Source organism: Jatropha curcas, chromosome 7, assembly GCF_041381405.1.
Source record: "Jatropha curcas cultivar XTBG-Jc1 chromosome 7, XTBG_Jcur_1.0, whole genome shotgun sequence".
Lineage (NCBI taxonomy): Eukaryota > Viridiplantae > Streptophyta > Magnoliopsida > Malpighiales > Euphorbiaceae > Jatropha > Jatropha curcas.
This window is the reverse complement of record NC_143157.1, coordinates 15,319,719-15,391,807: the sequence shown is the minus strand read 5'-3', so window position 1 is coordinate 15,391,807 and position 72,089 is coordinate 15,319,719.

Sequence of the window (72,089 nt, the reverse complement as noted above, 5' to 3'; positions counted from 1 at the left end):
TTTTGTTTAAACATGTTTTAATAAAATCTAAAAACAACCAAGAATGAGCAGAATGCCGTCTAACCAAGATTAAACTACTAAAGCAACAATAAAATAAATAACAATGAATAAGTAAATAAAAATACAAAGGAAAGTTTAAGCGGATTACCTAACCCTCAGGCTGAGGATTGTAAACAGCTTGAACGCCTTAAAGAATGAAGGTTAAGGGGCTCCAAAAGCTTTTTTCCACAAGGTTTTAACACTCACTCTTTTCTCTCTTTCTTTTTCTTCTTTTTTTTTTTTTTATTTTCGTTTTAACCTAATTGATGTCTAATGGCCGTTTTTCTTCAAGGGAACTCAGAAGAGTTTCTGGAGAAAAACCTAGCCGCAAGTGTGTGTTTTTTTACGCCCTAAAAATCTTGTCCTGAATAAGAGAGAAAACGATGTATTTATAGAAGTAGGGCAACAGGGGATAGCTGCGTCACGCAGCTTACGGCTGCATGACGGACCCGATAGGTGACTGATGCAGCTCACTTTCTGGACCGTTGCCACGTACTCAAACAGAATGAAAAACCGTTATGTCGGCATTTACGGTGGCGTCATCTAGATTGGAGTTGCGTGACGCAACCGACAGTGCCATCACGCACCTAATAGCTGCGTGACGCAACTCTTATGGAATCCAGACACATTTAAATTAGTCTGATTTTAAATCCTTGGATTAAAAGACTTCTGGATAATCGTAACCTTTCATTCCGCATCCTCGTATCCTCATTGGGTTAGATGGGGGCGTAAAGACACATGTCAACAGTTTGCCCCCCCCACTTTATCATTAATTGTATAAATGATTAATGTTAAAGTAGTCCATTGACACGCCTTCAACCTCGGATTGAACGAAATGGTTGTCTTGATCATCTCGTCATGTCTAAAGCTCAGTCTGATCGGCTTTGTTGGCTCCAGTCGGATCGGTACCGATCTCCAAAACTCAGTTTGATTGGTTTTGAAGATACCTTCAAGGCTCGGTCTGATTGGCTCGAGGGATTTTGATTTGAATTGCCCTGATCAACTTCGTAATCCACCATCATTAATCAGGAAAAGAATTGACTCGATCCGCTTCATAATGCATCATCACGGATCGAAAAAGGGGTCTAAACAACAAAGCTCAGTCTGATCGGCTTTGTTATTCACCTCTCCAGCTCAGTCTAATCGGCTTTAGAGGGTTTGAGATTGTCCTGATCAACTTCGTAATTCATCATCATTAACCAGGAGAAGGATTGACTCGATCCAAACAGCTTCGTAATATATCATCACTGCTCGGTGAGACCAAACGGCTTCGTGAAATCATCACCGGTTGACCTGAAAATATTTTCAAAAGGAAAGGGCAATTTCTGTGTACAAACAGATCTTGCCTTTGTTAAATGTTGGAGCATCACATGCCCCCATGCATCAATAGTCATAAACTTTGAAATTTTGCATCAGGGCAAAAGATTTTACTTTTGCCCCCAGTCTGGAATTCCGACGCGGGACCAAAAATATTATCTTTTGAGCAAACCTTGAAAAAAAATTTTATTATTATTATCTTCTCTTTTTTTATTATTGCAAAATTTGTTTGAAAGTTTAGCAAAAATTTAAGCAAAAAATTTTGTTAAATTTTTCTCGTCCTAAATTTTCATATATACCCTTCCTGATGCGGTGTTTGAAAGAAAACTTACCTGAGGGTAACTGGGCAATTTGATGATTTTGCCCCCTGTGTGGCGAGTAGATGAAGTATACGAGCCACACACTGACTCCAAATTGCCTAAAGAAACTGACTTGGGCTTAGTTGCGTTCTTGATGGGCTTGGATCCATTTCTCTTTTCCTTTACAAATAAGGATTTCACTTTTCATTTTTCACTTTTATACTTTCAAACTTTCCAAAACTCTCTGAACCTTAGCTGATATGGCCCATCTTCCCGAGATCCCTGCTTCTGCTTACACACCCGAGATGGACACTCTGGGGGTGATCCCGGACATCCCGGTCTTCGAGGGCGATCGGGTTCCGGTCAGCCGTAACGCCCTTACACCTGGGATGCGACCTCTTCAGCTTCTTCCGCTACCGGGTTCTGATTTCCCGGTTCGACACAATACCGACGCGATGCGTGGTTTCTAGTCTGAGGTAAGTAACTTACACTTGAATTTCTTGCTTTTGGTGTTCCCCTGGATGTGTTACGAATGATTTCTGTGTGATTTTTATGTTGTCTGTGCGTCGGCAGTAGCGTCACGCAGGAGAGAGATGCGTGACGCAGCTGTTCTCCTGTGAACAGTCATGTGACGCAGCTGTTCTCTTGTGAATAGTTGTGTGACGCAGCTGTTCTGGTGTGAACAGTTGCGTGACGCAACTGTTTGAAGTTATGCGACCCTACTGTCTCTGGACTTTGATTCTGTCTCTTTTGCACGTCTTGATGCCTTATTTGCCGTCTTGAAATGTAATGCCATGTTGATTGCGAATTATTTAGGCCCTGTAAATGTGTAGAAAAACACAGAAATTGGTAGATTGAATGTTAGGGTTTTCCTGTCTCACGTTCGACAGATGCGTCACGCAGCTGTTCTTTGAAAGAACAGTTTCGTGACGCAACTGTTAGTCAGAAGACATAGCTTTGACAAGCTGCGTGGCGTAGCTCTGCAGTTGCGTGACGCGGCTACAGTTGCGTGACGCAACTCTGTGCCTTGCTAGAAGCTTGAGCACTCTATGTCCCTGTCATGAAAAACAAAAATAAACAAATGTTAGTCTTAATTCTTTGTTTGCATGGATTTTCTTACACAAGGTCGATCTGGGCAAGGCCCGTGCTGGCGGGTCTTCTACCGACGCCTCTGCCTTTTAGGGCTTATTGGACCCCCCGATGCGGTCTTGTGAACCCCTCCCCCCAAAAATTAGGCATATAATGCATATGACTAAGGGCAGAAATGCACGTGAATGTGTGAGTCGCCACCTTGTTTAATTATTTTAGGGTAAACTAGGAAAAAACCCTAAGTTGACTCCAATTTTAATTAACCTACTTACTAGATTAATTATCCCAATGTTTAAGGCATGGTTTGCGAACCCGAGGTGGATCCCGAGACCATGTCATGTTGATGAACTAACCGATGAATGAATGCTTTGCAGGGTAAATGATGTAATTGGACCAATGAAATGTTTAAGTGATTTCGACTTGCCGCTCGGGGTTAAATCCCGAACGTGCCTACGTACTTCCGTTTGAATGGAAGATCAAAGTCGACATAGTTCGATAGGCCTTTTTTAAAGGGCTTTGAATGGGTATGCTTAATGCATGAGTGTGTGTATGCTTTGTGCATTTTGTTTAGGCATTTTGCCAAAGAATTGATTGATCTGATTAGGCGTTTGTTGCCAAAAGTGTTGTTTTAAGGCTTTTAGCCAAAAAGATTGATTTAGGCAATTTGTTGCCAAAAGTTGATGTGATTTAGGCGATTGTCGCCAAAATTGATTATTTGAAGGCTTTAAGCCAAAATGAGTTGATTTAGGCAATTTGTTTGCCAAAAGGTGTTGATTGGGCGATTGTCGCGAAAATTGATTGATTTAAGGCTTTTAGCCAAAAGATTGATTAATTCAAGGCATTTTGCCAAAAATTGATGTTTAATTTAGGCAATTTTATTGCCAAAATGTGATTGATTAAACTGTAGGCAATTTGCTGCCAAAAAAGACGTGATTGATTAAGGCTTTTTAGCCACAATTGTTGATTAATTGGATAAAGGCGATTATACCATAGTCATTAATTGACTAGATACTTTAGCCAATATTGTCGGATTTAGGCTTTAACACCACGATTATTAGTTAACCGGGCATTTAAGCTTAATCATATTTAATTAAGGCAGTTTATTTGCCAAATCGATGACGTGAATGCATTTATGCAACAGTTTAATTCAGAATTGGAGTAGAAGAAGAATATGCATGAAATGCTGAAATTAAATAGACAGGGTTTAGTTATTACCTGAGTTAATCGGCGGCCGCTTCTTAGCTTCAGCTTGAAAATTCCAGATTAAGCTCCTCGTTTGGGGAATATTGATTAGAATTAATTTAATTTAAGTGGCCAAATATCACAACAGCAAAGTAATAAAAGCCTACACTAAATGCAGAAAAGCAGTAAAAGAACCGCAAGGAGCGTAGGGGAGAAGAGAGCGTCCGTCAACACAGACTGAGTGAGTAAAAAAAGTCGCACCGGGGCTGCTTATATAGGAAAAACTGGGTTGGAGGGCAGCAGCCGCCGCCGCGGAGGGCGGCTACTGCCGCCTCTGAGGGGGGCAGCTGCCGCTGTGGAGGGCGGCCGCTGCCGCCGCTTAGGGCGGCAGCTGCCGCCATGGACGGCGGCCGCAGCCGCCCTGGCCGGCGGCCTCCGCCGCCGCCGTGGCTTGTCCACTTTCTAGTTTTTCGTTTCGAAGGCTTTTTGAGGAGTTTTGTACCTCTAAAAAATATTCTGGGACCAGTTCTGCGATCCTCGTGATTTTCCGGACGTTTCAAGTACCATATTGGCATACTTTCGGTAAACTCCCAAAATGGCCTCTGGTCCGGCCGGACTGTTTGCAGTCCGGGAAAACAGGCTTTTTGAGCCTCAAAATTTGAGTATTCACAGGTCTAGAGTTGTGGCTGCTGGATTTGGCAACTATGCCTCGGGTCTTCGCCGGACTCAGCCTCGGTTTCCACTTGCCATGCGGTATGAGCTGATGGAGCGATGGAACGATTGCACACATTCGTTCATCTTCGGCTTTGGAGAGATGACACTGACACTTGCCTACTTCACTGCTATCACTGGGCTCGGATTTGATGGTGTTTTCGTCGTAAATCCCACCCCGGAGGACCCGAAAACTTTGCTCCAATTTTTTTGTTTTGAATTGGAATTTTTATTTAGATAAATGGTGACAAAACCTTTTAGGAACGCAATGCCGATAAATCGATCTTATAAAAATTTTGAGTCGCCACCCATTATTTCGGCAATGGGACCGTTTCCAATTTTATTTTATAAAAGTGACTTCATTTAACCTAATTTTATTTAAGGCCAATTATTTTAAAAGATTGGTCAGGCGTACCAAGTACGATTCTAGATAAGGGAATTAGGTACGTTGGCCCGTTGGAAGCAGACGCCCGGAAAACTGGCCTCTTTTAACCTACAATTTCTAATTTTATTTTAATTTAGAAAAGCCAATTTATTTAATTAAACCCAACCCGAATAAATCGAACCGAGTTCCTATGTGGAAAATTGTTTAATCGTCCCAAATAAATTCATTCATTGCATTCATAACCATTCAAACCACATCAATCATTCAACCCATAGCAATTAAAATAATTAAAAGACCTGCTCTTGCCTTATCGTTATAGGCGGGCGACAAACCGAATTTAAAATATAATCCACCCAATTAAAATACAATAAACCTTAAAATCCCAAAATCATATATAATAGTAAATTAACCTATTTGATTTGATTAAAACATAATCTGTCCATTATTGGTTATTTCTTGACTTAAAAATTAAACATTTATTTAATTACATGAAATTAAATAAAAAAGGGAAATTATTCTGGAACCCTAGAACAGTTGCGTCACGCAGCTGTTCTATGAAGAACAGTTGCGTGGCGGAACTCCTAGTTGCGTGACGCAGCTGTTCGTGACTTTGGCAAAATTCTCAGATTCAACAATCATTCATTTAAACCATAATATTAAATAAAAAACATAAACATGAGATAAAAATTATATACACGAACAGTTCCGTCACGCGGCTAGTCAAGGTAATGTCAACTTCTTTTGGACATGAACAGTTCCGTCACGCAGGTAGTAGCTGCGTGACGCAACTGCTCTGGTCCGCAACTACCTTTCAAACTACCCTTTTTACGTTTTCTTTTTATCAAAGCTTGTTTAATGTTACTCAGAAACACTCAATAATGGGCAGAATACTACTTAACCAATATCAAACTACCCAAACACTAATAAAATAAGATATTTAATAAATCAACAACTAAAAATAAAAAGAGGAGTTTAAATGGTTACCTAACCCAGATTTGAGGATTGCATGCGATTTGGGTGCCTTAGGAATAGTATTTCAGGATCCCAGAAATGCTCTTTGTCAAGTTTTAACAAGAAAAACTCTTTTTTCTTTTCTTTTCTCTCTTTTCTCTTTTTTGTGACTTTTTGTTTTCAATCTATTCAATCTTTAAGGCTTGATCTTCTTCAAGATAACTCAATGGAGTTCTTACAGAAAACCCTAGCCGCAGCTTAGTTCTTAAGAATTTCTCTTGAAACTTAAAGAGTTCAAAAGTCCAAAAGTCCCGTTTTAGAGATAAAAATGCTGTATTTATATGGGTAGGGCAACAGAATAGAGTTGCGTCATGCAACTAACAGTTGCGTGATGGACCCGAGAGCTGCGTGACTCAGCTCACTTTTCATACAGTTGCCGCGTATCCACACAAAAAGCAAAACCATTATACGGGCTTTTCAAGGTGAAGTCATCCTGGTTAGAGTTACGTGATGCAACTACTAGTGCCGTCATGCAACTTATAGCTACGTGACGGAACCCTAGCGCAGGTCAGACTCCTTGAATCGGTTTGAATCACTTCTTGGTTTAAAGGCTTCTGGTTGACCCTGATTCCTTATTCCGCATCCTTTTATCCTCATCGGGTTAAGCGGGGGCATAAAAACACGCATCAACAGTTTGCCCCCCACTTTATCATTAATTGTATAAACAATTAATGTTAAAGTGGTCCATTGACGCGCCTTCAATCCGGCGATCATCCTCAAAGCTCGGTTTGATTGGCTTGAAAGATGTTGGATTAATTTGATCATCTGGCCACCTACTCAGCTCGGTTTGATCGGCTTTCGTCGACTCCAGTCGGATGAGTAACGACATCCAAAATTCAGTCTGATTGGATATGAAGATACCTTCGAGACTCGGTTTGATCGGCTCGAAGGGTTTTAATTACCCTGGTCAACTTCACAATTCACCATCATTGACCGGGAAGAGAGTCCAAACAGCTTCGAAATACACCATCACTGCTTGGTGGTTGAAATTGTCCTAATCAGCTTCGCAATATACCATCACTAATCAGTAAGAGGATTGACTCAATCAGCTTCGCAATGCACCATCACTAATCGAGAAAAATGATCCGAATAGTTTCGTAATACACCATCACTGCTTAGTGGGACCTATCGGCTTCGAAAAGCCATCACCGGTTGGCCTGAAAAATTGTTCAAGAGAAAAAGAGCAATTTCTGTGTACAAACCGATCTTGCCTTTGTTAAAAAATGTTGGGACGTTACACGCCCCCATGCATTAATCATAAAATTAAAAAATTTGGAAAATTTGCATCAGGGCAAAAGATTATATTTTTGCCCCCAGTCCGGAATTCCGACCTAGGACCAAAAATATTAGCTTTTTAGGCATACGTTTCAATATTTATTGTCAAAATTTGGTTTAATAATTTTGCAAAAATTTAGCAAAAATTTAGGCCAGAAAAATTTTGAGCCTGAATTTTCAGGCATACCTTTCCTGATGCAGTGTTTGAAAGAAAATTTACCTGAGGGTAATTTGAGCAATTTGATGCTCCTGCCCCCTGTGCGGTGAGTAGGCAAAATTGCTGAAGTTTACAAGCCGAATACCGACGTCAAATTGCTTAAGCGGGCCATCATGGGCTTGAACGGGCTGTTTGGGCCTTGTGGGCTTAAGGAGTGTGATGGGCCCCTTTTTGGGCTTGAAGATATGTGAGATGGGCTTAAAGAGGTTAGATGGGCCCATCGCTTACTATAAATAGGATTCTTAATCAGTTCATTTTCACTTATCTAAAACCCCTAAGCTATCTACAAACTCTCTGAACTATCAACCAAAAAAATGTCTCAACTTCCCGAGATTCCTGCCTCCGCCTACACTCCGGAGATGAGCACATTGGGGGTGATCCCGGATATCACGACTTTCGAGGGCGAGTCGGTGCCGGTCAGCCGGGATCCCCTGACTCCCGGGACGCGACCGTTGCAGCTTCTTCCGTTGCCGGGCACCGAGTTCCCGGTTCGCTACGAGACCAGCGGGATGCGCGGTTTCCAGATTGAGGTAAGTAATTTTTCTTCGAATTTCTTGCTTCCAATTGTGCAATGTGAATAATTTTGTTGAAATTGTTGTTTGTATGTGCGTCGGCAGTTGCGCCACGCAGGAAGGAGTTGTGTGCGCAACTGTTCCTGCGTGAATAGTTGCGTGATGCAACTATTCAAAGCGCAGCGAATCCTAGCGCTTCTGAACTTGTGATTTCACCCCTTTTGCATGTGTTTAATGCTTGATTTGTTGATTGATGATTGATGCTATCTCCATGCGATGTAATTTTGCCCTGAAAAATGTATAGAAATAACACAAAGACAAATAGATTAAACATAGGTTAGTTTCTGCGTACCTTTGACAGTTGCATCACGCAGGAAGAACAGTTCCGTGACGCGATTGTTCATCAACGAGGCAAGGCCTTGGACAGTTGCGCGGCGCAGCTGTTGAGATGCGTGGCGCAGCAGTTGAGATGCATAGCGCATCTGTTCTTAGGACGCAATATTTTGAACAGTTGCGTGGCACAACTAATCTTCAGAAGGTGCGACTTGGGCAAGCTGCGTGATGCAGCTGTGTAGACGCGTGACGCAACTGTGTAGATGCGTGACGCAGCTATAATTTGGCCCGACGCTTGAATTTTATTTTTCCTGCCATGAAACAAAAATAGATAATTGTTAGTTTAATTCTTATTTAAATTGAAATTTTTCTTACACAAGTTGATCTGGGCAAGGCCTGCGCTGGTGGATCTTCCACTGACGCATCGGCATTCTGGGATTTGCAGGACCCTCCCATGCGTGCTCGGGTCATTGCTGCTGGCTTTGGTGATTACGCTGCTGGGCTCCGCCGTACTTAGCCTCGATTTCCACCCGCCATGCGCTATGCGCTGATGGAGCGGTGGAACAACTGCACCCACACCTTCGTCTTCGGCTTTGGGGAGATGACTTTGACACCGGCCGATTATACTGCTATCACGGGACTCAGATTTGGTAGTCTAGTTGCTCCCCTGGATGCTTGGTACCACTCAGACCCGGTACACCGCGCAGGGGTGCGTCTCCTACGAGGTGATCTATCGCTTCTGGGCCGAGCGGATCCAGACGAGGCTGGCTGAGTGGAGAGAGCTGCCTGTAGATGCTCGACTTGCTGCCCCGGCTTACACTTGGAAGGAGGGGGATCAGGCCGCCCAGTCTTTTCTCTTCTACATCATTTCTTCTCAGCTACTATGCATCTCCCAGAATAAGGGAGACTCGGCAGTGCTAGTATGCTTGAGAGATCTGAGCCAGGTGGGCTCTTATGACTGGGCCACTCCCGCGTTGGCTCACCTCTATCACGGTCTTGATGTATGGACCCGGGGTAGTGGTGAGTCGAACTGGCAGTTCATCCGGCCACTTGACGTAAGACTCTTACTCTGCACCCTCCTTTTTTACAATCTTCTTTTTTACTGCTCAACTGTGCACTGAACTTATTGTGATCTTTACTGCAGGTGTGGGCCTATGAGTACCGCATTTATCCGGGTGGTCCGAGTGGCGATACTCCAGCTGACTCCCGACGGATTCCTCGGTTTCTGGTGCACTGCCATCATACCTTTTCCAGTTCTGAGGATCCGCACTATTGGAGGTGCTTCCTGAACGATAGGGCCTTATCCGATGTGAGTAAAAGAATCCTTTAAACAATATAGCCTTCTTTTTTTTTTCTCACTATGCAATTACTAATTCTTCTGTTTTGCAGTTGCTTCTGACTCCCTAAGAGGGAGAGGCCTGGAGGACCTATCCCGCTCGTGGGGTAGTGGAGCTATATACCCGATCGAGGCTCTTGCTGCGGGGGTACTGGCTTGACCGGTACTTCCTGGGGGAGAGAGTCTACGAGCTCCAAGTGCCCACGGCTCAGCGGCGAGTGCCCCAGGCTCCTCCCTAGCATATGTGCTTGCTAGAGGGTATGACCCGGGAGTACCTGGAGGCGGAGTATGAGGGCTCTCCTGCTGACACCCCTTTGTCGGCTGGCGATTATGCCACATACTTCTCCACTCGATTGCAGGCCCGGCTGCCAGAGGTTCGGGAGTACACCCAGGTGATTCCCTTGTTTTCAATTATGATCCCTTTCTTCAACTGTTTGAACAAGTGACTAAGTATCTTCTTCTTTGACTCATTGCAGGAGAGGAAGAAGCATAGGACGGCTGCCTACTACAGAGCGGAGGCGGAGGCTGAGGCGGAGGTGGCTGCTCCGGCTGGACCAGCGGGAGCTGTACTGGGCGATGTCCCATTCCCTCCGGGCATGGAGGTGGCGCTGGATCCAGCTCTGGGTCTTGGGTCGGCTATCATCATCCCGGCGGATCTCAGACAGGCTCCTCCACCACTTCAGCTGGATCCTGCGCATGCCACACATGTGAGTAATAAACTGAATTTACTAAGTAAAGAAATACTTTACCTGGATCATTCTTTAATGAATGTTTTTCTGTGTTTGCAGGTGCCAGCTCAGAGATATCAGGAGCTGTGCCAGAGGTTCGGGTTCGCCTGGTCTTTCATCGCCCGTCTCTATTCTGAGCGTCATGAGAGGGTATGAATCTCTTTACCTTTTTCTTCTTTCTCTTTGTAAACCCTTCTTACATATGTCTGCTTTTACAGGATCTGGAGATCGGGAGATTACGGAGGCACCAGTCTCGCCAGTCCAGCTGGAGGTGGATCGACTTTGGACGAGACTAGAGGTGGAGGGGATTCCGTTGGACTTCTCCGAGGAGGATGATGATGGCTCCTCATCCGATGACGCACCACCATCTTCACCCCCTCAGGCAGCTGTTGGTCCCAGCCGGAGGCGTCGGTAGCCCTGCTTCTGTGTTTTAGCCACTTTTTGAACATTTTTAGGATTAATGTACAGTTTTATTAATTTAACAATATTATTTACACTTTTTACAGTATTTTGCTTTTATTGCATTTTATTTATATGTTTATTTCTTACAACTTGTGAAATCTGATTCCTGCATAAACAAAATACAAACACAAAAACACAAAATAGCGATGTCGCACTTACTCACAAGAGTGGTCCAACTCGTTAGTGATCAATGAGCCAATTTATTGTAAATGAATAAATGAAATGAAATGAAATAAAAACAAAATAAGTAACTTAAAATGAAACACGGCAAAAAATCAATTAGAAACAGAAATGGATCGTAGTACTTACCTGACAGGGGGGTCCACTTGGTTAGTATGGACGTACGGACGTAATGGCTCAACCACCCTTTCTCGGTTAATGCGATCATAAAGGCTCAACCTCCTTATTGTACAAGCTGTCCTTCTTATTAACGCAGGCTTAAATGTCCAACTACCGCAGCGATCTATGTATAAATGCTCATCCACCCACCATTGACAGTAAATACCAGGTCAAATTATGATGGTGCTTCGTTCATTAAACCCTTTATACTTCTATAAATGGAGGCTTCCCTTTACATCTTTTTCACTTCCAACACTCAAAACGAATTCGTTTCTTAGATAGTCCTTTTCCATGGCTTTTAGAAACCAAGTTTCATCCCTCGTCCAATCCATCCCTGACGACCTATGGCAGATTCCCCCTATGAACCAACTCGCCTGGCTGAAATATTTCAAAGACTTAAAACCCGACCATAGTTTATTGTCTTGGCTCGTCACGTACTTCAATCCTAACACCATGGTTTTCCAGTTTGAAGACTCTGAAGTAACTCCGACCTATGAGGAGATGTGTGCTGTGATGGGTCATCATCCTGAACAAGATGAAACTCCGGCCTTACCCCCAGGCCCTAGGTATGATCTAGCCGAGATTGCGGCCCTGTGCCCGGTTTACCTTCCTGACGGCATAAATACGGATCACGGTCTTCCTTTAGAGCCTTTTCTGAGTAGGGTTCTGTCCATGGATATAGATCCCTCTTGAATTCGAGCTTGTTGTTTCCTACTATTGAATATGTATGCCATGAAGAACCGCCAACCTGGAATTGGAGATTTCTGACTTCTGACGGTTGTTCGTGACATGCAAATGTATCATCGTACTATCTTCATGATGATCATGGGGGAGACGATGTGCTGGGTCAGGGATATTGCCCATCATATCACCAACTTCAATGTTCACCATCGAGGTTGTCCGATGTTGTTGGAAGCCTAGGCTCTAGACAAGTTAAGCCTGATTCTTTCGGCCCCAGCTCGTTTGATTCCAACCTATGGTCCTACCAACTTTCGGTCTCGGTCTCGAGGACACTTCGATTTTGGGGATAACCTGATAATTCGGTGGACTTGTCCTTGGTGGAGGATTAGACTGGTCACTACTGGAAGCATGAACCTCAATTATGTGTTGTACGCTAGTCTAGACCGCTCCATGGCCTATTTCCCAGACAGGATCAGCTGTCAATGCGGAATGATACAGCGTGTTCCCAAAATTCATGACTTTGAAAGTGGTCTCATGACGCCGAGTTTTTAGACCCATATGGCTGACCGCTGGCGAAACCGAAACACCAGGTACCTGGGTCAAGGAGTGATGTAGGACACTGTGACACCCGAGTACGTCAACTGGTTTTACACCTCATGATGATATTAGGTTCTGTGAAGATTGGCGTCTGATGATAACCCCTACCGGAATAAATGCTGTTGTTGCTTTTCTCTCTTCTTTTTTTTTAGTTCCTTGTATTCGCGAGCCATGAGCTCCTAGTTAATGTGTCTCCTTTCTTTTAATTAATGACTCTAGTGGTTCTGTCTTTATTAATTCCTGCTTTCTGCACACATGGACAACAAAAGACAACAAATCTTTCCCTTCGAAATTATTTGTTGTGTTAGTTATTTGGGCCTCCTGGCCCCGGGTCAATAAATAAAAGCTCGTAAAAATGACTTATTTAAAGACAGAAGCTTACATTTGGAAATAAAAAGATGGGGTGACTATTTTTATTGCTTGCAAAGATCAAACAAAAACAACATATGTAACTTCTTTATGTATGCATGAACCTACTGAGTACTAAGGTTTTATCCATGGTTTTTTATTGATCTTTCCAAGGAAATCACTGAGAAAACGGCATTCGTTCTCCTGATCGATGTTTAAAAGAGTTCATCATTTAGGTAGGACCAATAGCCAGAACATTTTCAAAATAAATGAGTCACTCTTGATCAGATAAGCAGAGAGGAAGGTCTTGCATTCTTTAGCCATATCTTACTTCTTTTCAACATTATACAGAAGTAAAGAAAACTATTTTAATACAATGGTCATTTATTCTAATTATTCATTTACCTATTCTCCTTCTAGTCAAGTTGATGGCATTGAGCAAGCAATCACAAATCTGTCACGAACGCATGGCATAGATTTCGCATTTAAACTAAGCACCACGCGTTAATCCCGCGAATTGTATTTTTATTATATTTTTTTTATTATTGTTTTATTATGCCCTTTGCGGGTTTTCAACCTAGCGAGCTCATTTCTTGCCTAAGCCGCCCTTTCGGGTTTTCAACTTAGCTTTTTTTTTAATCGAAATCATCATTTCAGACATAGAATCTTTTCATTTGGTCCTGATTGACAATCCGATTGACAGGCTTTCCTTCCATGGTGATTAATTCAGTGGCACCTTTAGGTAGTAGCTTCTGAATTCTGAATGGTCCATGCCAGATGGGTTTGAATTTCCCACCAGGATGATTCTGGGCTTCATGATCCAACAATTTGATCAATACCAGATCTCCGTTCTTTAAAGACCTTGGATGTACCCGTTTGTTGTAGAAACGAGCAATTCTTCTTTTTCTCTTCTGGTCCTAGAATCGAGCATTCAATCTTCTGCCATCTAAAAGCGCCAGATCTTCATACCTTTTCTTGACCCATTCTTCTTCGGTCAGACCAGCTTCTACCAGAACTCTGAGAGACTTCTTTTCAAGCTCTATCGGTAACACTGCCTCCATCCCATATACAAGTTCAAAGGGAGAAGCTCCATTCACTGATTTGAAGGTAGTGTGATGCCCCCAGAGCACGAAAGGAAATTTCTCGGCCCAGCTTCTATACCTTTCGCACACCTTAGAAAAGATTCTTTTAATCTCCTTATTCGCTGCTTCTACTACACCATTAGCCTGAGGGCGATAAGGAGAAGAATGGTGATGCTCAACCTTATATCTATAAAGCAACTGACCAACATCTGCTTGAAAATGAGAACCATTGTTTGTAACTATGTGATGGGGAACACCATAGCGACAGAAAATGTTCTATTCAATGAATCTAGCCACATGCTTAGCAGTCAAAGTTTTGAAAGATTGAGCCTCGATCCACCTAGAAAAGTAGTCCATTGCAACCAATATATACTGATGGCCGTTCGATGCTGCTGGCGTGATCTTGCCGATAATGTCTAGACCCCATACGAAAAAAGGCCAAGAGGGAGCTGTCGGATGGAGTTCAACAGCAGGCAAATGGCTTTTATTATCATGGTATTGACAAGCTTTGCAATGGCGTACATAATTGACACAGTCACCTTCCATCTGCGTCCAAAAGTAACCTTGTCTCATGATTTTTCTGGCTAAGCTCATGCCACTCAAATGAGTACCGCAAACTCCCTCATGGATTTTCTTCATTATTTCTTCCCCTTCCTTTTTACTTACGCATCTTAGCAGCATCCCATCCCAAGCTCTTCTATAAAGTTCACCATCAGCCAGGAAATAATTCAGATCCATTTTTCTTAAGACTGAACGGTCTTCTTTTGTCGCATCATCAGAAGAAGTTCCGTCTTTCATATACCGCAGAATATCTGTAAACTAGGGTTCTTCCTCCGACTCCACCTGATTCACAAAATGTTCTTCATAGCACGGGATATTGGCCGCAGTAATGATAAATGGCTTCTTCGGGACCTTACTCAAATCCTGCCAAGCTGATGCTAAGTTTGCCAAGGCATCCGGAATTTTGTTATAGATTCTTCCTATGTGAGTAAAGGTGATCTTATCGAAGAGTGCTGCCTTCTTCAACAAGTACTCAACATAGGGCTTCAATCTTTCTTCTTCCACTTTCCATCTCTCGTTGGCATGTTCGATAAACAATAACGAATCCCCTATCACCTCAACTTCCTTAGCACCGATGCAAGAAGAGCCTCCATTCCCATGATGCATGCTTCATATTCAGCCATATTGTTGGTGACTGGAAACAATAATCTTTTGCACATCGTTGTGACCTCGCCATTAGGTGCTTCTATTACAATACCGGCTCCGGCTCAATTTCTATTGGCTGATCCATCAAAGTACAATTTCCAAGCCTCTGTCTCGACATACAGCAAGTGTTCATCTGGAAACTCCAATTCCCATGATTCGTCATCTGTAATCGGATTCTCTGCCAGGAACTCTGCCATAACCCGACCTTTGACCGTTTTCTTCGTTACAAACTCTGCATCCACACTAGATATCTGAATTAACCATTTGGACAGCCGTCCTTCTAGAGTAGGCGTTCTCTGCAGATACTTCATAGGATCAATTTTGGAAACGAAAGTGACCCTGAAGGAATCAAAGTAAGGCCTCAGCTTCTTTATCGACCATACTACTGCCATGCACGTTTTCTCCACCAAATTGTACTTCTCCTCGATAGGCAGTAGTTTCTTACTGATGTAGTAGATGGCCTTTTCTACTCCAGTGGCGTCCGGCTGTGCCAACATTGCTCCAACCCTTGCATCCTCTATAGACAAATACAAGATCAGAGGTTCTCCTGGTCTAGGCAGACTCAGCACCGGTGGATTCATTAAATACTTCTTTATGTGATCAAAGGCTTTCTGGCAGTCCTCATTCCATCTAACTGGCTGATTCTACTTAAGTAGCTTGAAAATCGAAGCACAAGTGATGGATAGCCTAGAAATGAACCTGCTGATATATTGAATTTTACCCAAGAAGCTTCGCACCTGACGTTCGGTTCTTGGCGCTTCCATATCCTGAATGGCTTTTATTTTGTCGGGGTCAACCTCAATCCCGTTAGGTCCTACAACAAAACCTAACAATTTCCCTTTTGTTACTCCGAAGACACACTTTTTGGGATTGAGTCTTAAATTGTACTGCTTAACCCGTGCAAAGAACTTTTCCAGCATCTCTGCGTGCTCTTCCTGTGTTCTTGTCATGATCACCATATCATCGACATATACCTCCAATCCTTTATGGATCATATCATGAAATAATGTTGTAGCCATTCTCTGATATGTCGCCCCGGCGTTCTTTAGTCCAAATGGCATCACTCTATAGCAAAAAGTCCCAAAGTCAGTGGTGAAGGCAGTCTTGTGCTTGTCAACTAAGGCCATCAGTATTTGGTTGTATCCGGAGAATCCGTCCATGATAGAATAACATCCCATTCCGGCGGCACTATCAATCAAAACATCTATGTGCGGAAGTGGAAAATCATCTTTAGGCGAGGCTTTGTTTAGGTCCCTGTAGTCAACACAAACTCTTATTCTCCCATCTTTCTTTAGCACAGGGACTATATTGGCCAGCCACTCCGGATAGTGTACTACTTCCAAGAATCCTGCATCCAACTGTTTCTGGACCTCGGCCTTGATCTTATCCTGCCACTTTGGTCTGACCCGTCTTCTCTTCTGCTTCACTGGCTTAATGCTTGGGTCGGTAGGAATGAAGTGTTCTACGATTGATCTGTCGATTCCTAGCATGTCAGCATAGCTCCAGGCAAATAACTCTGAATTTCTCTTAAGACATTCTTGGAGGTCCTGTCTAAGTTCAGGTTTGAAGTCCGATCCGATTTCAATTATTTTAGGATCTTCGGTGGTGCTTAGGTTAAATGCAAAATGATGCAATGCATTTATGTCAAATATGCGCGTGGTATAATCAATTCCATGAACGTGACAATCAGGAAAACAAGAAAACAAATAGTCAAAATTCACTTCCATTGATTGAAATAATAAAGGGATACCATCCAAATTGTTCTCAAAACAGTAATCAGAAAAACAAAAGACAGGATTAATAGCTTGCTCAATACATTCATCACAACTGTCCTTTATTGCTTGAATTACTTCATCAGCATCTGCAACTTCCTCTGCTTCCAGGGTAGCTTCTGCTTTCTCCTCTTCATGCTCTGCCATCTTCATCACCTTCCTCTCTACTTCTTCAGCATCTTCAGCCGCTAGTACTGACTGGAGGATCCTTGCCTTAGCCTTCTGCTCTTGTATCATCTTGGAAGCTTTATCCCCAATCCCCAGGAAATCTTCAAATTCAGAGATCATCTGTGACCTTCCAGTGCCACTGCTTGTTTGAACCATACCCACCATGAACTGTGTGCCTTCAATCAACTGTTCAAAGGAAAGTTCAGGAGACTTGATCAACTACTCATGAAAGTCTGTCATGAAGATTTCAAGGCCAGGATAGGTCTTTCCTCTACACTGAAATTCCCCTGAAGCCTCTGGGACAAAGAAAATCTGATTCAGACCTGGCTCTCTAACCGGAGACTGGATCTCATACTTCTCCTTCTTTCTGCTCTCTGAACACCCCAGCCCACGTCGGTCTTGTTGTCCATGTGCTGACGACAGAGGTTCAAATCTTCCTTGTAACTCACGACCTAGTCCCTTGCCATATTGCCATTGCATCTTTTTCATCATTTTCTGAGAAAAAGGACTCATTCTGTTAATTGCACTTTTGTTCTTATTAGTTGGCACATCAATCACAGCCACCTGAAAATCAGACAAAGGCACTGTCGCCTCCAGACCTTCTACAGCCGCCACATTCAAATCCTCTTCGTATTAATGGTCACCACATCGGTACCCCAGGGAACTTTAACTTTTCTGTGCAAGGTGGAAGGGATTGCACCTAGGGGATGTAGCCATGGCCTTCCCAACAGTAGAGCATAATTGGCTAGAATATCCAGAACGACTACATCCACCCAACTCTCTATAGTCCCTGTTGAAATCTTTGCTCTGAAAGTTCCTTTCGCATTGCGCATGGTGTTGTCATAGGCCTTCCATGTTAGACGGTTCAAGTTCTGACTCCTTTATCTTGAATTTGGACAGCATCTTCTATGGGCATACACACAAGGTTGACCCATTGTCCATCATCACATTGCGGGTTTCACGCCCATTAACGGCAATCTGAATGTACAGAGGCTTGAAGTGGTTCCTTCCTTCAGGAGGTAGGTCAGAATCAAAGAAAGTGATCTGACCAATCCTGCGCTGCAATACATTGATCATGTCCACACTCTGGATTCTGGCAGGAACTCTAACAAATGTCATAGCCTCTAATAAAGATTCTCTGTGCTCCTTGGAGGCTATTAGCAAATCCCACAACGAAATATCAGCCTTTGTCCTCTGTAGCTGGCTCAATACTGAATTTGCCGTTACACCGCTAGGTGTTCTGTTTTGGATGCTCTCACCCACTTCGGTAGTCTTCTTTTGCATTTTCCCCACTCCATCTTCTTTCTTCTTTTCTTTGGGCTGTTCTTCGCCCTTGTCTGTTGTCTTCTTTCCCATTCCATTAATGGCAACTCCTTTTCCCTTAGACTGAGCACCGCTATCGGGATTATACACTCGACCACTTCGGGTTAAGCTCTGGATGCCTACTTCATTTACATCCTCCTCACTGCTATAGTACCATTGCTCCTCCTGATCAGCCAAACTTTTCTGGATTGCGAGCTGAATCTGCTCGTCTTCACTTTCTGGTACTTCACCCACCTTAATAGTGATGCTCTTTTCAATCTCAATTTTCACGGGTCTCTTCTCTTCGTCTTCCTCGCTGCTGCAATCATCCCAGATGTTCAGCATGGCACACATTCTTTCCTCCCATTCAGGTTCTGCCAACACTAGCTCTTCCGGTAGACCACCACCAATTGCATTAACCGATCCACCCGATTGAGACTTGTGGGGTGGATAGTTGTATTGGTATTGTGGCAATGGGTTGTTCTTGGTGCTTGGCTTGTTCCTCTCCGAGGGTTTGGTTATCTTTCCACTGTCTATCAGATCTTGAATGTTGTGCCTCAACTTAAAGCAATCATCAGTAGAATGCCCCTTACACTGATGGTAATTGCAGTTCCGATCCATAAACCTTCCACGAACAGGTTTACCTGGATTAACATGCAGCTTTGAAAGTACTCCATGCTTAATGCAGGATCTCATGACCGTGCTCGAAGGTCTGCCCAAGTCAGTGAACTCCCTTCTTGCTTTCTCGTTGACAGCTCCCACCGTGTTACTATTTCCTGACTGGTTCGGGGTACTGCTTCCGACATTTCTATCAGTGTAGGAGGTCCGATAGTTGCCAAACCCTCTGCTCTTCTTCTTCTCATCCTTATATAGCTCCTCTATGTTCAAAGTAGCCCTTTAAACTAAAGCAAAATTAGTGAGAGGTTGGGCCAGCATTCTCTCCTTAAAGAAGGGTAACAGACTTCTGCTGAAAATTCTGATCAATTCTTGGTCCTTCGGCCTTGTCTGGACCATGAACAGCTTTGTTCTCCACCTCCTATAATAGTCAAAGAAACTTTCATCTTTCTCCTGCCTCAAACTCTCCAAATCACGCAGGACGAACTCATCACTATCATCCGTCTTGAAATGCCTCAGAAAAGCGGTCTGCAACTTGACCCAATTCCTCTGTGTCTCCATGTCTAGGCCATCATACCACCTCCGGTAACTCTTGTGCAGTGTTTGTGGGAATGCCCGTAAGACATCTTCCTCATTGTATCGGTTCATTTGGGAAACCCGGAGGAATTCAGACAGATGGGACCGCGGGTCGTTGTCTCCTTCAAACACAGTATGCTTGAAAGTCTTGAATGAAGTAGAACTTGAAGGATGCAAGACATATTCGGTGACATGGAAGTTAGTGATTGGGTCCTTTTCCTTCATAACAAACATTTTCTCTACTTTGTCTTTCAGCTCAGCAAGTTGCTTAATTACATCATTCTCAACTGGGACAGTATTACCAGTAGAGGCCTGATTATCTGAAGTAGGCTCTGGGATTTCCCTCTCCTCAACCACAGGCTGGTTGCTTGATGCAGGAGGAGTCTGATTTTGTGCCCTATCTTGGGCGAGAGCAGCAACTATTATCTGAGTAATGGTCCTTATCTGGGCCGGAGAGAACCCGGTTTCATCCACAATGTCATCAGCCATTTCTACCAGATCTGAATCAGAAGTTGAATCCGACAAACTTGAATAATTCACAGAACTAACTGGAGTAAGCTCGAGGATTGGGGACACTCTGACCAAACGTTGACCAGGGCGTCGGTGCCAAGCTCTAGAAGCAATTTCCCGGGAAGAATCAACTCTGAAAAAATGTCTGAGTTAAAGTAGGTCCTACATGTATGCATGAGAAATAACAGCACATAGAATGCGGAATGTAGTTCTAATGTGCTAATGACCGGTATGGAAATAAGATCTCGATTTCAACGACTGGACCCAAAATTCAGTGTGAATATATTAGCAATAACTTATTTTATATTCAAACATTTCTAGCATTATCTATCGTCGACCGTTCCTTTTGGATTTTACGGTCGACTATTTTCTCTCGAGTTCCTAACTTTTGCCTTGGAATGAAAGAATTTCCAAGCGGAACATTTTATTATATATTTTTTGTATCCTTACTTTTTGCCTTGGAACATATGGTCCCAAGCAGGATCTCATTTTGTTTTGTTACAAATTTTGTAATCTCTCACTTGTTTTCAGATAATACGAGAAATGTAAAAATACAAAGGAATTGCAACCCACTTATGTCTCCCTTTTCTTTTGGGTATAAATTCGCTATAAGTGATTGCATTATATTATTCAAAACGAATTTGAGGTCCAGTCTTAAGACCAAGGCCAAATGTCCATACCGGTAATTAACTCTTATTAATGCTTGGCTGAAAAGAAAAGTGTTACATGGTGCATGAATGTCACAACATATGTACAATTTATAACATACAGGGGAACGGGAGTTAGGAAATGCATGCCTTCCAACCTTATTTCTCCCACACACGAATTCCGTTGGTATAAATTCCGACATCTGTTTCCTAGGAATTTGTCTAATCTCGACAACCAACAGGGGGTTTTGACATTGACGATACAAACTCTCGGAAATGAATGCGGCATAATAACAGCAAACAGAATCAGTGTTCCTTAGGAGAAGTAACTAAGGTTTTCAACTACATGCATTGGCTTTAGTCCATTGGGCTTTACAAAAGTCTGGGTTTCGCAAACAAGATTCGGGCTTTTTTATGGGCCTACTCCTTTTGACGCACCTTTATGGTACTAGGCTTGCGGTTGGTAGTTTTGTTAATTCTCAGATGGATGTACCTAAAACGCGAGGTTTAGGCTAGATCCACCGTCAAAGTTAACAACAGTACCGAAGGGTAATATGGGTAGAAAGTGATGAGAAGAGAGAAATGCGGTATGAATGCAAGACCCTAGAAAGAAAAAAGGAAAGCAAATAAACATATACGGATGATTAAAAATTTTCCATCGGCTTTCTAATCAATTTTATTAAAAAGTAGGCTTTTAGAGTCAATTCCTAATTGCAACCACTTAGTTATTAAAAATAACCGGGGATTAGTGGATGCAGAATCCCCAGTGAAGTCGCCAATCTGTTTTCGTCGCAAATCCCACCCCGGAGGTGTGAATACTCAAATTTTGAGGTTCAAAAAGCCTGTTTTCCCGGATTGCAAACAGTCCGGCCGGACTGGAGGCCATTCGGAAAGTTTACCGGAAGTATGCCAATATGGTACTTGAAATGTCCGGAAAATTATGAGGATCGCGGAACTGGTCCCGAAATATTTTTTGGAGGTCCGGAACTTCCGAAAAAGCCTCCGGAACGAAAAAAAAAGCACACGGATCGTTGTGCCCGCCGTCAGGGGTGGGCACGCCCGCCCCCATGGGGCAGGCATGCCCGCCCCCCCCAGGGCGGGCCAGCCCACCCTCAAGGGCGGCCTAGAGGGCGGGCACGCCCACCCTCTAGGACGATGGGGCGGTCGCGCCCGCCCTGGAGGGCGAGGGCAGGCACGCCAGCCCCCGAGGGCGGGCAGGACCGCCCTCGGGCCTCCTTTTTTCTATAAAATCGGACCCAGGGCCTCCGTTTTTACTCACTCAGTCTGTGTTGACGGACGCTCCTTCTCCCCTACGCTCCTTGCGATTCTTTACTGCTTTCTTGCATTTTAATTTAGTTTTATCGCTTTCTTGCTTTGTTAAGTGGTCACTAAAATTAAATTAATTAAAATTCCCTCAACGAGGAGCTTAACCTGGAGTTAAGAAGCGATCGACGATTAAATCAGGTACGTAAGTTAAACTCTGCCTATTTAATTTTAGCACTTCATGCATGCTTCTCTTCTACTCTTAATAATTCTACAACTGCATAAATGCATTCATATCATCATATAGGCAAGTAAATTGCCTCAATTAAAATATGATTAAGCTAAATGCCCGGTTAATTAATAATCGTGGTATTAAAGCTTAAATCCGACAATATTGGCTTAAAATATCTAGTCTATCAATGGCTATGGTATGATTGCCTTTATTTCGAACAATTTTCGGCTTAAGTCCAATTAATCAATAATTGTGACTAAAAGACCTTAATTAATCACGTTCTTTTGGCATTAAAATTGCCTACATTGCAGTTCATTTAATTACTTTAGGCAAACAAATCGCCTATAAGTGAGAATAACCAATTTTTGGCAACAATTTGCCTAAATCAACCCATTTTTTGGCTAAAAGTCTTAAATCAAGCATTTTGGCGACAATCGCCTAAATAATCAACTTTTTGGCAATAATTGCCTAAAATTAATCTTTTTGGCTAAAAGTCTTCGAAACAACACATTTTGGTTAAAAAGCCTTTAAATAACCAATCTTTTGGCAATCAGATTGTATAAATCACAAAACCTTTTGGCCAAAGGCCTTAATCAACATTTTTTTGGCAAACCAATAAGTCCAATCAACATTTTTGGCAAAATGCCTAAACAAAATGCACAAAGCATACACACACTCATGCATAAAGCATCCCCATTCAAAGCCCTCTAAAAGAGGCCTATCGAACTACGTCGACTTTGATCTTCCATTCAAACGGAAGTACGTAGGCACGTTTGGGATTTAACCCCGAGCGGCAAGTCAAAATCACATAAACACTTTCATTAGTCCAATTACATTCATTCACCTTGCAAAGCATTCATTTTTGGTTAGTTCATTCAGCATGACATAGTCTCGGGATCCACCTCGGGTTCGTAGACCATGCTTTAACTTTGGGTCAATTAATCTAGCATTTAGGTTAATTAAAAATTGGAGTCACTTAGGGTTTTTTCCTAGTTTACCCTAAAATAATTAAACAAGGTGGCGACTCACACATCACGTGCATTTCTTCCTTAGTCACAATGCATTCATATGCATGATGTTTTGGGGAGGGGTTCACAGTTTGGCGACTCTGCTGGGGATTATGTAATTATTTTGCATAAGTAGACTACAATTGCTACATAGACTAACCTGCCCTTCGTTAGGGTATTATTCTACTATGTTTTGTTTTGCAGGGTACCTTGACATAAATTGAGTGTTCTTTCTTTAAGAATACCTGATGAGGGGAAATTTGAATTTAATTGACAAATTTGATTAAAACATTTAAATTTGTTGATTTATTTGCACGATTGAGAATCCTTTTCTCCATTGCATAAAAAAATGAATTTCAAATGAATTTCTTCTCTCTCTGTTCAAACTTCTGAGTCTGGATAGCAAGTAGCGCTGATCGGCAGGTCTCATTGATTATGTCGACGGACAGCCAAAGCGTCCTCCCTATTACCGCAAACCGCCCCTAATCCTTTTGGGGGTGGCCCATGGGTATGCGTACCGTTGGACCCGCGCGAAACTCTTTGTTTCACATGTGGTTAGGTATATTCATACTGAAGGTTCAAGGGTCCCTTATAAGCCGATTCTCTATTTGAGTCATAGCCTATAGAACCTATCCTTTAGGACTGTATGCACCCAATGATGTGAATCATATTCATTAAACAGATTATGACGTGTTGTTATGCGCATTCACAACATATCATAAACATGGGGTAAACACAAAGAGAGCATGAAACACTCTTCTCATTCATGCACAGTTGGACAAAAGAGTCAATCTACATCAGTTACCCTGACACACCCACCACCGTACTTAATCCAGGTACCCTTATCCTTACAGGTGCCCACGATCCAAGTGCCCACATCTGTGCCAACCACACCTACAGTACTATCACCAGCTTCACCAGCTACACCAGCTTCACCTACAACTTCAACAGCTTTACCTGCACCAATGGCATCGCTTGCTGATATCCAAACCCTCATTGAACAATTGGAGGCCAGAATGGAGGCCAGAATGAATGAGGCCCTGGCCGCCCAGAGGGCCGCCCTGATAGCTGAATTGGGTAATGGGAATGGTAATGGAAATTCGGCCGGGAGAAGTGGACCTGCTGCCTCCAATCAGGGTCCTGCTGCTGAACCAACAAACCCTACCCTAAACCTGGATGATGTGCCCTCCAAAACTGCTTCTGAGTTGGAAGCTCAGAGAGTGAGAGAGAAGCTAGAACTCCTGGAAAGATCTATCACTGCTCTCAAAACCCACAAAGAAGTGGTGGACATGGACTCCTTGTCCTTGTTCCCTGAGGCCAGACTGCCAACCAAATTCAAAATGCCCAACATGGACAAATTCGATGGAACTACTTGTCCTAAAACCCACCTGAAAATGTATTTGGGTGCCCTTAACCCATTTGGATTGAGCAACGAGCTCCTTGCTCAGTTGTTCCAACAATCACTCACCGGTGCTGCTTTGAGGTGGTTTGTTAGCCTGGACCGCTCTAAGATGAAAACATGGGAAGACATCTGTAATGCCTTCAATTCACAGTATCATTATAACATGGAGGTGGATGTTACTCGTAGGGAACTAGAAACCACCAAGCAAAAAAACAATGAACCCTTTTCCTCGTTCCTTACGAGGTGGAGGGCCAAGGCTACCCAGATGATTAACCGGCCTTCTGAGCAAGAACAGGTAGACATAATAATAAAGAACCTGCAACCCGTCTACCAACACCAGCTACAAACCCAGTACCTACCAACATTCCAGTCGCTCATTGCCACTGCTACGAAGGTAGAAGATCTGATTCAAATGGGGCAACTGAAAGAAGACTCAGGAACCTCAAAGTATAAGAAACCTAGCCAAGCTGGTAAAGTCCACGAAGTGGCAAGCATCACCCCCACTAACCCTTTGCGTGTGGGGAACATGAGAAATGGCAATCAGTCCAGAAGAACCTATACTGATCTCGGGATGCCAATCCTTTTAGTTTTCCGAGAGGCTGTCAAGGCCAACTACATCAAGCCCTTGGAAGCAAGGCCACCACCGAACCCATTACCAAGAAATTACAAAGCTGATGAATACTGTGAGTACCATCAGGGGTATGGGCACAAGACTGAAGCGTGTTGGACACTTAAGAACCGTATCCAGGACTTGGTGGACAACGGCTCTATTATTCCGAGAAGTAAGCCAAACATTAGCACTAATCCCTTACCAAATCATGGGGTAAATGCTATTGTTGCTGACCAGGAACTGATCGATCCTTTCGAACTGTTCCTAGAAATGAATAGCATCTGCGTCTTGGATCTGAATGACCTAACCGAAGAGCTTGATGCTATAGCTAGGAGCGGGAGACAATATGAACCGTTAGTCTTAGACAAAATCCAAAATAAACCCTACCAGAGGGCAGAGGAGCTAAGGGAAGACCCGGTACTTGCACAGCTAAAAAAGACCCAGGCTAAAGTGTCAATCTGGGAACTCTTGGCCTCGTCCTTTCCTCATCGCCAAGCTCTTTGCAAGGCATTGAGTCAACTTCAGACATCAGTGGAGGTTAGCCCCAAAGTGCTATCCACCCTTACCCAATCGTCTAAGATGCAGAGCATTGGGTTTTCTGATGACAACTTACCTAAGGAGGGAGGCAGTCATAATAACGCCCTGTATGTCACCGTCCAGACCAGAGACAAAACTATGCCCATGGTTCTCATTGATAATGGGTCAGCACTAAACGTCTGCCCACTAAGGGTAGCCAGCTGTCTGGGGTTGGAAGAAACAGATTTCACTCCATCGGACCAGATAGTAAAAGCCTATGACAGCACCCGAAGGGAAGTGTTGGGGGTTGCTACGCTGAAGTTAACAGTCGGGCCTGCTGTGATGGAAGTCCCATTCCAGGTAATTGATGTACCAACTAGCTTCAACCTGCTTCTGGGCCAAACCTGGATACATCACACTAAGGCAGTACCCTCATCCTTGCACCAAAAGGTCAAGTTTCCCTATGAGGACAAGGTTATCACCATTCAGGGGGATGACTACAGTCAGCTCAAAAGGCCAAAGGGCCAGCCTCTCTTTGAGGTCAACCCTGAAACTGCCAACCTACCCCTCTCGGGATTTCAATATGACACTGTGCAGTTTATAGAGGGAAAGACTGCGAGCTCTCGAATCCTCTTTGATTTCAGGACGGTGCAAATAAACTACATAGTGCCTCTGATGCTAAAAATGTCCTATCTGCCAGGAATGATTATGGCAAGATCCGGAAAAACGTACCCCGCACTGCAAGGCTGGGAGTGTCCGGTGAATGAGGGGACCTATGGACTAGGCTACGAGCCTACTAATGAAGACCGGGCTGAAAGAGGTAGAAGGAGAAGGAAGGAAAGTATACAGATGCGGCCTTACCTCTTGACTCTGAATGGTTACTTCTGCAAACCGGGAGAACCGATTCCTTATCTTGGCTTCCAAGAACCATTCCGCTGCCCGGCTGCTAAGAAGATGCTGCCTGGGTTAGAGATATTCTCGGATGTCTGGGGCAACAAGCCCGTAACCATAACTGAACTGGAGGCGAAAGACTTCATGCAGCCTAGTCTCTTTGACGAGGTTGCGGTTATCACCGGAAGTGACGAGAATCGAGACTTGCTCAACCTGATCAAGCCAAGCGGAGGACCTCTCACCAACTGGTACGCCGAGGAGGATCGCACTGCTGATAGAACCCCCTCCCGAGTCAAACCAAGAGTCAAAATCTGTAACAAAGTCCTGTACTGAGTTCAAGTCTGACCCCGAGTCTGAAACCGAGTCAGAGTCCAGTTCTAGTTCTGAGTCGTCTGTGTCGGATCTAGAAGATCCAGATTTCAATTTCGATGTAATTTTTGAAGACGATTCCGTCATAATCAATAAAGGCTTGCAAATTCTTGACTACCCTGCGTGTCTATCTTTCCAAGCATTTCCAAGCAAAAATAATCAAATAAATGAAATAAAAAATGAAAGGGAAAAAATAATAATTGGCAAAGAAGAAAATGAACATACATACATTGCATCTGATTGTATGAATAGGGATCAGGTCAGTGAATGTTTGAAGAAGTTTGCCGATTGTTTCATGTGGAAGGCAAGTGACATTACGGGAATCGACCCAGCAATAGTGGTGCACTAGATTCCGGTATACCCTGAGACTAAGCCAGTAAAACAGAAGCTTAGAAGACTGAAGACAGAATGGTCTTTGAAAATCAAGGAGGAAGTTGCCAAGCAACTGGAGAACAAGTTCATAGAACCCATTGCTTACCCGACATGGTTAGCAAACATTGTGCCGGTTCCTAAGAAGGATGGAAAAGTAAGAATGTGTGTGGATTATCGGGATTTGAATAAAGCATGTCCCAAGGACGACTTTCCCCTGCCGCATATTGACTTGCTGGTTGACCGAATGGCTGGACATGAGATGGTCTCCTTGACCGATCTTGCTGTCGGATACAATCAAATAATGATGCATTTGCCAGACAAAGAGAAAATGGCATTCATCACAGAGTGGGGAACCTACTGCTACAGGGTCATGCCTTTTGGGCTCAAAAATGCCGGGGCAACCTATCAAAGAATGGCGACAACCATCTTCCATGACATGATTCACAAAGAAGTCAAAGTGTATGTGGACGACATGGTTGTCAAATCAAAAACAGCTGAAGAACATACAACAGCACTTGAGAAGTTCTTCCTTAGACTTCAAAAGTACAACTTAAAGCTCAACTCGGCGAAATGTCTATTTGGAGCTACATCCGGAGTATTTCTGGGGCACATGGTCAATCGGAAGGGTATAGAGATTGACCCTTCAAAAGCCAAGGCCATTTTAGAAATGCCAGCACCGAGGACGGAAAAAGAAGTTCGGGGTTTCCTGGGAAGGCTACAGTATATCAGCTGGTTCATTAATCAATTAGCCGATACTTGTGGTCTGATCTTCAAATTACTCAGGAAAGGAGTAGCGGTTAAATGGAATGAGGATTGCCAGAAAGCTTTCGACCAAGTCAAGCAATATCTGCTATCCCCACCAGTTTTACAGCCACCAAGGCTAGGAAAGCCTTTATTATTATACCTATCAGTGACAGAAGAAGCGATGGGTGCAATGCTAGCTCAACAAGCAGAAGATACAAGGATAGAAAATGCCATGTATTACTTAAGCAAAAGGATGCTAAAGTACGAGCTAAAATACAACAAGATAGAGAAGTTGTGTCTGGCTCTAGTTTGGGCTTGTACAAAGCTGCAGCACTACCTTTCGTCTTACACAACCTATGTCATTTCTGAATCGAACCCCTTGAAATTCCTTATGGAGAGGCCGATTCTTGACTGTAAGATGGCTAAGTGGGTATCAGTGCTTGCAGCTTATGATTTAAAATTTGTACAACGGAAGGCAGTGAAAGGTGGAGCCTTGGCTGACCAATTAGCAGAATTACCGGTCGAAGACCAAATGCCAGAGGTAGAATTTCCTGACGAAGACTTATTGAGCTTGGAAAGTGAAGTTTGGGAAATGTAATTTGATGGAGCTTCAAACTACCATGGAAACGGGGTTGGAGTAGTATTCAAAACTCCTTGTGGAGAATACATCCCAATCGCAGTCAAATTGGATTTCGACTGCACCAACAATGAAGCCGAGTATGAAGCCTGCATCAAGTGGTTAGAAGCGGCCCTGGAAAAGGAAATAAAAGTCCTCAAGGTCTTCGGGGATTCCAATTTAATAGTCTCCCAAGCCTTGAGAAAATGGAAAATTAAGGAAGAGCGTTTGGTTCCTTACCTACAACGCCTGGACGAACTGGCTCAATAGTTCGAGGAACTGTCTTTCCACTATCTACCGCGTGCCAAAAATCAGTTTGCAGACGCCCTGGCTACTTTGGCCTCCATGGTTAATGTAGGGGGAGACCAAGTCATTCGACCTCTGACTGTTCGGCTACAGAAATAGCCAGCACACGTCATGCATTTGGTAGATGACAAGCCTTGGTATTGGGATATACAGAACTATCTTCAGAATGAAGCCTACCCAGAGGGGTCCACCAAAACTGATCAACGGACATTGAGACAGTTAGCATCTGGGTATTTCCTTACTGGGGGAGTTCTGTATAAAAGAAGTTGGAATGGCTTGTACCTAAGGTGCGTTGAGGAGGGAGAAGCTCAAGCCATCATGGATTCATTGCATAATGGGGAGTCCGATCCGCACATGCACGGGATAGCCTTGGCTCGGAAAATTATGAATTTGGGTTATTACTGGTCGACCATGAATGCAGATTGCGTGAGGCACGCGCGGAAATGCCATGAGTGTCAAATTTTTGCCAAGTTGCAAAAGCAGCCTCCGGTCAATCTGAATCCCATTGCTTCGCCCTGGCCTTTCGCAACTTGGGGCATAGACGTGATCGGAAAAATCCATCCAAAGGCTTCCAATGGCCATCAATTTATCCTGGTTGCTGTTGATTATTTCACTAAGTGGATTGAGGCAGCCTCCTATTCGGTCTTGAATGCCAAGAAGGTAGCACAGTTCGTTCATACCAACATCCTTTGTCGATATGGAACGCCATTCGAGATCATTACTGATAACGGGTCTCACTTTCAAAGCGAATTCTCGGATCTACTGAAGCAAAAGGAGATTCATCATCACAAGTCTTCACCCTATCGTCCACAAACAAATGGGGCTGTAGAGGCTGCAAACAAGGCTATAAAGGTCATTTTGCAGAAGACAGTTCAAAAGCATAGAGCGTGGCACGAACGATTGCCAAATGCCTTGTGGGGATACAGGACTTCAATCAGAACACCTACTGGGGCAACCCCTTAGTATATGGCATGGAAGCAGTAATGCCTATTGAGCTGGAAGTTCAGTCGGCGAGGGTTATCCGGGAAAGCCAGATCAGCGAAGCAAATTGGGCTGAGAATTATCATTTGCAACTCTTGGGTATGGATGAAAAGCGATTGCAAGCAATCCACCAAACTCAAGTTTATCAAAGAAGAATAGCGCGACATTTCAATAAGAAGGTCAAAGACCGAAAACTGGAAGAAGGTTGTTTGGTTCTGAAGGAGATTAGACAGCCAATCATAGATCCACATGGGAAGTTTCGTCCTCATTGGGCTGGACCCTATGTGTTGAAGAAGATATTGTCAGGCGGGGCCGTTATTTTGACTGATTTGGATGGTTTGGAATTCACTAATCCATGTAATTTAGATCAGTTAAAAAGATATTTTGTGTAATTGTAATCATTGCATAATGTATGATGAACTACATTAGACCTGATTCTCTTTGGAAAAAAGAAATTATGTATCGGAGATATGTAGGCAGCCCTCTTTGGGCACGGTCTAAACATTAATAAAAAAAAAAATCATTTCATAATTTCATTCTTCTTTGCCAAAAAAAAAAAAGGAAGAAAACAAAAAAAAGAAAAACCCGCTAAGTCGAAAACCCGAAAGGGCGGCTTAGGCAAAAGTCGGGGCCCGCTAAGCTGAAAACCCAAAAAGGGCGGCTTAGACAAAAATGGGTAAGCTCGCTAAGTTGAAAACCCGAAAGGGCAGCTTAGGCAAAAATTAGAGCTTGAAATAAATAAAGTTGGAAAATGCTTGGAAAGCTAAATGATTTTCTCAATTTAAGCTAAAAAAGTCAAATCTCATTCCAATAGCAGCCCAAAGTCAGGCGGAAAGCAAAAGAGTCCAAACAAATAATGAAGTCTAAATCCAAGTCTAAAGCAAAAAAATACATCCAAAGAAAAAATCCAGAAGCCAAATAAAAGTCAAAATAAGAGAAAGATAGTAAAAGCCTATAGGAGTCTAGGTGTCCCGTCTCCTCCGTGGGGCAACATCCTCTGAGTCTTCCCTAGCTGTTAAACTCTGTCCATCCTCGCCTGTCCGAGGAGCCAACACAATCTCCTCACCAGTCCCAACCTCATCATCAGCGTCAGCCTGAACCCAACCTTCGAGTACACTCAGCAGTGCAGTCCTCCTTGGTCTCTCAATCGGCTAGACAGCAGTAATGAACCAAGCCCGATACTCAGGAGAAGTCTGAACACTGGCAGGATTAGGTAAAGGCCTAACCATACGATGATCTCTAACCCAAGCCCTAAGGACGGCTCGGGTAACCCCCGGAGTAATGGCTGAATCAGCTGAAAAGTCATCCATAATCGGAACAGTCTGGTCTATCCCCATTTGCCTCAAAACGCGTGAAGCGCAGTACCAAGTACTGTGTGTGAGGCCTAAAAGGTAAACCCGAGAATGGCGAAAGCTGACCTGGATGAAGCGGGTGATGTTGTACCATGAGATGAACCACAGTATCTCATCTGGACCCAACTCAATTAGCCATGAAGTCCATGAATCAGTAGATGGGTGGGTGATCAAAATCCTCCGCATACGATACTGAGTGGGATTATAGGGCAAGAGAGTAGGAGTAGCAACCACTTGAAGGTGGTCCTTCAACCAGACCTGAGTAATGGATCCTTTCTATTACAAGGGGATAAAGTAAAAAAGAGAAGAAAAGATAAGAAAGATGACAAAGGGAAATACCTGGCGAATGATGGGAGAAACTGTCCAGTCATCAAACCCTAAAGCAGCCCTATTAAGGCTCCTAATAGTCTCGGCCAGCACAATGCCGCCAATACAACCCATATCCTCCATTTGTCGAACCATGGGACAAAGACGCAAATCCCCAAAGCCTGGGTCCTGGTTAAACAAGAAGCCAGCCAATAAACAGAAAACTAAGGCCCGCATCCTCAGCCTCATCTGGTCTGGATCGTTTGGGCAAGCCTCTGAAAATTCATCAATCAGGGGCAACAGAATTGCCTTCTGGTCATCAACAATCATAGCCCTAGCTTGGGGTCGGCTGAACTGAAACAGGGTTTCAAACGACCTACCATACCCAAAATTCATGTTTCTTAAAAAAAAAAAAAAGAGAAAAAAGGGGAGAAGAGAAAAAAGAAAAAAAATTATGGAAAACTGTTTTCTGGCACGAATCGCGAGAAAGAATAAAAAAAACTGAAACAGCTTCCTTTTATATAGAAAAACGTGCCCGAGGGCGGCAGCGCCCGCCCTCTAAGGCGGGCATACCCGCCTCGAGGGCGGGCACGCCCGCCCTCAAGGGCGGGCACGCTCGTCCAGCAAGGGCGGGCACGCCCGCCCAGCATAAGCGGGCACGCCCACTCAGAGGGGCGGACTCGCCCGCCCAGTAGGGGCAGGCACGGAAAAAAAAAATTTTATTTGCATAGATTTGAGATAAAATTCAAAAAAAAAAAAAGGGTCCTCTTCAATTTTAAAAGAAAAAAAAAGAGAGATGTTTTGTTGAAGAAAAATCCTTTTTTTTTTTTTTTCATAGGCATGCATACATTTTTTTTTTTTTCATTACTAACTAAGTGCATATACAAATAAAGTTCAGTACAGGAACATAGCCAAAGTTCAGAAATACGGCCGAGTTTCGGTACAGAAAATACAACAAAAAAAAGAAACAACAAAGGAAAGCAGAAAATCTAGCATCTATTAGTGGCGGGGCCTCCTACTCCTCTGATCATCGAAGGCCCGCAGAGTCCAGGCTGAAGTTAGTTCCTCCTGCATACCGAGAACTAGCTCCATCATCTGACTGACTAATCCGACGGGAACCTAAAAAAAAAAAAAAAATTGAAGTCAGTATCAAGTCTTATGAATCCTTTTTTGGGAAAAGTTTTAATCTGTACCTCAGTGATGTCATCAGGAGGAAGAGCTAGGCGATTCACATTCCCCAGAGAGACCTCCTAGAGAGACGAGGTAACATCAGGAGTGTAATAGGGAACGCTGTATGGAAGGTGCAAATTGGCCAAGCCCGGATGAACTGGCTCGGTAGCCTCTAAAATAGCCCGGGAAACCCTGAAAGCACCAACCGAATGGCTAGGGCCAGCCCGAGACGGACCCTCCACCGGAGTGGAAGAAGAAGGACGGGTCGTAGGCCTCCTCCTTGGAGTCCTGGCCGAGGGGCCTGAAGCCCGAGAAGAACGGGTGCCAAGCGGCTGGGAAGGAGTCGACCTCGGAAGACTGTCAAGCCGAGATCCAATAGGCTGCATCAGAAACATCTGGCAAAATTCATCATAATCCCCACTCCGGATAAATTCCATATGCGGAATACCCTCAGTATGGGCATCGGTGAGAATCATCTGTTTGCCCGCTCGCATGTCCTCTGGAGGAGGATGAGGAACAGAGTGGCAGCCCCTAATCTGGAAGTCCACTCTCTCACCCAGATAATAGCGTCTCAAGACAGGATGTGACAAGACAACCCGCTGCCGAGACAAGGCCTCTGATCGCTGGAAATGGGGATCAGCCTCAATCAAACTTTGGAGTCGGGCATTCATCGCCCCCACCTCAACCTATGTAAGAGAAGCAAATGTGTTAATAAATCCTTTTTATTTCCACATACTCAAGGAAAATTAAAAGGCACTCACCTGCTCTATGGTACAAGTATCAAAGAAGGTCCGCAGGTCCCCTAAAGACTTCTTGCGTAGAACAGACCGGTGATTTGCTCGGTACCACCTCCAAGCCAAAGGTACCAACCCTTATCCAAGATCAGTATGAATCAGCTCTGGGCGGATGTAGGGAAAATACTCAAAAGCCCAAGTCTGCAAAACGAAGGAAAGAATCAGTGAAAAAAAAAAGAAAAAAGAGAGACAACACAGAATGAGGATATGTTCTTTACATTACCTCCCAGAAATAATAGGTCCTGCTGAGCTTATAGTGGCCTCGACTCAGATCGCACATATCATCATACATGCGGCTCAGAATAGCGCCGGCCCAGTCATATTCAGTGAGATGGGTCAAGTCTTCCAAACTCTTCAGAATAGAAGGATTAAACTTCTCTTTCCTGTTAGACCAGAGGGTCGAAGCAAATAGGAGCAACAGAGTGAATCTAGCTACTTAAGTAGCTGTTAGCTCTCCCTCCTTGTGTCTAGCATAAATGTCGGGGGCCTGGAGGGCTAGCCAGTGTCTCGAAACACTCAGAATAGGGGCAGAAGAGCTAGGGTTGACAATTCGGGGCATGTCAATCCCTATCAGCTCCATCATCCGATCAGGGGTGACCTCAGTCCTCCAGTCGTCATACAGCTCGATCGGCCGAGTGCCAAAAGGAATCCCCGAGATCACCGAAAAATCAGTCGGGGTCATCGTCATCTCACCCCAAGGAAAATGGAAAGTGTTGGTGGTGTCCCACCATCTCTCAGCCAGCGCACCCAGTAGGCTCTTGTAATTCTGCCGACCCAGCTCAAGATGTCTTAAAAAGTCTAGATGAGAGGGACTGATGATGGCTCCGACCGGGTTGTTGTGGTCAAGTATGTCAATGGGGATCTCAGCAACAGAGGACTCGCCTACATCCAGCCTAATGTATGAATCCTAAAAGGTAAAGTGGCTTAAGATTATTCTGTAGTTCCTTACTAAGGATAATGTCTTAATTCTCTCCTAGCATGCATACTAATAAGACGGTATAGTGCAGGAAAATAAAATGTCTTTCTCTTCACAGTTTGGCCATAAAGGCCCAAGAAATCACAATTTGGCCTAAGGCCCGAAAATTCACATTCAGGCCACAGAGGCCCAAAATTTTCACCATTTGGCCTAAGGCCCAAATAATAAATAAATGAGAGTGACAGGGAACTGACCTGGGCATAGACACCGGTGACAGAAGCATGACTGTCGGCGTCTGCTATCACACGGATTTCGTCAAGAGAAATCCCCAGGGATTCCAGAAAATCTTCATCGCTACCATGACTCGAAGAAGTCATTGATGGTGGAAAGATGAGAGAATTTAAGAGAGATCTTTAGAGTAGAAAGATAGAAATGAATGAAAAGTGAAAAATTTGAGCTATTTATAAAGAAAAAGGGCCAAAAGGCGGGTCTTCTGGACACGTCTGTTTTTCGCCTCCAAAATTTGTGTTTCAGACAACCACCGACTCCCATAAATCATCTTTATGGTCACCGGTGGGGGGCAACTATGAATACTCAAATTTTGAGGTTCAAAAAGCCTATTTTCCCGGACTGCAAACAGTCCGGCCTGACCGGAGGCCATTCGGAAAGTTTACCGGAAGTATGCCAATATCGTACTTGAAATGTCCAGAAAATTATGAGGATCGCGGAACTGGTCCCGAAATATTTTTTGGAGCTCCGGAACTTCCGAAAAAGCCTCCGGAATGAAAAAAAAAAAGCACACGGATCGTTGTGCCCGCCCTCAGGGGTGGGCACGCCCGCCCCCATGGGGTAGGCATGCCCGCCCCCCAGGGCGGGCCAGCCCACCCTCAAGGGTGGCCTAGCCCGCCCTCTAGGGTGGTCCAGAGGGCGGGCGCGACCGCCCCACTGGGGCGGGCACGCCCGCCCTCGAGGCAGGCACACCCGCCCCCGAGGGCAGGCAGGACCACCCTCAAGCCTCCTTTTTTCTATAAAATCGGCCCCAGGGGCCTCCGTTTTTACTCACTCAGTCTGTGTTGACGAACGCTCCTTCTCCCTTACGCTCCTTGCGATTCTTTACTGCTTTCTTGCATTTTAATTTAGTTTTATCGCTTTCTTGCTTTGTTAAGTGGTCACTAAAATTAAATTAATTAAAATTCCCTCAACGAGGAGCTTAACCTGGAGTTAAGAAGCGGTCGACGATTAAATCAGGTACGTAAGTTAAACTCTGCCTATTTAATTTTAGCACTTCATGCATGCTTCTCTTCTACTCCTAATAATTCTACAACTGCATAAATGCATTCATATAATCATATAGGCAAGTAAATTGCCTCAATTAAAATATGATTAAGCTAGATGCCCGGTTAATTAATAATCGTGGTATTAAAGCTTAAATCCGACAATATTGGCTTAAAATATCTAGTCTATCAATGGCTATGGTATGATTGCCTCTATTTCGAACAATTTTCGGCTTAAGTCCAATTAATCAATAATTGTGACTAAAAGGCCTTAATTAATCACGTTCTTTTGGCATTAAAATTGCCTACATTGCAGTTCATTTAATTACTTTAGGCAAACAAATCGCCTATAAGTGAGAATAACCAATTTTTGGCAACAATTTGCCTAAATCAACCCATTTTTTGGCTAAAAGTCTTAAATCAAGCATTTTGGCGACAATCGCCTAAATAATCAATTTTTTGGCAATAATTGCCTAAAATTAATCTTTTTGGCTAAAAGTCTTCTGTTTTAGCCAAAAATCCCCCCGAAGGACCCGAAAACATCCTTTGTGATTTTTGATGAAATGTGTTTATTTTTTATGCGGTGCCGATAAATCGGTCTTATAAACAATTTTGAATCGCCACCCATTGTTTAGGCAATGGGACCGTTTTTATAAAAATGACTTCATTTTAAACCCAATTTTGTTTTAAGGCCAAATTATTTTAAAATACTGGTCAGGCACACCAATGTGATTCTGGGTAAGGGAATTGGGTACGCCGGCCCGTTGGAAGCCGACGCCCGGAAAACCGGCCTCTATTATTAACCTATGATTTCTAATTTATTTTAGTTAGAAAAGCCAAATTATTTATTTATTTGAACCCAACCCAAATAAATCGGACCGAGTTCCTATTTGGAAAATTATTTAATCGTCCCAAACAAATCTAATTATCACATAACAATTATTCAATTTAAACCAATTAAATCAAAGCAATTCAACAAAATAAATAAAAGACCCGCTCTTGCCTTATGGTTCAAGGCGGGCGACAAACCAAATCAAAAATATTAAATGGAATAAATAAATAACCCGCTCTTGCCTTATGGTTCAAGGCGGGCGACAAACCGAATCCAAAAAATTATATAAACCGATTCAAAATTAAATACAAAAATTACAAAAATAAAATCACACATAATTATTATTTAACACTAAATATACAAATTATTATTAATAAACATGTAAATTAATTTTAAACATAAATAAATTTACAAACTTAATTCTAAGCATTATAATTATTTTTATTTTCTGAATATGCAAATTATTAATAAATCTACAAATTTAATTTTATTTTTTTATTTTAAACATAAATTGTAAAGTCCAAATAAATAAACACATGAAATAAATAAACACATAATTAAACCGGATCTAAAAATATATAAATCGAATGAAAAATAAGTCCATAAACTAATAAAAATAAAACCATTCATAATTATTACTCAATATTTAACTCATATTTTAATTTTTTAATTTTAATTTTTGCATTCAACCAAAAAAATAATAAAATTCATATGGATAAATATATAATCAGTATGATGAATAGTAATAAACAGTGCGTAAAAAGAATACAACTTAAATATAACTTAGGAAAATATAAAATGACCAAATATAAATAGAATATAATTTAAAGAAATATAAATTACTAAAAGCATAAAAATAATAAAAATACAAGAATATGTAAAAAAAATGTTAAGAAAATTACCTGATACTCAGATTGAGTATTATGAATGGATCAAAAGTCTTTTTAATCTCCTAGAAGCTTTAAATTCAAGGATTTAAGTGAGTTTTCTTTATATTTATTTTTGCTATTTTCTCTTTTTTATATTTTTAATTCACCTAAAATTAATATCTAATAGCAATCTCTTTTCAAAATTAATTCATAAGAATTTTTGAAAAGAAATTTAAATATTATGAAGTGTAATAGAAATTATAGATTGTAGATTGTGTAGTGTAGAAGTGTAGTGTGTGAAAATTGTGAGAGAGATGGTTATTTATAGAGGTTGGGACACTGTAGCAGTGTAGTACAAAGCACTGTAGCAGTGTAGTACAAAACACTGTAGCAGTGTAGTACAAAACACTGTAGCAGTGCACTGTAGCAGATTTTTTTATTTTTTATTTTTTATTTTTTTTAGGGGAACGCGTGCTACAGTAGCCCAGCTACTGTAGCTACGCGTTTTTCCTCTTTTCTCTTTTTTTTTATTTATTATTTATTTTTTTATTTTTTAAGTTAGGGGAACGCGTGCTACAGTAGCACAGCTACTGTAGCTACGCGTTTTTCCTTTTTTCCTTTTTTTTTTTTAATTATATATTTTTATGCTGCACAGCTGCATCACACAGCTGCTGTGATGCAGCTGTGATGCAATTTTATTTTTATTTTTATTTTTTACTTTTATTTATTTATTTGTTTATTATTATTATTTTTGTTTAAATCCTTGGATTAAAAGACTTCTAGATGGTATTGACCCATTCATCCTCGTATCATCATTGGATCAGGCGGGGCATAAAAAACACACGTCAACAGTTTGCCCCCACACTTAAGCATTAATTGTATAAACGATTAATGTTAAAGTGGTCCACTGACGCGCCTTCAATCTGGTAATCATCTTCAAAACTCGGTTTGATTGGCTTTGAAGACACCTCCGAAGCTCGGTCGGATTGGCTTGAAGGATTTTGGTTGGACTTGATCATCTGGTCACCTCCTTAGCTCAGTTTGATCGGCTTTGTCGGCTCCCGTTGAATCTGTGATCATCTCCAAAGTTCGGTTTGATTGGCTTTAGAGGATTTTGTCGAATTTGTGATCTCTCCAAAGCTCGGTTTGATTGGCTTTGAAGATACCTCCGAGGCTCGGTTTGATCGGCCTGAAGGCTCCAGTTTAAAGGTTTTGTTGAATTGACTTGAAAACATTTTCAAAAGAAAGAGCAATTTCTCTTCAGCTCGGCATAGTCGGCTTCTGAGAATGTTTGAAAAGAGACCAAAGCACGGTGTAGTCGGCTTGGTTGTTTACTTCCTCAGCTCGGCGTAGTCGGCTTCAGAGAGTTTGAAAAGAGACCAAAGCACGGTGTAGTCGGCTTGGTTGTTTACTTCCTCCGCTCGGCGTAGTTGGCTTCAGAGAGTTTGAAAAGAGACCAAAGCACAGCATAGTCGGCTTGGTTGTTTACTTCCTCAGCTCGGCGTAGTCGGCTTCAGAGAGTTTGAAAAGAGACCAAAGCACGGCATAGTCGGCTTGGTTGTTTACCTCTTTAGCTCGGTGTAGTCGGCTTCAGGGGATTTTGAAAAGAATCCAAAGCACGGTTTGATCGGCTTTGTTGTCCACCTCTTCAGCTCAGTTTGATCAGCTAGGGAGGATTTTGTTGTTGAAAAGACCTGAAGGCTCCAGTCGGACTACTTTAGCGTTCTAAGCATTGGCAGTCATCTGGCCACGTTCAAGGTTTCTGTCAAGAAGAGCAATTTCTCCTCAGCTCAGTTTAATCGGCTTCGGAGTTTTTAGTATGGAGAATGTCTTGATCAGCTTCGCAATACACCATCACTGATCAAGAAAGGGACCCAGCTTCGCAATACATCATCACTGCTTGGTGGGACCTAACGGGTTTGAGAGACCATCACTAGTTGGTCATTGAGATTGTCCTGATTAGCTTCGCAATACATCATCACTAATCAGGAAAGGGATTGACTCGATCAACTTCGCAATACATCATCATTGATCGGGAGGAGAAAACTCAAACAGCTTCGCAATACATCATCACTGTTCGGAGGTTGAAATTGTTCTGATTAGCTTCGCAACACAACATCACTAATCAGGAAAAGGATTGACTCGATCAACTTCGCAATACATCATCATTGACCGGGAGGAGAAAACCCAAACAGCATCATCACTGCTTGGTGGGACCTAACGGCTTCGAGAAACCATCACTGGTTGGTCATTGAGATGGTCCTGATCAGCTTCGCAATACATCATCACTAATCAGGAAAAGGATTGACTCGATCAGCTTCGCAATACATCATCACTAATCGAGATTTTGGTTGCCCTGGTCAACTTCGCAATACACCATCATTGACCGGGAAGAGAGTCCAAACAGCTTCGCAATACATCATCGCTGTTCGGTCACTGAAATTGTCCTAATTAGCTTCGCAATACAGCATCACTAATCAGGATTTGAGTCAACTTCGAAATACACCATCATTGACTCGATCAAGGATTGACTCGATCCGCTTCGCAATACATCATCATGAACCGAGAAAAGGATCCAAACAACTTCGTAATACTCCATCACTGCTTGACCTGAAAACATTTTCAAAAGAAAAGAGCAATTTCTGTGTACAAACAGATCTTGCCTTTGTTAGATGTTGGAGCATCACATGCCCCCATGCATTAATAATCATGAATTTTTTGACATTTGGAATTTTGCATCAGGACAAAAGATTTAATTTTTGCCCCCAGTCTGGAATTCCGTCTCGGGACCAAAAATATTATCTTTGAAGTATACCTCGAAAACTTTATTATCATTTTCATTTTTTTTTCTTTTTTTTTTTTAAATTTTAGTTAATTTTCAGGTATACCCTTCCTAATGTGGTGTTGAAAGAAAACTTACCTGCTAGAGGGTAATTTGGTAGATTTGGTGATTTTGCCCCTTGTGTGGCGAGCCGCACACCGACTCCAAATTGATTGATTTTGATTTTTTTTTTGGGACTTTGCTTTATTCAGGATACCACTTGTCCATGTGCTGCATCTCTGGATGTTTCCACCGCTACCCTTTTCTCTTTTTTTTTTTTTTTGATTTTTTTTATTTGCTTTGTTCATGCACAGAGAAAACAAAACCACAAAAACAAAAGGAGGCATACCACTCATTCGCAAGAGTGGTCCACCTTGTTAACGCGAGCATAAATGGCCATCTACTTTATTCCAAAATGGATAAAAGGCCATAAAAATGAAAGCTAATCAAAGCCACAGAAATAAAAAGGAGGCATCCGACTCACCTACGAGAGTGGTCCAGTTAATGCGGGCATAAATGCCCATCTACTGCAAGAGTGGTCCACCGCTTTATCCAGACGTCATTTGTCACCACCGAAAGCAAATGCCAGCCAGCTGGTGATGACCATCGGTGTTTGATGATCCAACCAAAGTGATGACTGCTCTTTTTTTTGAATTTTTTTTTTAAATTTTATTATTATTATTTTTTTTTTCAATGAATAATCCCAGCAGTTTTCTCTTTATTGATTCTTGAAGACAATCAAAAGACAATAACAAAATCTTTTTTGAAATTATTTGCTGGATTAGCACTTGGGCTTGCCTTGGATTAAGAAATGAAAGCACATTAAAGTGGATTATTTAGCTAAGGACAAAAATTTACGCATTTTTTTGTTTTTTTTTTTTTTTCAAATTGTATTCCTATAATCACTTTAAAATAACAACACGAGCAAACACAAAATGTATAAAAATAACAATAAAAACAACATGCAGTCATGCAAATCATATGAAAATAGCATAACAAAATTTGCCCGAGGCTATCAATTCCTCCACACTTAGTTCTTTGCTTGTCCCTAAGCAAAAATTTTTTTTTTTTTTTTTGAACCCATGTTGATCATGTTTATTTTTGCTCGTTGATTTAGACTTCTTAAGTAATCTACCAAAGATAAGAGATTGAAGTGTTTATGAACCAAGTGGTATAAATGAATATGACATCTAAAATTTCAATATAGTTATATAAAATCTAGTCATTCAAAATATGAGGTAGGCAATCCTCCTTCCTTAGAATGTAGAATGGGAAGTATTTAGGACAATTTTGGCACACTATGTATTACTTCTTATCTCAAGGTATTTTTAGGTAAACTATTTCTTTTTCACAAAGTGGTTGCATTTTATGCTCCATACCACATTTTTCTCTTTTTTTTTTTATATGGAGAGGTGTGGGAATGTAAATAGTAAGTGGTTGCATTTTATACTTCGTACCACTTCGTTTTAGAACAGATTTCTATTATTCCCTCCATCTTATTATTTTTTTTTGTTTTTCAAAATACCCTCATCCTTTATTGACTTGAAACATACAAGTATTATGACTTTAGTTTCCCTTTCCTTCCTATTCTTCATTTAAGTTAGGATTCATGCTTCTCTAAAGTCAAAGATAAATTAAAGATTAATATTTGCAAAGAAATATTTTATATGTCATATCTTAATAACTAAGTTCATAAAAGCATTTAAATCTCTTAATCATGGTATATTATTCAAGACTTCTATCTCAACAAGCAAAATACGAACCAATCAACATGTAGAGACTAAAACATTGAACTAAGGCAAAGAAGTTGACCCTTTTTTTTCGTCAAAGTTTTTTTTTTTTTATTTTTTATCAATCGATTTTTTTTATAAGTGAAATGAAATGAAAATATAGTTCTCTTCCACACTTGAAAGACACAATGTCTTCATCGTGGGAGAATACACGCATAAAATACAAAATGCACATGCATAAAACACACAAGAAATTAAAAAGAAATGAAAAACAAAGGACAGAAAATCCCTAGGCCTCCCGAACCTGAAGGTGACAGAGTAAAAAAGATTTTTTTTTATTATTATTTTTTTGGAAATATCTCATCCACTTCCATTCCATGCATGCTTGGTTTGCCTGGATCGTGTGCAGTTGTTGTCCCATGTCAAAAACTGTGATCTGCAAATTCTCCTGTGTTTGCTGTAAGGCATCTACTTCTCTTGTTTGAGAAGACGATGTGAATGGTGCTTTGCCTTTTTTCTGTCTTTGCACTTATATGCATGAAGAATATAGGCACATGGATGAGAAATGCAAATCTAATGTGCTAATGATCAGTATGGAAATAAGATCTTGTTTTATTATGATTGGACCTAAAATTCAGCATGAATAACATAGCAATTATTTACTTTGCACTAAAACATTTATGGCATTATCTGTCGTCGACCATTCCTTTTGGATTTTACAGTTGGCTATTTTCTCTCAAGTCTCTAATTTTTGCCTTGGAATGAAAGAATTTCCAAGCGGAAATTTTTTTTTTTTTTTGTGTCCTTACTTTTTGCCTTGGAACAAATGGTCCCAAGCAGGATCTAATTTTGATTAATTACAATTTTTTTGCAATCTCACGCTTATTTTCAAATAATGCGGGATATGTGAAAATTCAAAGGAATCTCAACCCCCCTTATAGCTCTCTTTTTTTTTGGGTATCAATTCACTATAAACGATTGCATTATGTTATTCAAAACGAATTTGAGGTCCCGTCACAAAATCAAGATCAAACGTCCGTACCAAAACATGGCTCTTATTAATGTATGGCTGAAACAAAAAATATTAAATGACGCATGAATGACACAACATATGTACAGTTTATATCATACAGGGGAACGGGATTTGGGAAATGCATGCCTTCCAACCTTATTTCTCCCACACACGAATTCTGTTGGTATAAATTCCGACATCTGTTTCCTAGGAATTGGTCTAATCTCGACAACCAACAGGAGGTTTTGAGATTGACGATATAAACTCTCGGAAATGAATGTGGCATAACAACAGCAAATAGAATCGGGTACACCTTAGGGGAAGTAACTAAGGTTTTTTCAACTATATGCATTGGCTTTAGTCTTATTGGGCTTAACAAAGTCTGGGTTCCGCAAACAGGATTCGGGCTTTGTTGGGCCTACTCCTTTTGACGCACCTTTAAGGTACTAGGCTTGCGGTTGGTAGTAATGTTAATTCTCGGATGGATGCACCTAAATCGCATGGTTTAGGCTAGATCCACCGTCAAACTTAACACTAGTACCGAAGGGTAGCATGGGTAGAATGAGGTGAGAAGAGAGAAATGCGAATGAATGCAAAAATCCTAAAAAGAAAAGGAAAGCAATTAAACATATTCGGACGATTAAATAATTTTCCAACGGCTTTCTAACCAATTTTATTATTATTATTTTTTAGAAAACATAGGTTTTTAGAGTTAATTCCTAATCACAACCATCTAATTAAAAAATAATCGGGGACTAGTGGTTGTATCCCCAGTGAAGTCGCCAATCTGTTTTCGCCGAAAATCCCCCCGAAGGACCCGAAAACATCCTTTGTGATTTTTGATGAAATGTGTTTATTTTTGATGCGGTGCCGATAAATTGGTCTTATAAACAATTTTGAGTCGCCACCCATTGTTTAGGCAATGGGACCGTTTTTATAAAAATGACTTCATTTTAAATCCAATTTTGTTTTAAGGCCAAATTATTTTAAAATACTGGTCAGGCACACCAATGTGATTCTGGGTAAGGGAATTGGGTACGCCGGCCCGTTGGAAGCCGACGCCCGGAAAACCGGCCTCTATTATTAACCTATGATTTCTAATTTATTTTAGTTAGAAAAGCCAAATTATTTATTTATTTGAACCCAACCCAAATAAATCGGACCGAGTTCCTATTTGGAAAATTATTTAATCGTCCCAAACAAATCTAATTATCACATAACAATTATTCAATTTAAACCAATTAAATCAAAGCAATTCAACCAAATAAATAAAAGACTCGCTCTTGCCTTATGGTTCAAGGCGGGCGACAAACCAAATCAAAAATATTAAATGGAATAAATAAATAACCCGCTCTTGCCTTATGGTTCAAGGCGGGGCGACAAACCGAATCCAAAAAATTATATAAACCGATTCAAAATTAAATACAAAAATTACAAAAATAAAATCACACATAATTATTATTTAACACTGAATATACAAATTATTATTAATAAACATGTAAATTAATTTTAAACATAAATAAATTTACAAACTTAATTCTAAGCATTATAATTATTTTTATTTTCTGAATATGCAAATTATTAATAAATCTACAAATTTAATTTTATTTTTTTATTTTAAACATAAATTGTAAAGTCCAAATAAATAAACACATGAAATAAATAAACACATAATTAAACCGGATCTAAAAATATATAAATCGAATGAAAAATTAAGTCCATAAACTAATAAAAATAAAACCATTCATAATTATTACTCAATATTTAACTCATATTTTAATTTTTTAATTTTAATTTTTGCATTCAACCAAAAAAATAATAAAATTCATATGGATAAATATATAATCAGTATGATGAATAGTAATAAACAGTGCGTAAAAAGAATACAACTTAAATATAACTTAGGAAAATATAAAATGACCAAATATAAATAGAATATAATTTAAAGAAATATAAATTACTAAAAGCATAAAAATAATAAAAATACAAGAATATGTAAAAAAAATGTTAAGAAAATTACCTGATACTCAGATTGAGGATTATGAATGGATCAAAAGTCTTTTTAATCTCCTAGAAGCTTTAAATTCAAGGATTTAAGTGAGTTTTCTTTATATTTATTTTTGCTATTTTCTCTTTTTTATATTTTTAATTCACCTAAAATTAATATCTAATAGCAATCTCTTTTCAAAATTAATTCATAAGAATTTTTGAAAAGAAATTTAAATATTATGAAGTGTAATAGAAATTATAGATTGTAGATTGTGTAGTGTAGAAGTGTGGTGTAGAAGTGTAGTGTGTGAAAATTGTGAGAGAGAGGGTTATTTATAGAGGTTGGGACACTGTAGCAGTGTAGTACAAAGCACTGTAGCATTGCACTGTAGCAGTGTAGTACAAAACACTGTAGCAGTGCACTGTAGCAGATTTTTTTATTTTTTATTTTTTATTTTTTTTAGGGGAACGCGTGCTACAGTAGCACAGCTACTGTAGCTACGCGTTTTTCCTCTTTTCTCTTTTTTTTTTTTGTTTATTATTTATTTTTTTTATTTTTTAAGTTAGGGGAACGCGAGCTACAGTAGCACAGCTACTGTAGCTACGCGTTTTTCCTTTTTTCCTTTTTTTTTTTTATTATATATTTTTATGCTGCACAGCTGCATCACACAGCTGCTGTGATGCAGCTGTGATGCAATTTTATTTTTATTTTTAGTTTTTACTTTTATTTATTTATTTGTTTATTATTATTATTTTTGTTTAAATCCTTGGATTAAAAGACTTCTAGATGGTATTGACCCATTCATCCTCGTATCATCATTGGATCAGGCGGGGCATAAAAAACACGCGTCAACATCTTCGAAACAACACATTTTGGTTAAAAAGCCTTTAAATAACCAATCTTTTGGCAATCAGATTGCATAAATCACAAAACCTTTTGGCCAAAGGCCTTAATCAACATTTTTTTGGCAAACCAATAAGTCCAATCAACATTTTTGGCAAAATGCCTAAACAAAATGCACAAAGCATACACACACTCATGCATAAAGCATCCCCATTCAAAGCCCTCTAAAAGAGGCCTATCGAACTACGTCGACTTTGATCTTCCATTCAAACGAAAGTACGTAGGCACGTTTGGGATTTAACCCCGAGCGGCAAGTCAAAATCACATAAACACTTTCATTAGTCCAATTACATTCATTCACCTTGCAAAGCATTCATTTTTGGTTAGTTCATTCAGCATGACATAGTCTCGGGATCCACCTCGGGTTCGTAGACCATGCTTTAACTTTGGGTCAATTAATCTAGCATTTAGGTTAATTAAAAATTGGAGTCACTTAGGGTTTTTTCCTAGTTTACCCTAAAATAATTAAACAAGGTGGCGACTCACACATCACGTGCATTTCTTCCTTAGTCACAATGCATTCATATGCATGATGTTTTGGGGAGGGGTTCACAGGAGGACCCGAAAACTTTGCTTCGATTTTTTTGTTTTGAATTGGAATTTTTATTTAAATAAATGGTGACAAAACCTTTTAGGAACGCAATGCCGATAAATCGGTCTTATAAAAATTTTGAGTCGCCACCCATTATTTCGGTAATGGGACCGTTTCCAATTTTATTTTATGAAAGTGACTTCATTTAACTCAATTTTATTTAAGGCCAATTATTTTAAAAGACTGGTCAGGCGTATCAAGTATGATTCTGGATAAGGGAATTAGGTACGTCGGCCCGTTGGAAGCCGATGCCCGGAAAACTGACCTCTTTTAACCTACAATTTCTAATTTTATTTTAATTTAGAAAAGCCAATTTATTTAATTAAACCCAACCCGAATAAATCAAACCGAGTTCCTATGTGGAAAATTGTTTAATCGTCCCAAATAAATCCATTCATTGCATTCATAACCATTCAAACCACATCAATCATTCAACCCATAGTAATTAAAATAATTAAAAGACCCGCTCTTGCCTTATGGTTAAAGGCGGGCGACAAACCGGATTTAAAATATAATCTACCCAATTAAAATACAATAAACCTTAAAATCCCAAAATCATATATAATAGTAAATTAACCTATTTGATTTGATTAAAACATAATCTACCCATTATTGGTTATTTCTTGACTTAAAAATTAAACATTTATTTAATTACACGAAATTAAATAAAAAAGGGAAATTATTCTGGAACCCTAGAACAGTTGTGTCACGCAGCTGTTCTATGAAGAACAGTTGCGTGACGGAACTCCTAGTTGCATGACGCAGCTGTTCGTGACTTTGGCAAAATTCTCAGATTCAACAATCATTCATTTAAACCATAATATTAAATAAAAAACATAAAAACGAGATAAAAATTATATACATGAACAGTTCCGTCACGCGGCTAGTCAAGGTAATGTCAACTTCTTTTGGACATGAACAGTTCTGTCACGCAGGTAGTAGCTGCGTGACGCAACTGCTCTGGTCCGCAACTACCTTTAAAACTACCCTTTTTACGTTTTCTTTTTATCAAAGCTTGTTTAATGTTACTCAGTGTTTTCGCCCCAAATTGAGATCTCCAAATCCCCGGAAGGGACCTCGGAAAACTTCTTTATGGATTTTCTTTGAATTGGTGATTTATTATTAGAAAATGGTGATAAAACCTTTTGGGAGTGCAATGCCGATAAATCGGTCTTATAAAACTTTTGAGTCGCCACCCATTATTTCGGCAATGGGACCGTTTCCAATTTTATTTTATAAAAGTGACTTCATTTAACTCAATTTTTATTTAAGGCCAATTATTTGAAAAACTGGTCAGGCATACCAAGTACAATTCTAGGTAAGGGAATTAGGTACGTTGGCCCGTTGGGAACCGACGCCCGAAAAACCGGCCTCTTTTAACCTACAATTTCTAATTTATTTTATTTTAGAAAAGCCAACTTATTTAATTAAACCCAACTCGAATAAATCGAACCGAGTTCCTATGTAGAAAATTAATTAATCGTCCCAAATAGGTTCATTCATAGCATTCATAACCATTCATAATCATATCCATCATCCACCCATAGCAAAAATAATTAAAAGACCCGCTCTTGCCTTATGGTTAAAGGCGGGCCACAAACCGGGTTTAATAATACAATTTAAACAATATAAATAATAAATCCTAAAATCTCAAAATCATAGTAAATTAACTTGTTTGATTTGATTAGAACACAATCTGCCCATTATTGGTCATTTCTTGAATTAAAATTAAACATTTATTTAATGATATGAAATTAAAATAAAATAAATAGAAAAGATATTCTGGAACCCTAGAACAGCTGCGTCACGCAGCTGTTTTATGAAGAACAGTTGCGTGACGGAACTCCTAGCTGCATGACGCATCTGTTCGTGACCTTATCAAAATTTCCAGTTTCATTAATTATTTATTTAAGACATAACATTAAATAAAAACATAAAAACAAAATAAAAGTTACGCCCACGAACAGTTCCGTCACGCAGGTGGTCCAAGCAAAGTCAAGTTCTTTTGGACATGAACAGTTGCGTCACGCAGGTAGTAGCTGCGTGACGCAGCTGCTCTGGTCCGTAACTACCTTTCAAACTACTCTTTTTACGTGTTCTTTTTATCAACAGCTGTTTAATATAACTCAGAAATACTCAATAACAGGCAGAATGTTACTTAATCAACACCAAACTAACCAAACACTAAGAAAACAATATATTTAACAAATAAATAACTAAAAAATAAAGAGGAAGGTTTAGATAGTTACCTAACCCTCAGATTCGAGGATTGCATACGGTTTAGATGATTCAAGAATAGAACTTCATGATTCCAGAAGTGTTTGTTACCAAGTTTTAACAATAAAAACTTTTCGTTTCTTCTTTTCTCTCTTTTTCTCTTTTTTGTGACTTTTGGTTTTGTATTTTCAATCTATTATCTCTAATGGCTTGATCTTCTTCAAGGTAACTCACTGGAGTTCCTGGAGAAAACCCTAGCCGCACTAAACTCTTAAAATCTCTAAGTCCAGATTATCAAAAGTCTAGAGAGAAAAAGTCCCGTTTAAAATACAAAAAGTTGTATTTATATGGGTAGGGCAACAGAACAGAGCTGCGTCACGCAACTAACAGCTACGTGATGGACCCGCGAGCTGCGTGACGCAGCTTACTTTTTGTACAGTTGCCGCGTATCCATACAAACAGTGCAAACCGTTACACGGGCCTGTCCAAATGATGTCGTCCTGGTCAGACGTAACTATGAGTGCCGTCATGTAGGTGGTAGCTGCGTGACGCAACCCTAACGCAGGTCAGCCTCCTTGAACCGATTTAAATCCAATTTTTGGTTTTCAAACACTTCTGGTTGACCGTGATTCCTTATTCCGCATCCTTATATCCTCACGGGTTAGGCGGGGGCATAAAAACACGCGTCAACAGTTTGCCCCCCACTTTATCATTAATTGTATAAACGATTAATGTTAAAGTGGTCTATTGACGCGCCTTCAGTCTGGCAATCATCCTCGAAGCTCGGTTTGATCGGCTTGGAAAGATGTTGAGTTGACTTGATCATCTGGCCACCTACTCAGCTTAGTTTGATCGGCTTTCGTGGGCTCCAATTGGATTGGTGACAACTTCCAAAATTTGGTCTGATGAAGATACCTTCGAGGCTCGGTTTGATCGGCTCGAAAGGTTTTGGGTTAACTTGATCATCTGGCCACCTACTCAGCTCGGTTTGATCGGCTTTTGTCGGCTCCAATCGGATCAGTAATGATATCCAAAATTTGATATGATGAAGATATGAAGACACCTCTGAAGCTCGGTTTGATCGACTCGAAGGATGTTGGGGGCCCTGGTCAACTTCGCAATACACCATCATTGACCGGGGATGAAATTGTTCTGATCAGCTTCGTAATACACCATCACTAATCAGTAAGAGAATTGACTCGATTAGCTTCGCAATACACCATCACTAATCGAGAAAAATGATCTGAACAGCTTCGCAATACACCATCACTGCTCAGTAGGACCTATCAGCTTCGAAAAAACATCACCGGTTGGCCTGAAAAATTGTTCACCAGAAAAAGAGCAATATCTGTGTACAAACAGACCTTGCCTTTTGTTAGAAAAAAGTTGGGACATCACATGCCCCCATGCATTAATCATAAAATAAAAGATTTGCATCAGGGCAAAAGATTATACTTTTGCCCCCAGTCCGGAATTCCAACCTAGGACCAAAAATATTAGCTTTTTAGGCATACTTTTCAATAATTACTGTCAAAATTTGGTTTAATAATTTTGTAAAAATTGAGCAAAAATTTTAGGCATGAAAAATTTTGAGTCTGAATTTTCAGGTATACCCTTCCTGATGCAGTGTTTGAAAGAAAACTTACCTGAGGGTAATCTGGGCAATTTGATGCTCCTGCCCCTTGTGCGGTGAGTAGACAAAATTGCTGAAGTGTACGAGCCGCATACTGCCGTCAAATTGCTTAAACGGGCCATTATGGGCTTTAAATGGGCCGTGCGGGCCCTGCGGGCTTGAGAAAGGTTGATGGGCCCATACCTCTTTTGGGCTTGGAGAGATGGCCTTGGGCCCAGTGCTTATTATAAGTAAGTTTCTTCTTAACCATTTCATTTTCACTTATCTCAAACCCTTAAGCTAACAGCAAATTCTCTGAACCTTCAACCAGCCAAAATGTCTCAACTTCCTGAAATCGCTACTTTCGCCTATACTCCGGAGATGGAAACCTTGGGGGCGATCCCGGATATCCCTACCTTCGATGGCGAGCCGGTGCCGGTCAGCCGGAATCCACTGACTTCGGGGACGCGACCACTGCAGCTCCTCCCGTTGCCGGGTACCGAGTTCTCGGTCCGCTACGAGACTAGCAGGATACGCGGCTTTCAGACCGAGGTAAGTAAAATTTTTCTTCTTCTATTTTTACTTTTTGATTCGTAATGTGAGTAATTCTATTGAAAATTTAGTCTGTACATGCGTCGGCAGTTGCACCACACAGGTAAGAGTCGCGTGACGCAACTGTTCCTGCGTGAACAGTTGCGTGACGCAGCTGTTCTAAATGAACAGTTGCGTGACGCAACTGTTCGAGGCGCCAGAGAACCCTAGCTTTCCTAAACTTTAGGATTTCACCTTTTGCATGCGTTAAAGGCTTGAATTGTTGATGAATAATTGATGCCATCTTCCTTGCGACCTTCGACAGTTGCGTCACGCAACTGTTCTGTGGAAGAACAGTTCCGTGACACGGCTATTAATCAATGAGGCAAGGCCTTGGACAGTTGCGTGACGCAGCTGTTGAGGTGCGTGGCGCATCTGTTCTTAGGACGCCATATTTAGAACAGTTGCGTGGTGCAGTTGTTGAGGTACATGGCGCAGCTACTCAGGTGCGTGGCGCAGCTACTGAGGTGCGCGACGCAGCTGTTCTTCAGAGTGCGCAACTTGGGCAAGCTGCGTGACGCATCTGTGTAGACGCGTGATGCAGCTGTGTAGATGCGTGACGCAGCTACAATTTGACCTGAGACTTGAATTTTAATTTTTCCTGCCATGGAACAAAAATAAATAATTGTCAGTCTAATGCTTATTTAAATTAAAATTTTTCTTACACAGGTTGATCTGGGCAAGGCCCGCGCCGGTGGATCGTCCACTGATGCATCGGCGTTCTGAGATCTGCTGGACCCGCCTATGCGCGCTCGGGTCGTTGCTGCCAGCTTCGGCGACTATGCTACGGGGCTCCACCGTACACAGCCTCGCTTTCCACCCGCTATGCGCTACGCGCTGATGGAGCGGTGGAACGACTGCACCCACACGTTCGTGTTTGGCTTCGACGAGATGACACTCACTCCGGTTGACTATGCTGCCATCACGGGTCTTCGGTTTGCTGGTCCAGTCGCTCCCCTGGATGCTCGGTATTAGACCGCGACGCTAGGAGCTCAGTTGGTCCGCTCTCTGCTTGGTGTGACCACCCAGACCCGGTACACTGCGCAGGGATGCGTGTCATATGAGGTCGTCTACCGTTTCTGGGCCGAGAGGATCAGGACAAGGCTGGCGGCATAGAGGGAGTTGCCAGTGGAGGCCCGGCCTACTGTCCCTGCTTATACTCGAGAGGAGAGGGACCAGGCCGCTCGGTACTTTCTCTTCTATATCATCTCGTCTCAGCTACTATGCACCTCCCAGAATAAGGGAGATCCAGCGGTGCTAGTATGCCTGAGGGACCTGGGCCAGGTCGGATCCTTCGACTGGGCCACTCTAGCTTTGGCTCACCTCTATCACGGTTTGGATGTATGGACCCATGGTAGCGGTGAGTCGAACTGGCAGTTTATTCGGCCACTGGAGGTAAAATTCTTATTCTCTTCACCTTCTTCCCTTGTCATTTTATTTTCAATTGTTCAACTGTATACTGAATTGCTGTGATCTTTATTGCAGGTGTCGGCTTACGAGTACCGCATCTACCCAGGCGGTCCGAGCGGTGACACTCCGGCAGAGTCTCGGTGGATCCCCGGGTATCTATCGTATTGCCATCATACTTATGCCAGTACCGAGGGTCCCGAGTACTGGAGGAGCTTCCTTAATGATAGGGCGCTGTTTGATATAAGTACAAAAACCTTCTGAACAACTTAGCTTTCTTTCTATTCTTCTGTCTTGCAGCTATTTCTGACTCCTTAGGAGGGAGAAGCCTGGAGGACCTATCCGGGTCGCGAGGTGGCAGAGCTGTATACTAGATCTAGACTCCTGCTACAGGGGTACTATCTTGACCGGTACTACCTGGGGGAGAGAGTTCGTGATATCCAGGCAGTCCCGGCACAGCGGCGAGTGCCTCATGCTCCTCCTCGCCATATGTGCTTACTGGAGGGCATGACTGCAGAGGATCGGGAGGAGGAGTATGAGGGATCTACTGTTGATAGCTTCCTATCAGCTGGCAACTACACCGCATACTTCTCCACTCGGACGCAGGCTCGACTACCAGAGGTCCTTGAGTACACCCATGTGATTCTCTTATCTTCACTCTAACTCATTTTTCTTCAACTGTTTGAACCAGGTGACTAAATATCTTCCTCCGTAACTTGTTGCAGGAGAGGAAGAAGCACAAGACAGCGGCCCATTATAGAGCGGAGGCTGCGGCTGAGGCAGAGACGGCGGCTGCTCCGGCTGGATCGGCGGGGGTCGTATTGGGTGATGTCCCATTCCCGCCTGGCATGGAGGTGGTACTGGATCCTGGTTTGGGCCTGGGATCGGGAGTCATCATACCTGCTGACCTCAAGCAGGCTCCTCCAATACCGCAGCTAGATCCTGAGCATACCACACATGTGAGTAGTAAAATGAATTCACTAAGTTAAGAATATTTTACCTAGGTAAGTCTTTATTGAACATCTTCCTGTGTTTGCAGGTGCCTGCTCAGAGATACTTGGAGATTTGCCAGAGATTTGGCTTTGCTCGGTCTTTCATTGCCCAGCTCTATTCCGAGCGGCATGAGAGGGTATGAATCTTACACTCTCACCTTTTTACTTCTTTTTCTTTGCAAACCTTTCTTACCTATGTCTGCTTTTACAGGATCTGGAGATTGGGAGATTGCGGAGGCACCAGTCTGTGAACCCCTCCCCAAAACATCAATGCATGTGAATGCATGTGACTAAGGGCAGAAATGCACGTGATGTGTGAGTCGCCACCTTGTTTAATTATTTTAGGGTAAACTAGGAAAAAACCCTAAGTGACTCCATTTTTAATTAACCTAATTACTAGATTAATTATCCCAATGTTTAAGGCATAGCCTACGAACCCGAGGTGGATCCCGAGACTATGTCATGCTGATAAACTAACCAATGAAAATGGATGCTTTGCAAGGTTAATGATGTAATTGGACCAATTGAAAGTGATTTCGACTTGCCGCTCGGGGTTAAATCCCAAACGTGCCTACGTACTTCCGTTTGAATGGAAGATCAAAGTCAACGTAGTTCGATAGGCCTTCTTTGAAGGGCTTTGAATGGGGATGCTTTATGCATGAGTGTGTGTATGCTTTGTGCATTTTGTTTAGGCAGTTTGCCAAAGATTGATTGTTTTAGGCATTTGATGCCAAAAATGTTGGTTTTAATGGCTTTTAGCCAAAAAGATTTAATTTAAGCAATTGTTGCCAAAAAAATGATGTGAATTAGGCGATTGTCGCCAAAATTTGATTTATTTGAAGGCTTTAAAGCCAAAACATTGATTTAGGCAATTTATTGCCAAAAAAATTGATGATTGGGCAATTGTCACCAAAACTGGTTGATTTAAGGCCATTTTATTTGCCAAAAGTGATTAATTGAAGGCTTTTAGCCAAAATTTGTGATTTAAGTGATTTGTCACTAAAAAAAGGATCAATCTCACTTATAGACAATTTGTTTGCCAAAAGTGATTAATTGATTTATAATGTAGGCAATTTATTGCCAAGAAAACGTGTTTAATTAAAGCTTTTTAGCCGCAATTATTGATTAATTGGACTTAAGCCAGATTTGTTCGAAATAAAGGCGATTATACCATAGCTATTAATTAACTAGGTATTTTAAGCCAATATCGTCGGATTTAGACTGTAATACCACGATTATTTATTAACCAGGCATTTAGCCTAATCTTAATTATTTGAGGCAGTTTATTTGCCTAAAGATGTCATGAATGCATTTATGCAGTTATAGAATTATTAGGAGTAGAAGAGAAGAATGTATGAAATGCTAAAATTAAATAGGCAGAGTTTAGTTCATGTACCTGATTTAATCGACGGCCACTTCTTAACTCCAGGTTAAGCTCCTCGTTACGGGAATATTAATTAATTTAGTTTTAAGTGACCAAGTATCACAACAATAAAATAAAACTAAAATTAAAAAATGCAAGAAAGCAGTAAAGAATCGCAAAGAGCGTAGGGAGAAGGAGCGTCCGTCAACACAGACTGAGTGAGGAAAACGGAGTGCCGGGGCCACTATTTATAGGCGAAAAATGGACTGTTTCGGCGGCCTGGCCGCCGGTCTCGGCGGCTGGGCCGCCTGTGGCCGGCGGCCGGGCCTCTGATACTCGGCGGCTCGGGCCACCGGTGGCTGGTGTCTGGGCCGCCGGGATAGGCCGCTGGGTCGGCCGCCGGGGCACGACGGCTGGGTCACCGGATGCCAGCGGCTAGGCCGCCGCGCCTGGTGGTTTTACTGAATCTCGCTCCGGACATTTTTTCGGGAGCACCGGTCCTCCAAAAAAAATTCCGGGACCGGTTTCGCGATCCTCGCGACGTCCTGGACATTTTAAGTACCATATTGGCATACTTTCGGTAAACTTCCAAAATGGCCTTCGGTCCGGCCGGACTGCTTGCAGTCCGGGCAAGCTGGCTCTTTGAGCCTCAAAATTTGGGTGTTCACACAGTCTCGCCAGTCCGGTGCTATGGCCTGACTCTAGATGGAGGTGGATCGGCTTCGGACGAGGCTAGAGGTGGAGGGTATCCCGCTAGACTTCTCCGAGGAGGACGATGATGGTTCCTCTTCTGATGATGCACCACCGTCTCCACCCCCTTAGGCGGCTACTGGTCCGAGCCGAAGCGTCGGTAGCCCTGCTTAGGTGTTTTAGCCATTTTTGAACATTTTGACCATTTTGTAGTTTGTAGGATGATTGTACAGTCTTATTAATTTTATATTATTATTTACACATTTACAGTATTTTGCTTTCATTTACAGTATCATTCATATGTTTATTTCTTTCAATTGTAAGACTTTATTCCTGCATAAACAAAACACAAACACAAAAAACACAATAGCGGTGTCCCACTTATTCACAAGGGTGGTCCACCTTATTAGTAATCAATGACCAATTTATTGTACATGAATGAATGAAATGAAATGAAATAAAAATAGAATAAGTAACTTAAAATGAAACACGACAAAATCAATCAGAAACAGAAGTGGATCGTAGTACTTACCTGACAGGGCCAACCACTTGACTAATGCGGACATAATGGCTCAACCACCTTATTGTACAAACGATCCTTCTTATTAATGCAGGCTTATATGTCCACCAACCGGAGCGATCTATACATAAATGCCCTTTCACCCACCATTGACAGTAAATATCAGATCAAATAATGATGGTGCTTTGTTCATTAGGCCCTTTTACACTTCTTTAAATGGAGGCTTCCCTTTACGTCTCCTTCACTTCCAGCATTCAAAGCACTTCCGTTTCTTAGATAATCCTTTTCCATGGCCTTCAGAAACCAAGTTTCATCCTTCGTCCAATCCATCCCTGACGACTTATGGTAAATTCCCCCTATGAGCCAACTCACATGGCTGAAATATTTCAAAGACTTAAAACCCGACCATGGCTTCTTATCTTGGCTCATCACACATTTCAATCCTAGCACCATGGTTTTTTGTTTGAAGACTCTGAAGTAACTCCGACCTATGCGGAAATGTGTGCCGTGATGGATCATCATCCTGAACAAGATGAAACTCCGGCTTTGCCCCTAGGTCCTAGATATGATCTAGCCGAGATTGTGGCCCTATGTCCGGTTTACCTCCCTGACGGCATAAATACGGATCAAGTTCTTCCTTTAGAGCCTTTTCTAAGTGAGGTTTTGTCCATGGATATAGATCCTTCTTGGATTCGATCTTGTTGTTTCTTGCTGTTGAATGTGTATGCCATGAAGAACCGCCGACCTGGAATTGGAGATTTTCGACTTCTGACAGTAGTCCGCGACATGCAAATGTATCATCGTACTGTTTTCATGATCATCATAGGGGAGACGATGTGCTGGGTCAGGGATATTGCCCTTCAGATCACCAACTTCAATGTTCATCATCGTGGTTGTCCAATGTTGTTGCAAGCCTAGGTTCTAGATAAGTTAAGCCTGATTCTTCCGGTCCCAGCTCGTTTAATTCCAACCTATGGCCCTGCCAACTTTCGGTCTCGGTCTCGAGGACACTTCGATTTTGGGGATAACCCGACAATTCGGTGGACTTGTCCTTGGTAGCGGCTTAGACTGGTCACAACTGGAAGCATGAACCTCAATTACGTGTTGTACGCCAATCTAGACCGTTCCATGGCCTATTGCCCAGACAAAATCAGCTGTCAATATGGAATGATACAGCGCACTCCCAGAATCCACAACTTTGAGAGTGGTCTCATGACGCCGCATTTATTGACCAATTTGGCTAACCGTTGGCAAAATCGAAATACCAGGTACCTAGATGAAGGAGCGATGCAGGACATTGTGACGCCCGCATATGTCAACTGGTTCTTTAGCCCATGATGATGCTAGGTTCTGTGAAGATTGGCCTCTATTGATAGGCCCTACTAGAATAAATGTTGTTTGTTGCTTTCCTTGTCTTTTTTATTCTCGGGCCACGAGCTCCTAATTAATGTATCTGCTTTCTTTCTATTAATGACTCCGATGGTTCTGTCTTTATTAATTCCTATTTCCTGCATACATGGACAACAAAAGACAACAAACCTTTTCCTTCGGAATTATTTGTTGTGTTAGTTATTTGGGCCTCCTGCCCCTGGGTTAATAAAATAAAAACTCATAAAAATGACTTAAAATTTAAAGACAGAGATTTACATCAGGGAACAAAAGAATGGGGTGAATATTTTATTAACTGCATAGATCAAACAAAAATAACATATGTAATTTCTTTATGTATGTATGAACCTACATGGGTATTAAGGTTTTATCCATTTTTTTATTGATCTTTCCAGGGAAATCACTGAGAAAATGGTGTTCGTCCTTCTGATCAATGTTTAAAAGAATTCATTGTTTCGGTAGGACCAATACCCAGAACATTTTCAAATAGATGAGTCAATCTTGATCAGGTAAGCAGAGAGGAAGGTCTTGCATTCTTTAACCATATCCCCGAAACAAAAGGAAGAAAAATTTTGAAATTCAACCCCTTTATTAATCTTACTTCTTTTCAACATTATACAGAAGTAAAGAAAATTTATTTTAATACAATGGTCATTCATTCCAACCACTTATTTTCCTATTCTCCTTCAAGTCAAGTTGATGGCGTTGAGCAATCAATCACAAATCTATCACGAACGCATGGCATAGATTTCGCATTTAAACAAAGCACCACGCGTTAATCCTGAAAATTTTGTTTTTATCATTTTTATTCATGCTCTAACTTTTGCTTAGGCCGCCCTTTCGGGTTTTCAACCTAGCGAGCTTATTTCTTGCCTAAGCCGCCCTTTCGGGTTTTCAACTTAGCTCATTTTTTTTAAACCGAAATCATCATTTCAGACATAGAATCTCTTCATTTGATCCTGATTGATAATCCGGTTGACAGGCTTCCCTTCCATGGTAATTAATTCAGCGGCACCTTTAGCTAATAGCTTCTGAACCCTGAATGGTCCATGCCAGTTGGGTTTGAATTTCCCACCAGGATGATTCTGGGCTTCATGATCCAATAATATGATCAATACTAAATCTCCATTCTTCAAAGCCCTTGGATGTACCCATTTGTTGTAGAAACGAGCAATCCTTCTTTTTCTCATCTGATCCTGGAATCGAGCATTCAGTCTTCTTCTATCTAAAAGCGCCAGATCTTCATACCTTTTCTTGACCCATTCTTCCTCGGTCAGACCAGCTTCTACAAAAACCCTGAGAGACTTCTTTTCGAGCTCTATCGGTAACACTGCCTCCATCCCATATACAAGTTCAAAGGGAGAAGCTCCATTTACTGACTTGAAGGTAGTGTGATGCCCCCAGAGCGTGAAAGGAAGTTTCTCGGCCCAGCTTCTGTACCTTTCACACATCTTTGACAGGATTCTTTTAATCTCCTTATTCGCAGCTTCTACCGCACCATTAGCCTGAGGGCGATAAGGAGAAGAGTGGTGATGCTCAACCTTATACATATAAAGCAACTGACCAACATCTGCTTGAAAATGAGAACCATTATCTGTAACTATATGATGGGGAACACCATAGCGACAGAAAATGTTCTGTTCAATGAATCTAGCCACATGTTTAGCGGTCAAAGTCTTGTAGGATTGAGCCTCGATCCACCTAAAAAAGTAGTCCACTGCAACCAATATATACTGATGGCCATTCGATGCTGCTAGCGCGATTTTTCTGATAATATCTATGCCCCATGCAGAAAAAGGCCAAGAGGGAGCTGCCGCATGGAGTTCAACAGCAGGTAAGTGGCTTTTATTATCATGATATTGGCAGGCTTTGCAATTACGTACATAATGAACACAGTCACCTTCCATCTGCATCCAAAAATAACCTTGCCTCATGATTTTTCTGGCTAAGCTCATGCCACTGAAATGAGTACCGCAAACTCCCTCATGGATTTTCTTCATTATTTCTTCTCCCTCCTTTTTGCTCACGCATCTTAGCAGCATTCCATCCCAAGCTCGTCTATAAAGTTCACCATCAGCCAGGACATAATTGAAAGCCATTTTTCTAAGAACTGAACGGTCCTCTTTTGTCGCATTATCAGAAAAGGTTCCGTCTCTCATATACCGCAGGATATCCGTAAACCAGGGTTCTTCCTCTGACTCCACCTGATTCACAAAATGTTCTTCATAGCACGGGATATTGGCTGCGGTAATGATAAACGGCTTCTTTGGTACTATGCTCAAATCCTACCAAGCCGATGCTAAATTTGCCAAGGCATCCGGAATTCTGTTATAGGTTCTTCCTATGTGAGTGAAGGTGATCTTATCAAAGAGTGCTGCCTTCTTCAACAAGTACTCAACATAGGGCTTCAATCTCTCTTCTTCTACTTTCCATCTCTCATTGGCATGTTCGATAACCAATAACGAATCTCCTATTACCTCGACCTCCTTAGCACCCGATGCAAGAAGAGCTTCCATTCCCATGATGCATGCTTCATATTCAGCCATGTTGTTAGTGACCGGAAACAACAATCTTTTGCACATTGTGGTGACCTCGCCATTAGGTGCTTCTATAACAATACTAGCTCCGGCTCCATTTCTGTTGCCTGACCCATCAAAGTATAATTTCCAAGCCCCTGTTTCGACACACAGCAAATGTTCATGTGGAAACTCCAATTCCCATGATACATCATGTGCAATTGGATTTTCTGCCAGGAACTCTGCCACAGCCCGGCCTTTGACCGTTTTCTTTGTTACAAACTCTGCATCCACACTAGACATCTGAATTAACCATTTGGACAGCCGTCCTTCTAGAGTAGGCGTTCTTTGTAGACACTTCAGAGGATCAATTTTGGAAACGAAAGTGAACCTGAAGGAATCAAAGTAAGGCCTCAACTTCTTTATCGACCACACTACTGCCATACACGTTTTTTCCACCAAATTGTACTTCTCTTCGATAGGCAATAGTTTCTTGCTAATGTAATAAATGGCCTTTTCTACTCTAGCAGCGTCCGGCTGTACCAACATTGCTCCAACTCCTGCATCCTCTATAGACAAATACAGGATCAGAGGTTCTCTAGGTCTAGGCGAACTCAGCACTGGAGGATTCATCAAATACTTCTTTATGTGATCAAAGGCTTTCTGGCAGTCCTCATTCAACTTAATTGGATGATTCTTCTTAAGTAGCTTAAAAATCGGAGCACAAGTGATGGATAGCCTTGAAATAAACCTGCTGATATACTGGATTTTCCCAAGAAGCTTCTCACCTGACGTTCTGTTCTTGGCGGTTCCATATCCTGAATGGCTTTTATTTTGTCGGGGTCAACCTCAATCCCGTTAGGTCCTACAACAAAACCTAACAACTTCCCTTTTGTTACTCCGAATACGCACTTTTTGGGATTGAGTCTTAAGTTGTACTGCTTGACCCGTGTAAAGAACTTTTCTAGCATTTCTGCGTGCTCTTCCTGTGCTCTTGTCATGATCACCATATCATCTACATATACTTCCAATCCTTTATGGATCATATCATGAAATAATGTTGTAGCCATTGTCTGATATGTTGCCCCAACGTTCTTCAGTCCAAATGGCATCACTCTGTAGCAAAAGGTACCAAAGTCCGTGGTGAAGGCAGTCTTGTGCTTGTCCACTAAGGCCATCAGTATTTGGTTGTATCCGGAGAATCCATCCATGATAGAATAACATCCCATTCCGGCAGCACTGTCGATCAAAACATCTATGTGCGGAAGTGGAAAGTCATCCTTAGGCGAGGCTTTTTTCAGGTCCCTGTAGTCAACACAGACCCTTATCCTCCTATCTTTCTTCAGCACAGGGACAATATTGGCCAACCATTCCGGATAGTGTACTACTTCCAAGAATCCTGCATCCAACTGCTTCTGGACCTTAGCTTTGATCTTATCCTGCCATTCTGGCATGACCCGTCTCCTTTTCTATTTCACCGGCTTAACACTTGGATCAGTAGGAATGAAGTGCTTTGCTATTGATCTATCGATTCCTGGAATGTCAGTATAGCTCCAGGCAAATAGCTCTGAATTTCTTCTAATACATTCTTGAAGATCCTGTCTAAGTTCAGGTTTAAAGTCTGATCCGATTTCGATTATTTTAGGATCTTCAGTGGTGCTTAAATTAAATGCAAAATGATGCAATGCATATATGTCAAATATGCGCGTGGTATAATCAATGCCTTGAACGTGACAATCAGGAAAACAAGAAAACAAATAGTCAAAGTTCACTTCCATTGATTGAAATAGTAGGGGGAAAACATCCATATTGTTCTCAAAACAAAAATCAGAAAAACAACAGGATTAATTGCCTGCTCAATACATTCATCACAAGCATTCTTTATTGCTTGAATTACTTCATCTGCATCTGTATCTTCTTTCTCTTCCGGGGTAGATTCTGCTTTCTTCTCTTCCTCTTCTTCAAGCTCTATCATCTTCAACGCCTTCCTCTCTGCTTCTTCGGCATCTTCGGCAGCTAATACCGACTGGAGGATCCGTGCCTTGGCTTTCTGCTCTTGCACCATCTTGGAAGCTTCATCCCCAATCCCCAAGAAGTCTTCAAATTCGGATATCTTCTTCGACCATTCAGCTTCAGTGCCTGCTTGCGTCATACCCACCATGAACTCTATGCCTTCAACCAACTGTTCGAAGGAAGGTTCGGGAGACTTGATCAGTTGTTCTTCAAAGTCTGTCATGAAAATTTCCAGGCCAGGGTAGGTCTTCCCTCTACTTTGAAATTTCCCTGAAGCTTCCGGGACAAAGAAGATCTGATTCAGATTTGGCCCTCTAACCAGAGACCGGATCTCATACTTCTCCTTCTTTCTGTTCTCTGAATATCACAGCCCGCATCTATCTTGTTGTCCATATGCTAATGAGAGAGGTTCAAACCTTCCTTGTAGCTCCCGGCCTAATCCTTTGCCATACTGCCACTGCATCTTTTTCATCATTTTCCTAGAAAAAGGGCTCATTCTGTTTACTGCACTCTTACTCTCATTAGTGGGCACATCAATCACCGCCACCTGGAAACTAGACAAAGGCACTGCCGCCTCCAAGCCTTCTACAGTTGCAACATTCAGGTCCTCTTGCGCGTTAATAGTCACCACTTTCGTACCCCATGGAACTTTCACTTTTCTATGCAGGGTACTGGATGGAATTGCGCCTAGAGGATGGAGCCAGGGCCTTCCCAACAACAGAGCATAGTTGGCCAAAATATCAAGAACAACCACATCCACCCAGCTCTCTATAGCCCCTGTGGAGATCTTAGCTCCGAAAGTTCCTTTTGCGTTGCACATAGTATTATCATAAGCTTTGACCACCATGTTAGATGGTTCAAGTTCTGACTCCTCAATTTTGAACTTGGATAGCATCTTCAACGGGCATACACATAGAGCTGATCCGTTATCTACCATTACATTTCGGGTGTCACGCCCATTAACGGCAATTTGTATGTATAAGGGCTTGAAGTGGTTTCTTCCTTCTGGCGGGAGGTCCGAATCAAAGAAAGTGATCTCGCCAATTCTACGTTGCAGTACATTGATCATATCTGTACTCTGAATCTGGGCGGGCACTCTGACAAAGGTCATGGCTTCCAACAAAGATTCCCTATGCTCCTTGGATGCTATCAGCAAATCCCATAATGAAATATCTGCCTTCGTCCTCTGCAACTGGCTCAACACTGAACTTGCACTTACATCGCTGGGTGCTCGATCTTGACTGCTCTCACCTACTTCGACAGTCTTCTTTTGCATTTTCACTACTTCCTCTTCCTTCTTCTTTTCTTTTAGCTCTTCTCCGCCCTTTTCTATTGTCTTCTTCTTTATTCCATCAGCAGCAACTTCTTTTCCCTTAGCCTGAACACTGCTGTCGGGATTATATACTCGCCCGCCTCGGGTTAAGCTCTGGATGCCTACTTCATTCACATCCTCTTCGCTGCTATAATACCATTGCTCTTCTTGATCGGCTAAGCTTTTCTGGATTGTGAGCTGGATCTACTCATTTTAATCCTCTGGTACCTCACCCACCTTTACAGTAATGCTCTTCTCAATCTCTATTTTCACGGGCCTCTTCCCTTCTTCTTCATCACTGCTACAATCGTCCCATATGTTTAGCATGGCACACATTTGTTCTTCCCACTCAGCCTCTGCCAACACAAGCTCTTCCGGTAATCCACTTCCGATTGCATTGATTGATCCACCTGACTGAGACTTGTGTGGTGGATAATTATATTGGTACTGGGGCAGTGGATTGTTCTTAATACTCGACTTGTTCTTCTCAGAAGGCTTGGTAATTTTTCCGCTGTCAATCAGATCTTGGATGTCGTGCCTCAACTTGAAACACTCATCAGTGGAGTGCCCCTTACATTGGTGGTAGTCACAATTCCGATCCATATACCTACCACGAATAGGTTTGGTCGGATTAGCTGGCAGCTTGGAAAGCACTCCATTCTTAATACAGGACCTCATTACTGTACTCAAAGTTCTTCCGAGGTCAGTGAATTCTCTTCTCATTCTTTCATTGACAGCCCCCACTGTGTTATTACTTCTTGACAGATTCTGGTTGCTGCTTCCTACATTTCTGTCATTGTAGGAGGTCCGATAGCTGCCAAACCCTCTGTTTTTCTTCTTTTCCTCCTTATACAGCTCCTCTATGTTCAAACCAGCCCTTTGAACTAAAGCGAAATCAGTGAGAGGTTGGATCAACATCCTCTCTTTGAAGAAGGGTAGCAAGCTTCTACTGAAAATTCTGATTAGCTCTTGGTCCTTCGGCCTTGTCTGGACCATGAACAGCTTTGTTCTCCACCTCCTATAATAGTCAGAAAAGCTTTCATCTTTCTCCTGTCTCAGACTCTCCAAATCACGCAAGCCAAATTCGTCACTATCATCAGTCTTAAAGTGCTTAAGAAAAGCGGTCTGCAGCTTGACCCAATTCTTCTGTATCTCCACATCTAGACCATCATACCACCTCCGATAATTCTTATGTAGTGTTTATGGGAATGCTCATAAAACATCCTCCTCATTGTATCGGTTCATTTGAGAAACCCGGAGGAATTCAGACAGATGGCACCGGGGGTCGTTATCTCCCTCAAACACAGTATGCTTGAATGTTTTCAATGAAGTGGAGCTAGTTGGGTGCAAGACATATTCGGTTATATGAACGTTGGTGATCGGGTCCTTTTCCTTCACTACAGACATTTTCTCAACTTTGTCTTTCAGTTCAGCAAGCTGCTTGATTACATCATTCTCGATTGGGACAGTGTTGCTCACAGAGGCCTGATTATCTGAAGCAGGTTCTAGGATTTGTCTCTCTTCAACCACAGGCTGGTTGCTTGATGCGGGAGGAGTTTGATTTTGGGCCCTATCTTGGGCGAGAGCAGCAGCTACTATCTGAGCAATGGTTCTTATCTGGGCTTGAGAGAACCCGGTCTCATTCTCCATATCATCAGCCATTTCTACTTGGTCTGAATCAGAACCTGAATCCGACAAATTTGAATAATCCACAAAACTGACTGGAGTAAGCTCGGGGATTAGGGATGTTCTGACTAAGTGCTGACCAGGTCGTCGGTTCCAAGCTCTCGATGCAGTTTCCCGGGAAGGATCAATTCTGACAAAAAATGTCTGAGTTAAAGTAGGTCCTGCATGTATGCATGAGAGAATGAAAGCACATAAGATGAGAAATGCATTTCTAATGTGCTAAAGACCGGTATGGAAATAAGATCTCGATTTCAACGACTGGGCCCGAAATTCGGTGTGAATAATATGGCAATAACTTATTTTGTGTTTGAACATTTCGGGCATTATCTTTCGTCGACCGTTCCTTTTGGATTTACAATCGACTATTTTCTCTCAAGTCCCTAACTTTTGCCTCGGAATGAAAGAATTTCCGAGCGGGATATTTATTATTTTTATTTCATTGTGTATTTTTTTGTATCCTTACTTTTTGCCTTGGAACACATGGCCCCAAGCAGGATTTCATTTTGTTTTTATTACAAATTTTGTAATCTCTCACTTATTTTCAGATAATGCGAGAAATGTAAAAATACAAAAGAATTGCAACCCCCTTATATCTCCCTTTTCTTTTGGGTATAAATTCACTATAAGTGATTGCATTATATTATTCAAAACGAATTTGAGGTCCAGTCTCAAGACCAAGGTCAAATGTCCATACCGAAAATTAGCTCTTATTAATGAATGGCTGAAAAGAAAATGTTACATGGTGCATGAATGTCACAACATATGTACAGTTTATAATATACAGGGGAACGGGAGTTAGGAAATGCATGCCTTCCAACCTTATTTCTCCCACACATGGATTCTATTGGTATAAATTCCGACATCTGTTTCCTAGGAATTGGTCTAATCTCAACAACCAATAGGGGGTTTTGAGATTGACGATATCAACTCTCGGAAATGAATGCGGCATAACAACAGCAAACAGAATCGGGTGTTTCTTAGGGGAAGTAACTAAGGTTTTTGACTATATGCATTGGCTTTGGTCTTATTAGGCTTACAAAGTCTGGGTTCCGCAAATAGGATTCGGGCTTTGTTGGGCCTACTCCTTTTGACGCACCTTTAAGGTACTAGGCTTGCGGTTGGTAGTAATGTTAATTCTCAGATGGATGCACCTAAAATGCGAGGTTTAGGCTAGATCCACCGTCAAAGTTAACACCAGTACCGAAGGGTAATATGGGTAGAAAGTGGTGAGAAGAGAGAGATGCGGTATGAATGTAAAAAATCCTAAAAGAGAAAATAAAGCAATTAAGCACATATGGACGATTAAAAATTTTCCATCGGCTTTTCTAATCAATTTTATTTAGAAAAAGTAGGCTTTTAGAGTCAATTCCTAATTGCAACCACTTAATTATTTAAAATAACCGGGGATTACTGGATGCAGAATCCCCAGTGAAGTCGCCAATTTGTTTTTGCCCCAAATTGAGATCCCCAAATCCCTGGAATGGACCTCGGAAAACTTCTTTATGGATTTTCTTTGAATTGGTGATTTATTATTAGAAAATGTGATGCCGATAAATCGGTCTTATAAAACTTTTGAGTCGCCACCCATTATTTCGGCAATGGGACCGTTTCCAATTTTATTTTATAAAAGTGACTTCATTTAACCCAATTTTTATTTAAGGCCAATTATTTGAAAAACTGGTCAGGCGTACCAAGTACGATTCTAGGTAAGCGAATTAGGTACGTCGACTAAATCAGGTATTAATAAATTTAGGCTTTAATACCACGATTATTAATTAACCGAGCATTAGCCTAAATTTATTTATTGAGGCAGCTTATTTGCCTAATGATGACATGTAATGCATTTATGCAGTTGTAGAATTATTAGGAGTAGAAGAGAAGCATGCATGAAGTGCTAAAATTAAATAAGCAGAGTTTAGTTCATGTACCTGATTTAGTCGACGGCCACTTCTTAACTCCAGGTTAAGCTCCACGTTAAGGGAATTTTAATTAATTTAATTTTAGTGACCAAGTAACAAGGCAAGAAAGCGATAAAATCTAAAATTAAAAATGGAGAAAAGCAGTAAAGAATCGCAAGGAGCGTAGGGGAGAAGGAGCGTCCGCCAACACAGATTGAGTGCCGAAAATAGGAGGCCCGGGGCTGCTATTTATAGCAAAAATTGGACTATTTCGGCGGCTGGGCCGCCGGAGGCTCAGCGGCCGGGCCGCCGGATCTCGGCCGCCGAAGGCCGGCGGTTGGGCCGCCGGGTATGGTAGCCGGAGCCGCTGTCACCAGCGGCTGCCGCCGCCGGCGATAGCGGCTACCGCCGCTGTGAAGGGCGGCTGCTGCCACCGCCGCGGCCGGCGGACTTTCTAATTTTACGTTCCGGAGGCTTTTTCGGGAGTTTCGGACCTCCAAAAAATATTCCGGGACCAGTTCTGCGATCCTCGCGACGTCCCAGACGTTTTAAGTACCATATTGGCATACTTCCGGTAAATTTCCAAAATGGCCTCCGGTCCGGCCGGACTATTTGCAGTCCGAAAAAACTGGCTTTTCGAGCCTCAAAATTTGAGTATTCACAGTTGCCCCCCCACTGGCTATCATAAAAATGATTTATGAGAGCTAGTGGCTGTCTGAAGGAGCAAATTTTGAGGATGGGCAGAAGAGGAAACCCCGCCGTTGGTTTTCTTTTTTTTTAATGAAATGATCAAATGCATGGATTTATGTTTGCAACTTAAAGATGTTTTTGCCTCTTTGAGGACTTAAAAAGAAATTTTGCTTCTTAGAGGACTTAAAAGGAAATTTTGCCTCTTAATGAGGGCTTGAAAAGATGTTTTGCCTCTTACTGAGGGCTTGAAAAGAGATTTGTTTTATTTTTTTTCTTTGAGAACCAAGGGTCCACCTAAAGTCGAAATGATCAAATGGCTTGGTTTTGGATGAAAAATGGTTGGTTATTGGTTAGAGTTTCGCCCTAGGTTTTATGTAAAAAAGGTCAACCATTAACCGGGTTCTACCCTGGGTTTGACGATGGTTGGGTTTCACCCTGGGTGGTGCATGTTTTTTTTTTATAACACTTACCCCTGAATCCGACTCGGAGGATTTTGCCCCCTGCTTGAGAGAATTGATGCCCTTATTAGCTGAAAAAGAATTTCTTCTTAATGAAAGACTAGAAATTCCGTGATTGCTTCTGTGATGGGAGAATGATGAAGGTTCTTATTACTTCTTGCCCCCAGAATGGTGCTGACCATGGAACACTTCAAAACATTTGTACTTGTCCAATCGATTGAGGAATCAAAGATTACAAAGCCACTTATATGACTCGAGGAAACGAACAATGTGGATGACATCGCTCGTCTGAAAGGATCGAAGAAACGATGGTCCGAGTGGAGACGAGGTATTAAAGAATTACCTCTCAACGCTTATGTTTGCCATTTCTTAGGGTCGTTTTGGAAACCCCGGGGATTGAATTGACATTTTCCTCTCTCTCTTTTTTTTTCGAGGAATGACTCAAAGAGTGACGCTTTCAAAATGAACTTTTGAGAATGACTCGATTTTTTGTGACTCGTTGTGGAATGACCACTAGTGATGGAGACTTGATTTTTAGAGACTCATTCGAGACTCGATTTAGAGACTCAAAATTTTCTTGTAAGGAACTCAGTGATTCTTAAAAAAAATGATTGATATACTCCCAAAGAGACCTATGAAAGCACTTTTTGTTTGTTTTTTTTTTTTTTTTTTTACCTTAACTTTTGCCTAGTAGTCGCCCTTTCGGGTTTTCGACTCTAGCAGGCTCTTTGCCCTAGCTTTTGCCTAGACCGCCCTTTCGGGTTTTCAGCCTAGTGGGCTACCCATTTTTGCCTAAGTCGCCCTTTTCGGGTTTTCGACTTAGCGGGTTTTTCTCTTTTTTTTTATTATTATTTTTTTTATTAGCAAAGAGAAAATGCTATTTATGATGCAAACTTATGTTTGTGACCGCGCCTTTGTGGCTGCCTACGTATCTCCAAGAACTCTTCGGGGGATGGGGAGAATCAGGTCTTTCATAGTTCCTTCCGGGATGCGAACTTCGTGCTCGGCTGGTGCGGAATTCATCTCCGTCTTGATGTTAGTGCGGAATTCCTTTCCATCTTGGTGCGGAATTTATTTCCGACTTGCTGTTGGGGCAAAATTCAATTCCGCCTTAATGCTGATTGTGGAATTCATTTCCGATTTGATTTCTTCGGGATTCCTTCCCGACTTGATTTCTTCGCGGGATTTCTTCCCGGCTTGATTTCTTTGCGGGATTCCTTCCCGACTGGATGTCTTCGCGGGATTCTTTCCCGACTTGATGTTGATGCAGAATTCATTTCTGGCTTGATTTCTTCGCGGGATTCTTTCCCGGCTTGATGTCTTTACGGGATTCATTCCCGACTGGATGTCTTTGCGGGATTCTTTCCCGACTTGATGTTGATGCAGAATTCATTTCTGACTTGATTTCTCCGCGGGATTCCTTCCCGGCTGGATGTCTTTGCGGGATTCTTTCCCGACTTGATGATGTTGAATCAACTTATTGACTCGAGCTCACATGATAGTGATGACCCTAGGCGGATCTGACTTTGTTGTTGTAGTGGTTTTACCACTGGTTGACTGAAATATGACTTGTATTCATCACAAAGAGTTTTGAATACCCACATTGTGGCGGCAACTTGAGTGGCTTGAGTGTTGAAGAAGCTTTTATGCTTTGAGTTTGTGGCTTCGCCATGTTTGAATTCTTGAGGTTAATTTGATTCCTTTTCTTGAACTTTATCTTCCTCTGAATTTGAAACTTATTTCCTCAATGGTTCTCCTCTCCATAAGGAATTTTGAGGAGACTCTTCCTTTTCCTTGTTTTGAGAAATGATCCTTGTTTATAAGGACATTTGTACTTGTGCCATGCTTGGCGCTTGATTTTCAAGGTGTTTGTTGTCGTCCAATTTGTGGAAATGACTGCTTCTTTTAACTTGCTTTTTCAAAATGTGAGCAGCCGCTTGGTCTTTGCCCTTATGGCTGAAATGATTTGTCATCTACCCTTGATGGGCTTGAATTTAACGGAGAGCTTGCAATTGACCCGTTTTTGACAACTTGATTTCCTGTAGCTTTGTCCTTGATTTCTTTCTTTTGTGCAGAGGTTCCTTTTGACCCATTTTTTCTTTTGCTTGCTTAGAAGCAGCCTCTCCATAAAGAATTTCGAGGCAACTTGATTCTGAGATGACTTGAGTAGTGTATGGATAGCATTGCGACTTCGTGCAAACCCAACCCAATTCCAAACATAACTTCTTTATTCTGTCGCTTTTAAGCTCAAAATTCAGACACCTCTCTGTCGGAGCATCTTCATTCCTGGGTTTTTGGAGAAACCATTCTGGCCCTAACCCCTTCAATCGGCTTTGCCTCGGTACTGTTTGTAGTCTTGCGTACCCTTTGCTGGATCCTTTCCATGATTACCCTTCGAAACTTCCCCTTTGATGGTGCTTCTTAGGATGCCCCCAGCTTTAATTGATGCAGAGCAAATGAAAGGATGAATGCATTTTTCTTTGCCCATTTTTTATTATCCTTTTTTTTGTCATCATTTTTTTATTTTTCAATTTTTTTTTATTATTTTTTTTCGATTTTTGTGAACACTCAAATTTTGAGGCTCAAAAGCCTGTTTTCTTCCGGACTGCGAACAGTCCGGCCGGACCGGAGGCCTTTCGGAAAGTTCATCGGAAATATGCCAATATGGTACTTGAAACGTCCGGAAAATTACGAGGATCTCGGAACTGGTCTCGGAATATTTTTTGGAGGTCCGGAACTCCCGGAAAAGCCCCCGGAATAAACCTGCCTGCCCCGGTGGCTCAGCCACCGGATCCAGCCACCGAGCCGGCGGCCCATCCCGGCGGCCCAGCCGCCGGGCAGGCCGCCGACGAACCGGCGGCCCGGCCGCCGGGCGGGCCGCCGAGACCCGGCGGCCCGACCGCTGAGACCCGGCGGCCCGGCCGCTGGGAGGGCCGCCGATCCGGCGGCCCAGCCGGCGGCCCGGCCGCCGGGCGGGCCGCCGAGCCGGCGGTCCATCCGGCGACCCAGCCACCGGAAACAGTCCGTTTTGCGCCTATAAATACAGGCCTCGGGCCTCCTTTTTACCTCACTTAGTCTGTGTTGACGGACGCTCCTTCTCCCTACGCTCTTTGCGATTCTTTACTGCTTTCTTGCATTTTTTAATTTTAATTTCATTTTATTGTTGTGATATTTGGTCACTTAAAATTAAATTAAAATTAATTCCCTTAACGAGGAGCTTAACCTGGAGTTAAGAAGCGGTCGACGATTAAATCAGGTACGTAAACAAAACTCTGCCTATTTAATTTTAGCACTTCATGCATGCTTCTCTTCTACTCCTTTTAATTCTACAACTGCATAAATGCATTCATGTCATCATATAGGCAAGTAAATTGCCTCAATTAAAGTATGATTAAGCTAAATGCCCGGTTAATTAATAATCGTGGTATTAAAGCCTAAATCCGACAATATTGGCTTAAAATATCTAGTCTATTAATGGCTATGGTATGATTGCCTTTATTTCGAACAATTTTCGGCTTAAGTCCAGTTCATCAATAATTGTGACTAAGTAGCCTAAATTATTCACGTTCTTTTGGCATTAAATTGCCTACATTGCAGTTTGATTAATTACTTTTGGTAAACAAATTGCCAATAAGTAAGATCAGTTATTTTTTAGCAATAAAACGCTTAAATCAAAGTTTTGGCAAAATGCCTTAAAACTAAATCAATCTTTTTGGCTTTAAAGCTTTAAATCATTCAATTTTGGCGACAGTCGCCTAAATAAATCATCAAATCAATTTTGGCAACATCTTGCCTAAATCGGCACTTTTTGCTAAAAGCTTTCAAATCAACACATTTTGGCTAAAAGCCTTTAAAATCAATTTTTTCGGCAATTAAATTGCCTAAATCACAAAATGTTTTGGCTAAAAGCCTTAATTCATTTTTTTTTGGCAAACAAATAAGTCCAATCAACATTTTTCTGGCACACAAATAAGTCCAATCAAAACTTTTTGGCAAAATGCCTAAAACAACCAATTCTTTGGCACAATGCCTGAACAAAATGCACAAAGCATACACACACTCATGCATAAAGCATCCCCATTCAAAGCCCTCTAAAAGAGGCCTATCGAACTACGTTGACTTTGAT